This window comes from Sarcophilus harrisii, chromosome 1 (genome assembly GCF_902635505.1).
Source record: "Sarcophilus harrisii chromosome 1, mSarHar1.11, whole genome shotgun sequence".
Classification (NCBI taxonomy): domain Eukaryota; kingdom Metazoa; phylum Chordata; class Mammalia; order Dasyuromorphia; family Dasyuridae; genus Sarcophilus; species Sarcophilus harrisii.
In genome coordinates, this window is record NC_045426.1 from 418,184,643 (window position 1) to 418,256,731 (window position 72,089).

A 72,089-nucleotide genomic window follows, 5' to 3' on the forward strand; every position below is an offset into this window, starting at 1 on the left:
GCTAATAAATAAGTTATCAAAATTTGATATTTTTGAAGCGCCAACTTTATTCAGAGAATTGAGCTGAGAAAAGGAGATATGTGGAGTATTTATGAAGAGCAGTAACTAATTGTGTTAGATAGTAGAAAATTAGGTGTGGAATATATAAACCTTGTGGTAGAGATTGAATGTATCAATCATACTGGAATAATATCACTTAGATTTTGACTTTATGCTCCCTGTTTATAGAAGTTTTGCTTTTCAGGCAGAAATACCAACCTGAATCCACACTACTACATAAAACTTTATAAATAATTTCTAACTGTTTATTATGTGCAAGACACTGTGATTGGTACAGGGGACATAATAAAATATGTACTTTACACTGGGGGGGGGTGGAAAATTATTCAAGTAAATATAAAATATATGAAAATGATCATTGAGAGGGTGAATAAGAAATAGCTTACTGAGGCTTGCATGACAACCTCAAAGTCTCATGTAGGATGTACAACCTAAAATGACCAGTTAACTCACTTAAGGATTTCAGGAGTAAAGAAAATTAAGACAAACGGCATTCCAGTAATAGCAACAAACTACAAAAGTGAGGAGATGGGAAATAGAATGTCACATATATGAGAAAGAGTAGATTGGCAATGTGAAAAGCATGGGAAGTAAGAGTGGTTGCTGATGAACTGATTGAAGATTGCAAAAAAAAACCATGATCCAGATTGTGGAGGGTTAGGGACAATTAACTAATAGATCCCCTTACACTTTACCTTAAAAACAAGAGGAATCTAGTGAACACTCTTGGTCAGAGTCTGAGGAATGGCTTCTTCAAAACTTAGCCTTTAGGGTTATAAGTAGGGCAGCTATTTAAAAGATTGCAAACTCAAAGATCCTACATTCAAAGCCTTCAAGAAAAATATGAATTAGTCTCAGTGGAAGGACAGACTGAAAAAGGATTTTAAAAATTAAGTAAGAGAGATAAAGGAAAAATTAGGAAGAGAAATAAGAGTGGCATGATAAAATCATGAAAAAGACATCAACAACTTGGTAAAGAAGACACACACACACACACACACAAACACATACACACATACACACAAAATGCTAAAGAAAATTACACCTTAAAAGACAGACTAGGCTGTAATGGGCTGAGGTTTGAGCTGATGCACTGAGGTCCCAAGTATGTGAGGCTAGATAGTAATTGGGCTATACTCTATTAATATACATGATTGGATAAAGAATGATCCCTGCCCACTCTCCATGCAAGTCCTGATGTGTTGTAGAGGAAATGACGATTTTGGTGGGTGGAGGCAGAGAGAGACAGGAAGAGAAGCTGGGGGAGATTGGGCCTGGGTTCGATACTCCTAGCTGCTGGTCGTGTGGCTGCTGGTCTAGCTAGCTTCTTGACCCAGCTGCACACATTGCTATCGCCCATTCTCTTCCACCTCCGATCCTTCTTCACTAAGAATAAAGACTGATGGTTTTCCCCTAAACTGAATTCCTGTCTCCTGCTGATTTAAAAATACACGATCTTCACATTTGGCGCCCAACGGTGGGAACCAAGGACTGAAGAAGTCTCTGGTGACCAGGAACTTGGGTGAGTATTGTTAATAGAAAAATAAGGAACTTAAATTGTCACTCTTTGCCGATGACATGATGGTATACTTAGAGAATCCCAGAGATTCTGCTAAAAAGTTATTAGAAATAATCCACAACTTTAGCAAAGTTGCTGGTTATAAAATAAACCCACATAAGTCATCAGCATTCTTATATATCACTAACAAATCCAACAGTCAGAGTTACAAAGAGAAATTCCATTTAAAGTAACTACTGATAATATAAAATATTTAGGAATCTATCTGCCAAGGGAAAATCAGAAACTTTATGAGCAAAATTACAGACCACTTTTCACACAAATTAAGTCTGATCTAACCAATTGGAAAAATATTAAATGCTCTTGGATAGGGCGAGCAAATATAATAAAGATGACAATATTACTAAACTAATCTATTTATTTAGGCTATACCAATCAGACTCCAAAAAACTATTTTAATGACCTAGAAAAATAACAACAAAGTTCATATGGAAAAACAAAAGGTCAAGAATTTCAAGGAATTAATGAAAAAATCAAATGATGGTGGCTTAGCTGTACCAGATCTAAAATTATATTATAGAGCAGCAGTTACCAAAACTATTTGGTATTGGCTAAGGAATAGATTAGTTGATCAGTGGAATAGATTGGGTTCAAGGGATAAAACAGGCAACAAATATAGCAACCTAGTCTTTGACAAACCCAAAGATCCCAGCTTTTGGGATAAGAACTTACTGTTTGATAAAAATTGCTGGGAAAATTGGAAACTAATATGGCAGAAACTAGGCATTGATCCATACTTAACACCGTACAACAAGATAAGGTCAAAATGGGTTCATGACCTAGGCATAAAGAATGAAATTATTAATAAATTAGAGGAAACTATAGGATAGTTTACCTCTCAGACCTGTGGAAGGGAAGGTCTTTATGACCAAAGCAGAACTAGAGATCATTACTGATCACAAAATAGAAAATTTCGATTATACCAAACTGAAAAGTTTTTGTACAAACAAAACTAATGCAGACAAGATTAGAAGGGAAGCAATAAACTGGGAAAATATTTTTACAGTCAAAGGTTCTGATAAAGGCCTCATTTCCAAAATATATAGAGAATTAACTCTAATTTATAAAAAATCAAGCCATTCTCCAATTGAAAAATGGTCAAAGGATATGAACAGACAATTGTCAGATGAAGAAATTGAAACTATTTCTACTCATATGAAAAGATGCTCCAAGTCATTATTAATCAGAGAAATGCAAATTAAGACAACTCTAAGATACCACTATACACCTGTCAGATTGGCTAAGATGACAGGAAAAAATTATGATGATTGTTGGAGGGGGTGTGGGAAACCTGGGACATTGATTCATTGTTGGTGGAGTTGCGAACGAATCCAACCATTTTGGAGAGTAGTTTGGAACTATGCTCAAAAAGTTATCAAACTGTGCATACCCTTTGATCCACCTGTGTTACTACTGGGATTATATCCCAAAGAGATTATAAAGAAGGAAAGGGACCTGTATGTGCACGAATGTTTGTGGCAGCCCTTTTTGTAGTGTCTAGAAACTGGAAACTGAATGGATGTCCATCAGTTGAGAATGAGCTGAATAAATTGTGGTATATGAAAATTATGGAATATTAACTGTTCTGTAAGAAATGACCAACAGGATGATTTCAGAAAGGCCTGGAGAGACTTACACGAACTGATGCTGAGTGAAATGAGCAGGACCAGGAGATCATTATATACTTCAACAACAATACTAGATGATGACCAGTTCTGATGGATCAGGCCATCCTCAGCAACGAGATCAACCAAATCATTTCTAATGGAGCAGTAATGAACTGAACTAGCTATACCCAGAAAAAGAACTCTGGGAGATGACTAAAACCATTACATTGAATTCCCAATCCCTATATTTATGCACACCTGCATTTTTGATTTCCTTCACAAGCTTAAATGTACAATAATTCAGAGTCTGATTCTTTTTGTACAGCAAAATAATGTTTTATCATGTATACTTATTATGTATCTAAGTTATATTTTAATATATTTAACATCTACTGGTCATCCTGCCATTTAGGGAGGGTGGGGGGTAAGAGGTGAAAAATTGGAACAAGAGGTTTGGCAATTGTTAATGCTGTAAAGTTACCCATGTATATCCTGTAAATAAAAGGCTATTAAATAAAAAAATAAAAAAAATAAAAAAATAAGGAACTTGTTTTCTTAAAAACTAAACCAGTAATCTTTTTTTGGCTAAAATGGGACAAATGCTAGCTAAAGACTCTCCATCCCTGCCCCCAACCCCACCCGAGTGGTGCTATAGAAAGCATGCTTAAGCTGATAGAAAGACAAGGGCTACTTATAACTTGGGAACAGGTAAGCTAGACTTGTGGGTACATTAAACTGCATCTCCCCTTGGTTCGTAGAGGAGGAGCAGATCTCTCGAGATAACTGGTCCCTGGTTGGACAACAGATGTCCACGTATTTCAGAGAAAATGGTCCTCATTCAATTTCCATCGAGGCATTTTATTTATACAATATAATTCAGTTAGCACTAAGAAACCCTATCCCTAGAAGAAAGAAAAAACTTGTGGCTCCTTCTGCTTCTTCTCAAAGTAGCCATGATATTAAGGAGGAAGACAACGAAGAGAATAATGACCATATCCCCACAGGGCATGGAGACTTAAGTGAGCAAGGGTGTGGTGACTTTCCACCTCAGGAGGCAGCTTCATCCCCACCTCAGGAGCAAGTGATTGACTCTCCTCCACCAACTCCACCCTCTGGGATGGAGGGAGGAGGGGCAGTGGGGGCAGTCACAGCACCAGCACCAATTTTGAGCAGACTGCAAGAGGGCTTAATGAAGGTCAAAGAAAAGGGTGTGGACATCCGGGAGCTCCAGGCACTTATCTTTCCTGTAATTTCCCAGTTTAATGCCTTTGGTCAACAAAGTTGAAGATATGCCCCTTTTAACGTAGAAATCATTAAAGATCTGAAAAAGGCTTGCACTCTTTATGGGGCTACATCAGTTTATGTTAAGATGCTATTACAGAATTTGGCTTTTGAAATCTTGACTCCTGATGACTGGAAATCTATAGCAAGGGTATGCCTAGAACCTGGACAAAATTACATGTGGCTTTCTGAATATAGTGAGTTCTGTAGGATACAAGCCCAACAAAATAGTCAAAATGCTGTTCATGCTGCGATCACCTATGACCTACTACAAGGTATAGGTCCATACGCAGATGCCACAGCACAGATTAATTATTCAGTAGCAGCATATGAGCAAATTGCTGCTAATGCTATCAAAGTGTGGGCTTCGATTCACAATAAAAATGACAAAGATGAGGCCTTCACAAAAATAACACAAGGGTCAGATGAACCCTTTGCTGACTTTGTGGGACGTTCACAGACTGCTATCACAAGAACTAATGGGAAAATTCATCAACAGATGTTTTAATAAGGCAACTTGCTAAGGAAAATGCTAATGAGGTGTGCAGAAGGATTATACTAGGACTGCACAAGGATGCTCCCTTTAGAGGAGTTTATAAGACGCCTATAGCGACAGTAGGCACAAATTCCTTTTATAGCCAGACTATGATGCAGACTTCCCAAGATCCCAACATGGTAGACAGGGTCCCTTCCGGAAGGGACTTCTAGAGAGACATGTCAATGTTTTCAGTGTGGTAAAGTAGGGGCCCGAAAGCCAATGTTGGTATAGAGGCAGAGGAGAGGAAGGGGGGAGAACAAGACCCAGCACCCCATGTCCAAAATGCAACAGAAGCTTCCATTGGGCCTCAGTGTAGACAGGTTCAGGGAACGGATGAGGCCCCAAGGGCCCCAGGAAAAAACTCTTGGGGCATGATGGCGAATGGGCCAGAGTGCCTAGGGCCAAACCCCAAATTTCCAAAATCCAGGAAGCCATAGATGGGAAAAAGGGAACACAATCAATCACCAGGAAGCAACCTGATGGGAGAAAGGTTCAAGGGAGAAAAGTTGGCAGCTGAGACAACTGAGATACCCCTGGAGAAGTGAAATCTGTTCCTCTAGCCTATGGATCCCCTTGCTTCCAGGCCGTAGGTTGACCATTTTACCTCCGGGAAAGCAAAACAGTGTTCGTCCACACACGATGTGGGAAACTGGGGAATGTTAGATAATTCCCAGTCACCAATACAGGCAGCAATGTTGACTTATCACCCAGGAGAAATAGTAACATCAGGTTTACCCTACAGAATCCTAATGCAGCCTGGTGATAGTCACCCAGATTTGATTCCAGATCACAAAATCCAGCAATTTCTGGAAAGCTGTAATGAATGACCGACCTATGCTCACGATCTATTGAATGGCCTCCGTTGGAAGGATTGGGACCTGGTGCAGATGGACGGCCATTAGAGGTGCCAGCTCCCAGCACTGGCCAAAGATTGCAGACACCTACATGCGGTGTGGAGGATCAATAGCAGCTGAAGGGGCTGCCCCTATGAGATGGACTTTGAAGGCAAAACAGGAGTTTTTACCCTTTTAAGTTGAAAAAATCCCCATCAATCTGTGGGGAAGAGACGTTTTACAGAATTAGGGTTTGAGCTTGGTTTTTAAGCAGGGCTGTGTTGAAGGCCTCCCACTTTCACCTGTTCCTATCCAATGGAAAACTGATACCCAGTGTGGGTAGAACAGTGGCCCTTAACAACGATAAATTCAGGCCTTATTAGATATAGTACAGGGCAGCTTGACCAAGGACACTTAAAACCTTCTAAGTCCTTGGAATTCCCAGTGTTTTTGGAAAAGAAATCTGGAAAATGGAGGATGTTAACGGATTTAAGAAAAGGGAATGAACTGATGGAAACTGTGGGGACTCTTCAGCCTGGACTTCCATCCCCTACTCAGTTGCCTAGACAATGGTCTCTTTGAGTCATAGATATTAAGGATTTTTTATTCATCCTCTGGATGGGAGGATATGAAAAGATTTGTTTTCAGTGCCCAGGTTAACTTAATGGTTTTATAAAAAGATATGAATGGACAGTTTTCCACAGGGAATGAAAAAACACCCATTTATGTGTCAAATGTATGTTTTGCTTTTGTCCAGTAAGAAAAGCATTCCCAAAAGTTATGCTATTAATTCATGGATGATATCTTGGATGATGAGGAACAAATGTTAGAAGCAGTCACAAAAGACCATAGAAACACTAATTACAAATTATACATATCACAGAAAATTCAAAGAAGCTCCTTTTCAATATTTAGGATTGAAGTTCAAAAACTGTCCTTGAGAAAGAAAAGCTAACAATTGAATGATTTTCAGAAATTGATAGGAGATATCCAATGGATGCGACTATTTGGGTTTGACTACCTATCAGTTACAACCATTATATGATATTTTAAGGGGACATTTAAATTCACCACCAGCTTACAAAAAGAAGTCAAGAGGTTTGGGAGAAGTTGAATTGGCTTTATCCAATGTGGTTGAAAAGTCACCAAAACCTTGGAAATATTTTTTTCCAAAAAAAGGCACCCACAGTTCTTCATCAAAGGAACAGGTGATAGAGTGGGTGAACCTCTCCAACCCAGAACAAAGCCTTCACCCTACCCAGTGCTTGTGGCTAGAATTTTATTAAAGGCCACTAAGCAAGCGTACAATTATCTGGGACAAGACCTGAAAGATAACCTTTTATTAAATACCAAATTAATGTGTGTTGTGAGACCATCCCAGAGTGGCTTTTTATTAGCCAGGCCCAAATTTTTAATGGGGTTCCATTAAGATAACTAGACTATTACATAATTGGGTTTGGATTCTTGAAGAAAAGTTTCAACGTTCCTCTTAAAGGACCAACAATCTTCAGGATGATCCAAACAAATATTTGCATGTGTCTCTGATCTAACAGAAAGGAGCAGAACTCCTTTTCAGTCCCCAGCAGAATGAATTGGTACGGATATTCTAGCCTTACTTATTATCCAGGAGACATAAATATAATATCTGATTAGCCTATTCAGTGGTGTGGTACAAAAGAATTGCCCAGCCCAAATAAAATTTCAGCTTCTAATATATCAGCTCTTTTGAAACTTCAAGAGCAATGAAAACATCCAGGTAAGATCTATATATTTCATGTCCATTTCATAGTGACTTCCAGGTCCCATATTTGATAATTCAAAGGCAGATACCTTCTAACTATTTGGTCAATACCCCTTTATTCCAAAAGGATCTCTTCTAAATGTCACAGGCTGTTGAGCTTTACACAATTTGGAATAAGAAGAGAGGAAGCTAGGAGCATAGTAAAAACCTGTACGGCTTGTCTTCCTTTCCACGCTCCTACACTTCCTCCAGGGAAGAACCCTCATGGTTTGAGACCCAATGACATCTGGCAAATGGATGTGACCCATCATAAATCTTTTGGTCGTCTGTCTTTCATCCACATTATGGTAGACACCTTTTAGGGATTCACTTTTCCAATGCCAGCAGCAAAAGAGACAGCCCCAGTGGTCACTGAATTCCTCACACAAGCATTTGCCATTATGGGTGTGCCACAAGCAATAAAAACAGACAATGGTCCTGCTTATACTTCAAAACATTTTACACGCTTTTGTGCACAGTATAAGATTTTACATACCACGGGCATACCTTTCAATCCTCAAGGACAGGCAATAGTGGAGAGGAGAAACAGAGATATTAAGACGCTCCTCTAAAAACAAAAGAAAGGGGGAGCCACAAGTACCCCTAGAGAACTTCTAAATCTAGCCCTTTATACTATTAACTTCTTGATTTTTGACAAAGATGCACTGGCTCCGGCAGACAGGTTTTATAACCCACCGGAAGGTCAGTGTCCAGTGCGAGCAGCTCCACTATCTTTAGATAATCGCCAGGTGATGTGGAGAGACCCAGAAAGTGGTGAATGGAAAGGACCAGATAGGCTAACTGCTTTGGGGAGAGGGTTTGCTTGTATCTCTGCAGGTGGAGAAGGAATCAGATGGATGCCAACGAGCCATATTCACCTTGTCCATCACAGAGAGACAGAGCAGACCCTTGAAACAAAGGAGAAAACCCAAGAAACATCAGGTGGTTCTGTTGCTGACTGTGCTCAGCATTGAAAGAGTGTGGCAGTTATGGCGTTTGACTCATGGACATCAAAGATTGTTGGACTTCAAAACCCTCAGGAATCATTGGATTCTCTGAGACATAGGACTTGAAAACCCTCAGGAATCATTGGATTCTCTGAGAAATGATAAGACTGTTACAGGACTTCAAAATCTGCTGGAATCATTGGATTCCCTAACACATAAAAAGACTTTTGCAGGACTTCAAAAACTCAGGGGGATCATTGGATTCCCTGACATGTGAAGCAATGGACAATAGATTGGTTTTGAACTATCTCTTAGCTGCTGAAGAAGGTGTATGTGTGACTGTTGTTTACATACCCTCCTTCTAGGACTTCTGGTGATCTTTTCCAACACCATGTTGATTTATATTGTTTGCTATGCCGCTACTTGCGTGTACAATTCATGTTTGTTACACCACATGAAGCCTGCACTGACTGTGGGGAGAGTCATCTCTAATAGCCTCTGCGTTATTGCTATGTGCTTGTGTAATACCTCCCATGCTGATGGGTTTGTGCATAAGACCCTTCAGCCCAGAAACCCGCTAGCAACCCCCACTTCCCTTTGGTGCTTTTCATCTCCCTTCCTGACATGTCAGGGAGGGCATGATCATCTCCTTTTTAGTGCTTTCACCGCCTTTCCTGAGAAGTCATGGAGGCTGTGATCACCTCCTTTTTGGTGCTTTCACCTCCTTCCCTGAGAAGTTAGGGAGGCTTTGATCACTTCCCCTTGGGGGCTCTGACCTCCCTGTGGAATCTGGGATGGCATGACCACCTGTGTTCTAAAATAAAAGAAAACGGGAGATGTAATGGGCTGAGGTTTGAGTTGATGCACTCAGGTCCCAAGTAGTGAGGCTAAATAGTAATTGGGCTATACTCTATTAATATACATGATTGGATAAAGAATGGTCCCTGCCCACTCTCCGTGCAAGTCCAGATGTGTTGTAGAAGAAATGACGATTTTGGTGGGTAGAGGCAGAGAGAGACAGGAAGAGAAGCTGGGGGAGACTGGGCCTGGGTTCGATACTCCTAGCTGCTGGTCGTGTGGCTGCTGGTCTAGCCTAGCTTCTTGACTCAGCTGCACACACTGCTATCACCGATTCTCTTCCACCTCTGATCCTTCTTCACTGAGAATAAAGACTGACGATTTTCCCCTAACCTGAATTCCTGACTCCTGCTGATTTAAAAATACACGATCTTCACACTAGGCCAAACTGAAGGAACTATAAAAAGTCAATGAGCAGAGGACTTCCTTAAAAAGCTGAAATGGACAAATTGGGCAGAAAAAGAGGAAAAAAAAATCATTGAAGGGAAAAAAATAATTCTGTCAAAAGTTGAATTGGCCAAATGGAAAAAGAAATATTAAGGCTCATTGAAGAAAGTAATTCCTCACAAATTAGACTTGAAGAAGTAGAAGCTAATGCCTTCATAAGAAACCAAAAACAATTTAAAAAGCAAAAGAATGGGGGGAAATGTGAAATATCTCACTGGAAAAAAAAAGACATGGAAAATAAATCCTGGAGAGATCATTTAAAATTTGTGGGATTATGGGTATACTCTTTGATCCAGCAGTGTTTCTACTGGGCTTATACGCCAAAGAGATACTAAAGAAGGGAAAGGGACCTGTATGTGCCAAAATGTTTGTGGCAGCCCTTTATAGAGTGGCTAGAAGGTGGAAACTGAATGGATGCCCATCAACTGGAGAATGGTTGAGTAATTGTGGTAAATGAATGTTATGGAATATTATTGTTCTGTAAGAAATGAACAGCAAGATGAATGTAGAGAGGATTGGTGAGACTTACATGAACTGATACTGAGTGAAATGAGCAGAACCAGGAGATCATTATATACCTCAACAACGATACTGTATGAGGATGCATTCTGATGAAAGTAGATTTCTTCAACAAAGAGAAGATCTAACTCAGTTTCATTTGATCAAGGATGGACAGAAGCAGCTACACCCAAAGAAAGAACACTAGGAACTGAATGTAAACTGCTTGCATTTTTGTTCTTCTTCCCGGGTTATTTATACCTTCTAAATCCAATTCTCCCTGAGCAACAAGAGAACTGTTCAGTTCTGCACACATATATTGTATCCAAGATCTACTGTAACCTATTTAACATGTATAGGACTGCTTGCCATCTGGGGGAGAGGGTGAAGGGAGGGAGAGGAAAAATCGAAACAGAAGTGAGTGCAAGGGATAATGTTGTAAAAAATTACCCTGGCATGGGTTCTGGCAATAAAAAGTTATTTAAAAAATAAAAGTTGTGGGACTAGCTAAAAGACATAATAAAAAACAAAAAGTAGAGAAGTATTTCAAGAAATAATTAAGGAAACCTGTTCTGATATTCCAGAACCAGAGAATAAAATATAAATTGAAACAATCCACTGATCATCCCATGAAATGAAAACTCTTAAGAATATTATAGCCAAATTCCAGAGTTTCCAGGTCAAGGAGAAGCTACTGCCAGCTTCTGTGTTAAAGTATCGTATGGCTTGGGAAATGATAATCTGGAGGGTAAAGGGAATATAGATTTGCAACCAAGAGTCATCTACCAAGAAAAATCAAGGGAAAAAGCAGACATGAAATGAAATAAAGGACTTTCCAGGATTCCTGATGAAAAGACCAGAGCTGAATAGAAAATTTAACTTCCAAAGACAAGATTCAAATGAACCATAAGAAGGTAAACAGGAAAGAGAAATTATAAATTTAAACTATGTACATTCCTACATGAGAAAAGAATACTTACAAATTATAATAACTTTCTCATTATCAAGACAATTCAAAAGTCAATAAATATACTAATGCACAGGTATGAGGTGAATATGAAGGGATGATATATAAAAATATAAAATAAATCTTTGCTGAGAAAGAAATATATTGTGAGGAACTGAAAAGGAAATGTAGAATTGTGTAAATTATCTCATATAAACTAGGCAAGAAAAAGTTTTTATATTAGATAGAATGCTAAGAGGAGTGAAGTAAGCTGACTCTCATCAGAATTGGCTCAAAGAGGGAAAAAAAACCTCAAGTGGATATGAAAATCTATTTTACCTTATGTGAAAGTAGGAGGGGAAGGGGAACAGAGAAGAAGGCTGCTTATAATTGAAAGGGGGACAGATTGGGGGAGGGGAATAGTCTGAAACAAAATATTGCTGAGGAGGGACAGGGTGGAAGGAGAGAGAGAATAGAAGATACAGAGGTGGAGTCGGGGTGAGGGGGTGGAGATAGTCTGGTGGGAAATACACTTAGCAATCTTAACTGTGGGGAAAAAAATGAAGCAAGTTTCTCTGACAAAATTTCTCAAACAGTGAGTTAAATTTATAAAAATAATCCCAATTGATAAATTATCAAAAGATATGATCCATTTTCAGATGAAGTTATCAAAACAATCTATAACAAATTGGAAAAAATGCACTAACACACTATTGATTGGAGAAACGCAAATTAAAAGAATTCTGAGGCACTACCTCATGCCTATTAAGTTGCTTAGTAGGATTGAAAAGGAAAATGGCAAATGGGACAGGGGATTTTTTGAAGTAATGAGACATTAATGCACTTTGGTAAAGTTATGAACTCATTCAACTGTTTTGTAGACCAATTTGTAACTATGACCAAAGGGATAACTATGCATATCATCGACTTAACAATACCATGACCACATTTGTATTATAAAAGAGAAAAAAAACACAAAAAGGACCTGTATATACAAAAATATTTATAACTGCTCTTTTCTGATGGCAAAGAATTGGAAAATGAGGAGATGTCCATCACTGGGGGAATAGCTGAGCAAATTGTGGTATTGTATTATGATGTAATACTATTGTGTTATCATTATAAAAAAAGGAAGAGGATGCTCTCAGTAAAACTTGGAATGATTTGAGCTGATGTAAAGTGGAATGTACTGTGTACAAAATAACAACAAAAATATAAGACAATCAGCTGTTAATGAGTTAGTTATTCTCAGCAATTCAGTGATCCAAGACAATTCGGAAGGACTTATGATAAAAAATACTAACCTTACCAAAGAAAGAACTGACAATGTGTGACTATAGATTGAAATAGTTGGGATTAAGTGACTTGTTCATTGTCACACAGCTAGTAAGTATTGTCTGAGTTCAAGTTTCCACCCAGGTCCTCCTGATTCCAGGGTCAGTGCTCTATCCACTGCACCATCTAGATGCCCCTATAGTCTATGATTTTGGTCTATGTTTTCTTTCACAACATGAGTATTATGGAAATGTTTTCCATGACTACAAGTATATAACTATGGAGTACTGATTGATGAAATCTATACTACTGGGGTAAAAGTCATACTATCGGAGTGAAAGCCATTCCTCTGTAGGGGGAAAAGCTATTACAGGACAGTATGTATAGAAAACAAGTTTGTATATGACTGACCAGAAAATGGCTGAGTTGTGGGACACAGACACAAAATTAGTGTTTCTTATTAAATATAATAGATATCCCCATTGACATATGCAACAATGACTTATAGATCATCTTATTTGTGTTTGATTTCTATAATTACCACGGGGCTTTTTGTGGGGATATCTTCAGGGGGCTCCATTGAATATTGTCTGGCTTCTGCCCCAGATTGTGTGGAGGGGATCTGAGATGTAAGGACTTGTCTACTAGCTGCCCCTAGTAAGTATGTAAGTAACTCATTATGATTATTAAACCGCTCATACAATTATAATGGAGCTCCTTGCTTTTCACTTTTGGTACAATTAGTTTGTCCCTTAGTTGGGTGTAAGGGAAGGAGGGTAGGGGTTACCTTGGTTGGGGAATCTCAAAATCTACAATAATCTATATCAAATTGCTTGCATTCTCAATGAGGATAAGGGTGGGGAGAGAGAAGGGGAGACAATTTTGAACCTGATTTTTTTTTTAATGTTAACAATTATTCTTACATATAACTCGAGAAAATAAAATACTAAATAAAATAATTTTTTAAAAATAGAACTATGAAGGAAAAAAAAAGAGTGAAGAGGAGGGTGATTGGGAGGATTAATTCAAAAAATGCTGTCCAATTAGAATCAACAATATCTTGAAAATGGTTAGACATAGAGAATAAAGTGAAGAAAATGACACATCTGACTCTAAGATTATAAATCTAGCTAACTAAAAGGATGCCAGTACTCTCTAGAGAAATTAAATACACACACACACACACACACACACACACATATATATATATATATATATATATATATTAACAATAGTCATGAATTCAGAGTGAGAGTCTTACTTGGAGTCAGTTCATCATCTTCCCAGCAAATGTTGTGACCTTGGGCAAATTACTTAATCTTCCTGATCTGGGTATTCCATCATCAATAATCAAGTGAGAATGTTTTCTTGGATGATCTCTAAGTTTTTTTTTCCCTAGGTCTATGAGCTGGGTAATAGAAATTACTTTGTTTCCCTGTTAAATTATAACAGTTAATATAGACCACTGGACTTGGAATCAGGATAACATTTTCATGAGTTCAAAAATGGTTTTATACACCTCTTAAGTGTGTAACCGTGGGCTAGTCATTTAACCCTGTTTGCTTCAGTTTCTTCATCTGTAAAATGAACTGGAAAAGGAAATGGCTAACCATTCATATTTCTTTGCCAAGAAAAGCTCAAATGGGGTCTTAGAAAATTCCACACAACTGAATTTACTGAACAATGAATTAAATTAGACTATTTTACACTCAGAATTCAGAATGTTGATACAACCTATGGCCATAAGCTTCAAAATAATTAAAAGTTAAGTAAATTAAATATATGTAGTGATGCATATAGGAGACAATTGGGTGACTCAGTGGATATAAAATTTGATCAGAACAAAGAAAGACCTGAATTCAAATCTATCCTTAGACACACACTGTGTGTGCCTGGACAACTCACTTAAAAGTGAAGAAGGAAATGGCAAACCACCTTCAGTATCTTTACCAAAAAAACTTCATGGACCACATAGGATTATGGGTTATAAGGTTATAAATAGCTGTATACAAGTGATGGACTAAACAAAAACAATAAGACATAATGGTTGCTGTGTGCAAACAATAAATAACTTTAATTGAAAATGTATTTGCCCTGAAACAGAAGAAGAAAATCAAATAAGTTCTTTATATAAATTTGCACCTTAATTTCTTGTTGCTATACCAGTGAAGACTGTGATTGTCGAGTCTTAAACAGTAGTTAGTTGATGAAGGAAAGAGGAAATTAATTTCTAGAAATAGCATAGTTATTTGAAACTGTTATCCACTGTCTTGTTATAAAAAGCTATATTTTTCCCTTTTTTTGGCAATCTCCACTCCAATTATTTTTCCCTTTCTTATATCCTCATGATTCTTTACCATCCACAATTTCCTCTCTGATGCCATGGAACTCATGGCTCAGCTGTGTTGCTCTCACTGAATTATGCATGATTTGAAGTACAACATCATTTGAATTTTTCCAGTTCTCTAAATGTTCCAGATCAGAATTTGGAAAAGGCTCTTAATCCATTTTCCATCAAAGAATTCAATAAAGAAGGAAAATGTCCTAGCAATATTAGTATCAACTCAGATTTCCATTTCTTATAGTCAGTAGTACCTCAAAATCCTAGCAATTAATAAAAAATGAATATCAGAAGGATTAACATATGCACGCACACACATACATGGAGGCAGACAAGATCAATCCATAAACAAATATGAATTAATGTAAGAAGAAAAACTACACCTTAAATCCTTCCTTAATATCCTTTTCCACCAAGCAATATTTATAGAAATATGTAATGGAGGCAATATTGACTGGAGTATTTCAGATGACATACTGAGAGCTTTTTAATGATTTGGCATTTTTCCTCAAGATTGGTTCAAGCCTGAAATCTAACATGAAATTCAGATAAAAGCCAGTGGCCAATTATGGTATTCACTTAGGATTGTCACCACAATAATCCTTAGAATTCATCAAAGTAAAAGCCAATAATAACAAATAATGGTTTAAAAAAAAGATGGAAGCTAGTTGTCAAAATGAAATGAAACCTTTCATGAATTAATGTAGAAACTCACATGTGAAGACATACTCTTAAATATAATTGTATTCCATTTTAAATTTATTTTTCTAGTTCAGGTTTTTCCAATTAATTTATATTCCAGATAACTTTCTCTTCAGTTTTGTTTGTTTGTTTTCCCTCCAGCTACTTGGTTTTAGTAAAAATAGAATGGATGCAAGTCTTGCCTTACATTTATTTCCTTTGTTCCAAATATCCATATACTAGGCATCATGCTTACTATACAGATCTTATTACATTTGCAATATAAGGTTTTTCTTCTTAATGATTTCAGATACTAATTAATCTCTTTTAAAAAATTTTTTTGAAATCATTTCTCATTACACTTTCATTATCTTATTATGTATTGGCTCATTCTTTAATTACTTGATAGATCTGAAAGGGACATCAGAGGAGACAACCCCTTCAATTTATCAATTAAGAATCTGAGGCCCAGAGAGCTTAAATTACTTGTTTAAATCAGCTAGTAGACAATAGTAGAATTTTGAACCTAAGATTTTTTTTATTTTTCAATCCAGTTTTCTGAAGTCTGCACAAAATAGCCTTTAGATTTTCCACATAGCATGAAGCAATTTGCATCAAGTGATTCATTATTTGCTTTATGATCAAATATAAACTTTCTGTATTGATTTTAAGCTCTTTATAATTTGGTTCCAACCTATGTTTTCTACTTATACAGGTGGAAGAAGAGGAGTTTTTACTTAAGTCATCCATTGTCTCTGAGGCATAACTTTCAGCAGTTTACTAAGTTTACTCAGTTGATTTCATGAAGTTTAAAATGATTAGCCTAAATAAATCCTGTAAGTAGTAATATCAGACCTTCTGACATTCTGTACATGATTAATATTTTTTTTTTAAAAATTACCCATGTGACCCACACTTAACACCGTACACCAAAATAAGGTCAAAATGGGTTCATGATCTAGGCATAAAGAATGAGATTATAAATAAATTGGAAGAGCATAAGATAGTTTACCTCTCAGACCTGTGGAAGAGGAAGAGATTTATGACCAAAGAAGAACTAGAGATCACTATTGACTACAAAATAGAAAATTTTGATTATATCAAATTGAAAAGTTTTTGTACAAACAAAACTAATTGCAGGTAAGATTAGAAGGGAAACAATTAACTGGGAAAACATTTTTACAGTCAAAGGTTTTGATAAAGGCCTCATTTCCAAAATATATAGAGAATTGACTCTAATTTATAAGAAATCAAGCCATTCTCCAATTGATAAATAGTCAAAGGGTATGAACAGAAAATTTTCAGATGATGAAATTGAAACTATTACCACTCATATGAAAGAGTGTTCCAAATCACTATTGATCAGAGAAATGCAAATTAAGACAACTCTGAGATACCACTACACACCTGTCAGATTGGCTAGAATGACAGGGAAAGATAACTTGGAACGTTGGAGACAGGGACACTGATACATTGTTGGTGGAATTGTGAACACACCCAGCCATTCTGGAAAGCAATTTGGAAGTATGCTCAAAAAGTTATCAAACTGTGCATATCCTTTGACCCAGCAGTGTTTCTACTGGGCTTATACCCCAAAGAGATACTAAAGAAGGGAAAAGGACTTATATGTGCCAAAATGTTTGTGGCAGCCCGGTTTGTAGTGGCTAGAAGCTGGAAAATGAATGGATGCCCATCAATTGAAGAATGGTTGAGTAAATTGCGGTATATGAATGTTATGGAATATTATTGTTCTGTAAGAAACAACCAGCAGGATGAATACAGAGAGGCTTGGAAAGACTTACATGAACTGATGCTGAATGAAATGAGCAGAACCAGGAGATCATTATATACCTCAACAACGATACTGTATGAGGATGTATTCTGATGGAAGTGGATTTCTTTGACAAAGAAAAGATCTAACTTAGTTTCAGTTGATCAAGGATGGACAGAAGCAGCTACACCCAAAGAAAGAACACTAGGAAATGAATATAAACTGCTTGCATTTTTGTTCTTCTTCCCAGATTATTTATACCTTCTAAAGCCAATTCTCCCTGAGCAACAAGAGAACTGTTCGGTTCTGCACACATATATTGTATCCAAGATCTACTGTAACCTATTTAACATGTATAGGACTGCTTGACATCTGGGGGAGGGGGTGAAGGGAGGGAGAGGAAAAATCGGAACAGAAGTGAGTGCAAGGGATAATGTTGTAAAAAATTACCCTGGCATGGGTTTTGTCAATAAAAAGTTATTTTAAAAAAATTACCAATGTTTACAATTACCATTGTTTGGATAGAAAATGAAATAAATAAGAATGACATAATTTGAGTTCATACTATGTTGCTTTTAGCTGGTTCAAATATTATTTTTTTGGCTTAAATATACTTTAAGATGTTTTAATTTGAGCTAAAAAGGAATTAAGTAAGAAATAATTTAAAATATGGTCTCTTATCACTGAAATTGAAAAGCTGTGAGACTTTGTAAATTATTTTGATTGGTAATCACTGACATGAAGAGAGGTCTGCAAACTATTATCGGTAACATGGCCTTCATTATTGAGTTCTATCTCACTTTAATGAGAAATAAGAACTCATGATTGTAATTTAAAACTTGGTATAAATTTTCCTCAGAGTGTTAGATAAAAGCCAGATGGTGACATCTTTTAGAGTTGATACTGGGATTAGAGTACATGTGTAACTTGCATTATTTAAAGTTTTAATTTAGTTGACATCATAGCTAAGTAATCAAGATCTTTAGAACTACAAAGGGCCTCCAAAAATATCCAAAGTAATTCTTATGAAACTCTCTGTTGGTTATGGATAGAAGTATAATAAAGGATATTAAAATATAGAAATTTAAAATAGTTGCAAACATGACTTAGTATTGTTATCATTATCTGTATCTGACACACCACAACTATATAACATATACATTTTTTTAACTCACATCTCCTTTCTCTATAAATGACACAATCATCACTGAAGGATTTTACAATAATTATGCCACACTATACATAGGAAAGCTAGATAGCACAGTGGAGATACATTGCCAGGCCTAGAGTCAGGAACATCTGAATTTAAATTTGGTTTCAGTCAAATAGAAGCTGTGAAGTCACTTAACCAAGTTTGCCTTAGTTTCTTCCCCCATAAAATGAATATGAAAAAGAAATGGCGAACTATTCCAAGCCCACTATCTTTACTAAGAAAATATTAAATGGGGTCACAAAGAATTGGATATGACTGAAAATGATTAAAGAACAACAATAAATATATTAAAATGTTGTTGTTTATCAATCATCATAGGAGAATGGGCAAAGTTATTTTTTTTAACCTTAATTATTCTTCTAATGCCATCTTGGTCCACTGCCAAGGTATAGACATAAAAACTAGAGATGGTCCTGGATGCAGCGGGAGATTTTGACTTTTTTAAGATAAGGTCTTAAATATGTTTTAGTTTGACTGAGGCCAAGACAATTCAGTGGCAAATGCTAGGTAAGAACTGAGATAAAGAATGACTTCTTTTACCTAATCCAAAAAAATTCAGTCTAAGAGAGGAAGACCCTCAGGGTTTCTGAATAAAATAGAAATAATTGCTATTTACATTAATGCTAAATCAGTCAGGGCCCAAAGACAAGTTAAACTTTTTCTAGGATTTATTGTTGACTAACCAATGATAGAGTGATTTGAGTTTAAGGCATGGTTCTTATGAAAGATATATAGTCAGGATATCCAAAGATACCTTATACAGTTTCAGTAATCAAAAGAAAAAAAAAAATAATTCCTTTAGTATGAAAACCCACAGGTAAGATGATACTATGTGGGGACAGAGGGAAGGGAAGGGAAAAGAAGGAAGGAAGGAAGGAAGGAAGGAAGGAAGGAAGGAAGGAAGGAAGGAAGGAAAGAAGGAAGGAAGGAAGGAAAGAAGAGAGTGAAGGAAGAAAAGGAGAGAGTTAGGGAAGGAGGAAAGAAGAAGGAAAGAATAAAGGGAGGGAAGGAGGGAGAGATGGAGGGAAGGAAGGAGGGAGAAAGGAAGGAAGGAAGGAAGGAAGGAAGGAAGGAAGGAAGGAAGGAAGGAAGAAAGGAAGGAAGGGAGAGATAGAGAAAAGAACGAAGGAAAGAATGAGGGGAGCAAGGAAGGAAAGGAGAAAGGGGGAGAGAGAAAGGAAGGAAGGAAGGAAGGGAGGGAGGGAGGAAGGAAGAAACAAATCTGCTTTTAAGGAGCTTTCAGTCTAATGTGGGAAACAATATACATAATGAAGGTGGCAGTTGGAGGGGAGGGGTACCAGAAGGTACTTGCCAAAGGATATTTTATTAATCTTTTCATACTGATAAAATTTTAGGTAATGAGCTTTTGTTGTGGGAGGCATGATGTTTTTAGTCAAAATGAGGCACAACACCTGGAAAGCTTTTACAGACTGCTCTCTATGAATCTGTACACTAGGATTTATATATTTTTAATCATTTACTGGATTTGTTTCTATCACTATGAAATCAGTGCTTCACCAAACCATAAAACTAATTTGAATATATGAAAGAATTTTCATTTACAATTCATAGAGGTGTGTCACCAAGAATTTAATAGTAAATTTAAAAGGATGGCAGAAAAAGTCAATGGACAGTTGATATAGAAAAAGATGAGAATTTGGTGGATTTTAATATTTAACTGCTGATTAGTCTGAGCATCACAAAACTGCATTTTATGGAAATTTCCATTATATATATATATATATATATACACACACACATACACACACATATATATATATATTCATATGTATGTATATGTATATATATATATATATTTACTAATGGCATTGTAAAATGTTTTAAGTGATTTGTGTTTAGAAAGTCAGTTTGGATTAGGATATGTATGCATAATTGCATACTCTATGACAGATATTCAGGAAAACAAAACATGTCAAAATAACAGAAAATATATTTTGTTATCTAAGATTCCTAACACGGAACTTAATCTTGATTACATTCATGTAATTGATGATTTTGAAATAGAGTGAGTTTGAATTTCATCTCTTATAATATCTTTGTGCTTGCAGAGATATGCAAATAAATCCCCATGAATAGAAATGGGAATTTATCCACTGATGTTTCCTTTCCTACATGTCTCGAATTATACAGATAAGCATGCCCCTGTCATTATGGTAATCATTTCCAAATATGCATTTTAAGGAGGGAATGAAACTTTCAAGTCAAAGTGTTTCCTTTCTGACTTTATAGTAGCACAAATTATCATGTGATGTTCCCATTATGCATTCCTAATTTAATTTTTTACCAAGGAAAAGGAAATACTGTACTACTTTTCAGGGCTATTGAAAAGAGCAGCTTCATAATATTTAACTCACTGTATTGCTATGAATACACAGGATTAAAGGCAGTACTCATTTCATATTAAAAATTTATTTATGTTCTGTTTGAATGAGAAATTCAAAGCAAATACGCTTTACAATTTTCTCCTGTAACATTACTAATGAAAGCTGAAACTAAACAAATTTATCATGACCTTATTACCTTTTGATTCAGTTTGCTTGAGTTCATGTGCTGCTACAGAATAAATTAGTAAAAATATTATTGTTATCTTTCTTTGTCCTTCCAAATTCTGAGCATCAAAGTTTTTGCACATTTCTGCCTTCTTATGAGCACAGTATAATTTTTAGGCCAGAAATATGATAGTCCATAATAAAACAGGATTGTGACATTTCAAAATGCAATGGGAAAAATAATAAATTTAGTTTGACAAACACATAAAGAAAACAATATTCTTTACTACTTCAAATAAAAGTTACACAATTAAGCAAAATAGGATATTTTGAAGGTTCTTGGAAGAATCATTCCTTCTTTCATAATTAACATTCTTAGACAATGATTGTGCAGAAAAAAATTGGCATATAAAAACTACATTACTAGATTGATGTTTTACCTTTATTATTTCAGTGGGGAAATTAAAATAAAAAAATAGCTTTTTATAACATTTTTATGCAGTTAAAAATTAGATAGTTAATTTTTAAGTCAAGATTAGAATATTTTGTGATTGTGTTTTAAAATATATAGTTTAAGATTTGGAAACAATTAGAAAAAACATTTTAAAATGCAAGTTATGTAAATGAAATAGAACACCAAGTCTCAGAAAATCTAGTTCTCAAATTTAAGAGATTAAAGAACATGATAGTCATTCTGAATTGTCCTTTTGAGGTAAAAATCATAATTGACTGGCTTTAGTTTCTTCTAATGAAATCCACAGACATATGAGCCACCAAGTAACTGTTATCTTGTGACAAATATTTCTCCTAGTCACTTAAAATGAATTTAACCATCATTTTTTTTGTAGTATTTGCTGTATTTAAGGCATTCTATAGTGAAACATTTTTCCTTAAAATCAGCACACAGTGAGCTCAAACTTAAAAAAAAAACCATTAGGAAAAAAAAATCATAAAAATTATAAATTTACATATCTATCCAAATTAAATATTACCCAAATCAATAATTCTATTTGCTATAAGTGATTACTTAAAGATATTTGTGACAGTACTAGTCTATTTCTTTTAGAGGCAGCAATAGTCTTTAGAAATTATTTTATTTATATTGAGTCAAGAATTCCCATTCTAGAAACAGCTATTAGTTATAATTTTCCCTCTACCAATGTAGGTAAGCACTGTGTCATTGCCTTATGGATTAAGAAAGTTAATTGTGGCATTGAGATGTTTAGTGACTTGCCAAAGGTCATCTAAAACACATACCAGTATGGATCTAAAAAAGAGATAATTTTCCTTATTCTGAATTTTAATTTGTTCATATCACATTAGCATTGGGAGTTGTCACATAAAAATCACAGAATTGATGCTAAACAGGACTTCAGAAGTTATTTAGTTCACACATTTCCTGAGAAATTATTACCTCCATCTTCCCCAGGGAACTGTCTATCCCCAGCTAATATGGCTAGGTTTCAGTATATCAAGATCTTGAAACTTTTATTAGATACCCTCCACAAAGCTGTTGAAATCAGCCTCCTGTTTTAGAAAAAGAGAGATCTACACATGTGGATCCCCACCCTTTATTAAAAACAAAACAAAACAAAACAACAACAACAACAACAACAACAACAAAAACTCCAAGTAGGTTCATATAGATCATTAAATCATGTAAAAATCCATAAAAAATACACACACACACACACACACACACACACCTCAATCTATCATATATTGCCCTGTGCAATCTTGCTATCACTTAGGTTCTCAACCTTATTTCACTTGCATCTTTCATTATCTCTTTTCTTCCTTATTTCTGTATCTTCTTTTCTTCCTTCTTAGAAAGACTTATAACAATCAAATGAGAGAGATTGAGGAAAAAACTAATAAGAAAAAATAAGAACAATCTAAGGGGGAAAAAAGAAAATTATGAAAAGAAAGTCAGTCAACTAGAAAAGAAGATCCAGAATCTTAAGGAAGAAAATGGAAAAGTAGAAGTGGGCAAGGGAAATCCAGTAAAATTTTGAGAGTCGGCAACAAATAATAAAATATAAAGAATGAAAATATAGAAGAGAATGTGAGATATCTCATAAGAAAAACAAAAAAAAACAGATTAAGAAAAGAAAAAATAAAAATAACTAGATTACCTAATAGATATGATTTAAAAAGAATCATGCAATAAAATCATTCTGAAATATTAGAACAAGAGGAGAAAGTAGAAATAGAAAAAAATCTACTCATCCCCATTGGAAAGAGATCCTATGATGAACATCTACAAAATCAATAAAGCTAAATTCTGGAACCCTTAGCTCAAGGCAAAAAAAAATATGAACAAGAAGAAAAAGATAAATTTAAATATTACAGAGACACAATTAGAATCACACAAGATCTGGCAGTAACTACATTAAAAGTCCAGAGATCTTGGAACACTTTATATTGAAGAGCAAAACAATTGCATTGCAATTGTAACCAAAAATATCATATCCAGAAAATTTAAGCATAATCTTGAATGAGGAGGGAAATGGACATTCAATGAACTATCAGATTTTAAAGATTTAGTTGTAAAAAGACCTAAATCTAATAGAAATTTTGACTCATAATATTCAAGAGAAGTATTAGGTAAATACCAAAGATTAATGAAAGAGACTCAGTAAGGACAATCTGTTTAGGCGTTATATGTGGAAATGTAAGCAATATGTGTAACATTAGTAAGTGGAGAGTCCAAAAGAAAGACTGTGGTAGAGTTGAAGATGTTATAATTCTTAAAAGCATCAACATATAAGAAAAGCAAAAAGAGTAATTAGGTTATTAGGATGAGATGCCAGAGAAAGAACTGACAGAGGAATTAGACTGCTCTGATTGTTCTGGATTAAAGACAGAACAATACATATATATCTAGAAAGGTATAAGGTTAGGGGTTACAATAAGGAGGAGTATAAAATTAGGATAAAATATGTCAGTTGTTGGAAAAGGGATAAAGAGGGAAGGGAGGGTAGAGGAAGAGGATAGGAGCAGGATCCTTGGAGGTGGGATAAATACAGTAATGGCAATAAGAAAGCAGGTAGAAATAAAGCATAGAAGTCTTCAGGAACAGGAAACAAAAGATAGACAAAAAACCTCCCTCATTCAGAGCTATATTAATCTATCTACAAAATAAGAATGAAGGTAAGATGATAAATAGAATTTTAGAAATCTTAGATATTATAGACCTGTGGAGAAAACTAAATTATCCTAATAAGTATGCTTTTATTGCAGCAGTAACTTATACCTAAACAAAAATTGATTACATATTAGAGCATAAAAACCTCACAATCAAACACAGAAAGGCTGTAAATGCAACCTTGTGAAATCATTATGTAATGAAAATTACATGTAATAGAGTGACATAAGAAAATAGATAAAAAGTTAATTGGAAATTAAATAATTTATTCCTAAGAATGGGAAACAAATCATAAAAACAATCAATAATTTCAAGCGAGAAGATGAAAATAAGACAACCACCAATACTCATGGGATGTAGCCAAAGCAGTTCTTAGGAAAAATTTCTATTTTTTTTATTTTTTTTTTATTTTTTATTTAATAGCCTTTTATTTACAGGATATATACATGGTAACTTTACAGGATTAACAATTGCCAAACCTCTTGTTCCAATTTTTCACCTCTTACCCCCCACCCTCCCCTAGATGGCAGGATGACAGTAGATGTTAAATATATTAAAATATAACTTAGATACACAATAAGTATACATGACCAAAACATTATTTCTGTCAAAAGAATCAGACTCTGAATTATTGTACAATTAGCTTGTGAAGAAATCAAAATGCATGTGTTATAAAATAGGGATTGGGAATTCAATGTAATGGTTTTTAGTCATCTCCCAGAGTTCTTTTTCTGGGCATAGCTAGTTCAGTTCATTACTGCTCCATTAGAAATGATTTGGTTGATCTCGTTGCTGAGGATGGCCTGATCCATCACAACTGGTCATCATCTAGTATTGTTGTTGAAGTATATAATGATCTCCTGGTCCTGCTCATTTCACTCAGCATCAGTTCGTGTAAGTCTCTCCAGGCCTTTCTGAAATCATCCTGTTGGTCATTTCTTACAGAACAGTTAATTATTCCATAATTTTCATATACCACAATTTATTCAGCATTCTCCAACTGATGGACATCCATTCAGTTTCCAGTTTCTAGCCACTACAAAAGGGCTGCCACAAACATTCGTGCACATACAGGTCTCTTTTCCTTCTTTATAATCTCTTTGGGATATAATCCCAGTAGTAACACTGATGGATTAAAGGGTATGCACAGGTTGATAACTTTTTGAGCATAGTTCCAAACTACTTCTCCAAAATGGTTGGATTCGTTCACAACTCCACCAACAATGCATCAATGTCCCAGTTTTCCTGCATCCCCTCCAACAATCATCATTATTTTTCCTGTCATCTTAGCCAATCTGACAGGTGTGTAGGTGGTATCTTAGAGTTGTCTTAATTTGCATTTCTCGATTAATAATGACTTGGGCATCTTTTCATATGACTAGAAATAGTTTCAATTTCTTCATCTGAGAATTGTCTGTTCATATCCTTTGACCATTTTTCAATTGGAGAATGGCTTGATTTTTTATAAATTAGAGTTAATTCTCTATATATTTTGGAAATGAGGCCTTTATCAGAACCTTTGACTGTAAAATATTTTCCCAGTTTATTGCTTCCTTCTAATCTTGTCTGCATTAGTTTTGTTTGTGCAAAACTTTTCAGTTTGGTATAAATCGAAATTTTCTATTTTGTGATCGGTAATGATCTCTGTTCTGTTTGTCATAAAGACCTTCCCTTCCACAGGTCTGAGAGGTAACTATCCTATGTTCCTCTAATTTATTAATAATTTCATTTTTATGCTAGGTCATGAATCCATTTTGACCTTTATCTTGGTGTCGGGTTAAGTATGGATCAATGCTCAGTTTCTGCCATATTAGTTTCCAATTTTCCCAGCAATTTTTATCAAACAGTAAGTTCTTATCCCAAAAGCTGGGATCTTTGGGTTTGTCAAAGACTAGGTTGCTATATTTGTTGACTGTTTTATCCCTTGAACCTAATCTATTCCACTGATCAACTAATCTATTCCTTAGCCAATACCAAATAGTTTTGGTAACTGCTGCTCTATAATGTAATTTTAGATCTGGTACAGCTAAGCCACCATCATTTGATATTTTTTTTCATTAATTCCTTGAAATTTTGACCTTTTGTTTTTCCATATGAACTTTGTTGTTATTTTTTTCTAGGTCATTAAAATAGTTTTTTGGGAGTCTGATTGGTATAGCGCTAAATAAATAGATTAGTTTAGGTAATATTGTCATCTTTATTATATTTGCTCTCCCTGTCCAAGAGCATTTAATATTTTTCCAATTGGTTAGATCAGACTTAATTTGTGTGAAAAGTGGTCTGTAATTTTGCTCATAAAGTTTCTGATTTTCCCTTGGCAGATAGATTCCTAAATATTTTATATTATCAGTAGTTACTTTAAATGGAATTTCTCTTTGTAACTCAGACTGTTGGATTTTGTTAGTGATATATAGAATGCTTGATGACTTATGGGTTTATTTTATAACCAGCAACTTTGCTAAAGTTGTGGATTATTTCTAATAACTTTTTAGCAGAATCTCTGGGGTTCTCTAAGTATACCATCATGTCATCGGCAAAGAGTGATAATTTAGCTTCCTCATTGCCTATTCTTATTCCTTTAATCTCTTTCTCCAGCTCTTATTGCTATAGCTAGGTTTCTAATTACAATATTAAATAGTAACGTGATAGGGCAACCTTTGTTTCACTCAGATCTTAGTGGGAATGGTTTGCAGTTTGTCTCCATTACATATGATGCTTACTGATGGTTTTAAATAGATGCTGCTGATTATTTTAGAAAGTCCATTTATTCCTATACTCCTTAAGTGTTTTTAATAGGAATGGATGTTGGATTTTATCAAATGCTTTTTCTGCATCTATTGAGATGATCATATGGTTTTTGTTAATTTGGTTATTAACATGGCAATTATATTGATAGTTTTTCTAATATTGAACCAGCCTCTGCATTCCTGGTATAAATCCTACTTGATCATAGTGTAATTATCTTGGAGATGATTTTCTGTGTCTTTGGCTAATATCTTATTTAAGATTTTAGCATCAATTATTCATTAGGGAGATTGGTCTATAATTTTCTTTCTCTGTTTTCAGCCTACCTGGTTTAGGTATCAGTACCAAGTCTTGGTCATAGAAGGAATTTGGTAGGACTCCTTCATTCCCTATTTTATCAAATAATTTATGTAGCATTGGGGCCAATTGTTCTTTAAATGTTTGGTAAAATTACATGTAAATCCATCTGGTCCTGGGGATTTTTCTAGGGAGTTGTTTAATTGCCTGTTCTATTTCTTTTTCTGAAATGGGACTATTCAAACAATTTACTTCCTCTTGTTAGTCTGGGAAGTTTGTATTTTTGGAGGTAGTCATCCATTTCACTTAAGTTATCAAATTTATTGGCATAAAGTTGAGCAAAATAACTCCTTATTATTTCTCTAATTTCCTCTTCATTGGTGGAAAGTTCTCCCTTTTCATTTTAAGACTACTAATTTCATTTTCCTCCCTCCTTTTCTAATCAGATTTACCAAAGGCTTATCTATTTTATTGTTTCATAGAACCAACTCTTAGTTTTATTAATTAGTTCAATAGTTTTTTTACTTTTCAATATTTTTAATTTCTCCTTTTAATTTTAGAATTTCCAATTTAGTATTTGATTGGGGTTTTAATTTGGTCTTTTTTTTGTTTTTTAGTTGCAAGTCCAATTCATTAATCTTTTTTTTCTCTGTTTTATTCAAGTAAGCCTTCTAAGGATATAAAATTCCCTCTTATTACCTTTGGTATCCAACAAATTTTGGTATGATGTCTCATCATTTCATTATCTTGAGTGAAATTATTAATTGTATCTATAATTTGCTTTACCCAATCATTCTTAAGATGAGATTGTTTAGTTTCCACTTACTTTTTGGTCTATTTCCCTAACTTTTTGTTGAATGTAGTTTTTATTGCATCATGATCTGAAAAGAAAGATTTAATATTTTGCTTTCTTGCATTTAATTTTGAGGTCTTTATGTCTAATATATGGTCAATTTTTGAATAGGTTCCATGAACTGCTGAGAAGAAAGTATATTCCCTTCTTATCTCATTCAATTTTTCCAAAGATCCAACATACCTAATTTTTCTAATATTCTATTTACTTTTTAATTTCTTTCTTATTTGTTTTGTGGTTTGATTTGTCTAATTTCTGAGAGTGCAAGGTTGAGATTCCTACTATTACAGTTTTGTTGTTCTATTTCTTCTTGCAACTCTCTTAACTTCTCCTTTAGGAAGTTGAGTGCCATACCACTTGGTGCATATATGTTTAAAATTGATATTGCTCGTTGTTTATGTTACCCTTTAGCAGGATAAAGTTACCTTCCTTATCTCTTTTAATTAGATCAATTTTTACTTTTGCTTGATCTGAGATAAGGATGGCTACCCTGCTTTTTGACTTCACCTGAAGCATAATAGATTTTGCTCCAGCCTTTTACTTTTACTCTATATGTATCCCCTGCTTTAAATGTGTTTCTTGTAAACAACATATTGTAGGGTTCTGACTTTGATCCAGTCTGCTATCTGCCTCCTCTTTATGGGGAGTTCATCCATTCACATTTACGGTTAGAATTACTAAATCTGTATTTCCTGCCATCCTAATAACCCCAGATTGTGCTTTTACTTATTTTGCCTCCCCAACCCTCTTTCCCCTTTTAAACTTAGGTACCCTCTTGTATCATGATACTTATCCTCTTTATAATCCCTCCCTCCCCTTTGAGACTTTCCCCTTCCTTCCCTTATTACTCTTTTTCTTTTTCCTTTTCCTCTCCCCGTTTTAAATGAGGGTGAGAAAGAATTTTCTCTAAAACAAATGTCAATTATTTTTTCTTTTGAGCCAACTCTGATGAGTAAGATTCACACAATGTTCCTCCCCTCTAAATTCCCTCAGATATGATAAGTTTCCTAGCCTCTTTGTGGGATGTGGTTTCCCTCTTTTATCCCTCCTTCCCACCTTGTTCTTGGATCATCCCTTTTCCATATCTACTTCCCTTTTTTATGTTATATCAGTATAATCAAATTATACATGTATTCTTTTTTGTAATATCCACAAAGAAATACAATTTCAAGAGTTATTTTTACCTTTTCTGCATCTCTTGAGTTCTATTCTTGGAATCAAATTTTTGTTTGTTCTGGTTTTTCTTCAGAAACAAATGGAATTCATTTGTTTCATTAATGTCCATCTTTCTTCCTGGAAGAAAATGCTCAGCTGGGTAGTTTATTCTTGGCTGATCTCAAGTTCTTGTGCCTTTCGGAATATCATATTCCAGGCCCTTCTTTCCTTTAATTGAGGCAGCCAGATCTTGGGTGATCCTTATTGTGGCACCTTGGTATTTTAAATGGTTTTTTTTGGCTGCTTGTAAAATTTTTTCCTTAATCTGATAGTTCTGAAATTTTGCCACAATATTCCTTGGGGTTTTTATTTAAGGGTTTCTTTCAGAAGTTGTTCGATGAATTCTTTCAATGCCTATTTACCTTCTGATTCTATTACATCTGGGCAGTTCTCTTTGATGATTTCTTGCAAAATAGTATCAGGCTCTTTTTTCATCATAGTTTTCAGAAAGTCCAATAATCCTCAGATTATCTCTCCTAGATCTATTTTCCAAGTCTGTGGTTTTGCAAGTAGATAACGTGGTTTTCCAGTTTGTCATTTTTTGTTTTTTGCTGACTGATTCTTGCTGTCTCAATGAATCATTAGTTTCAATTTGTTCAGTTCTAATTTTAAAGAATTTTTTTCAATAGCTTTTTTACTTCTTTCTGTATATGTCCAATTGAGTTTTTGGATGTATTGTTTTGGTCTGTGGAATTTTTTTCCATTTCACTAATTTTTTTTTTTTTAGTGAAATTTTTTTTTCCAATTCAGATCCTACTTTTCTTGCGTGTTCTTTTTTTTTTCAATTCACGGATCCTACTTTCTTGCGAGTTCTTTGTCTTTTCCCATTCACAAACCTACTTTCTAGTGAATTCTTTATTTTTTCTATTCGTATTTCGGAAGTTGTTTCTTTGTAAGGCTTCTTTCCTTTCCCATTTATCTTCTAACTCTCTTTTGAGACTTTTAATGGTCTCTTCTATGAGAGCATTATGTAAAGGAGGACAGTCTGATGCATTTTTGCTGTTTGAGGTCTCTTCAGGTTTGCTGACCTGCTCTTTTTTCTGCATAGAAGCTGTCGATTGTTCTTTTCATCTTTTATTCATGTTTTAAAGCCTTTAGAGTAGGTCTCCTAGGCTAGGGGTTTACCAGCTTCCTTCTGCAGAGCAGGAAGATGTAAACCGATTTCTGGCCTGAGGTATGGGAGTGCTCTGGGTGAGAGTTTCTTCCCCAACAGGAAGTGGATTCAGCACTGGCCGCCAGCTATCAAACTGCTTAGTAGGGCTGGAGTGGATTATCGATTGCCCTAGGCTAGAGACAAAGTGAAATGTCACTGCCCCAGGCCGGAGCCTCTTGTGGGACTGTGAGTATTAGCAGCTGACAGCAGACCGCAGACTGCAGACCGCCACAAACTCTGCCCAGCGTCTCTACCTGATGCAAATCGGCCCTGGAAAAGCTCTATGGCCCCAAGCCGAGCTCCCCACTACGCAGATTGGAGGCTAACCCGGGCTGTGTCCTCCTGCTGTGCAGGATCACAACTGCCCCAAGGAAAAGCCCTGTACTGCGGGTTGGGGTTGCGGGCTTGTGCTGAGATCTATGCCTTCACCCTTGGTTTGAGACTCTCCTCGGAACCTAATTTCTCTCCCAGTCTGCGCCGATCTCCCCCCTGGCCCCGGCACCAACCTTTTTTGCCGAGACTGCAGATTTTCTTCGGCCAGTGAGTTGTTCTACTTCTTATCTTTACGAATTGTAGCAGTCAAGACTATTTTTGAGGCTCGATATAATATTGATAAAGAGGGTAAGAGAAGAGCTTAGAAAGATGCGTGTGTCTTCTCCGCCATCTTGGCTCCGCCCAGGAAAAATTTCTAATCTCTACATGCTTACATCAAGAAAAAAATAAAGAAAAAATCAATGAGTTGGACATGAAATTAAAAAAAAATGTAGCCAAAGAACAAATAAAAATCCCAATTAAAAACCATATTAAGAATTCTGAAAATCAAAGAAAGCATCAACAGAATTGACAGTATGAAAGATATTCAATTAACAAATTTATAAGTTAATATTACCAAACATTTGAAGAACAATTAATTTCAAAACTATATAAACTATTTGGAAAAATAGGAGAAGAAAGAGTCCTACCAAATTCTTTTATAACACAAATATGGTACTGATATTAAAACTATGAACAGCTAAAACAGAAAAAGAAAATTACAGCCCAATTTCCTAATGAATATTAATCTAAAAATCTTGAAAAAAAATCAGCAAATAGATTACATCAATTTATCTCCAGGATAATTCACTATGACCAAATGGGATTTATAAACAAAATACAGAGATGGTCCAATATCAGAAAAACTAGCAGGGTAATTATCACATCAACAATAAAACCTACAGGTATCATATGATTATCTCAATAGATACAGAAAAAATGTGTGATAAAATAGATTGACCCCCCGCCCCCATTCCTAACAGAAAGAATAGAGAGCAAAGGAATAAAGGGAGTTTTCATTAAAATGATAAACATTGTCTGTCTAAAACAATCAGCAAGCATTATATGTAGAAGAGAATCTAGAAATACTCCCAATAAAATCAGGAATGAAATAAGGATGCTCACTTTGACCACTATTATTCAATGTTGTCTAGAAATGTGGGCTTTAGTAATGAGAAGAAAAAAAAAATGAAGGAATTAGAGTGTGCCATGAGGAAACAAAACTCTTTGCAAATGATATGTTGGTATATTTAGAGAATTCTAGAGAATCAATAACAACAACAACAACAAAACTTCTTGAAACAATTAGCAACTTTAGGAAAATTGCAGAATATAAAATAAACTCACAAAATTATCAGAGTTTCTATATTTTCCAAGAAATCCCAGAAGCAAGATATAGAGTAATTCCATTTAAAATTAACTGTAGACAATATAAAATATTCAGGAGTCTACCTTCTAGAACAAACCCAGGGATTGTATGAACCCGATTACAAACCACTCTTCACCCAAAAAAGTCTTATCTAAATGAAAAAACATATTAACTGCTCATGTGTAGCAAGTTAGTGTGATAAAAATAACAATTCTACCTAAATAAATCTACTTATTTAGTGTTTTGCCAATTAAACTGCTAAAAATTATTTTTAGAGCTAGAAAAAATAATAAATTTTATCTGAAAGAGCAAAAGTTGCAGAATATGAGGGTAATTAATAAAAAAAATCTAAAGGAATGTGGATTAGCAGTAACAGATCTAGAATTATTTTCTAAAATGGCAATCATCAAAACCCATTTGTTACTGGCAAAGATAAAGAGTTGCAGAACAGTGAAATGGGCTGCATATACAAGTCAATAACTATAGTAATCTACTGTTTGATAAAGCCAAAGACTCAAACTTCTGGAATAAGAATGACTATTTATTTGAAATAATATGGCAGAAACTAGATGTAGGCTAATCTCACACTTATACCAAGATAAAGTAAAAATGAGTTCATGATTTAGAAAGAAAAGGCAATACTATAAGCAAATTAGGAAAGCAAAGAATAGCTTACCTGTCTGATCTTTGGAGAAGGGAGGAATTTAGGACAAAAAAACTAGAGAACATTTTGAAATATAAAAAGAATAATTTTGAATATATTAAATTAGAAAGATTTGGCACAAAGAAAAACAATGCAGCTATGATTAGAAAGGAAGCAGAAAACTGGCAGAGCATAATGTTAAACAGTGTTTCTCATAAAAGGCCTCATTTCTAAAATACCCACAGAATTGGATCAAATATATAAGAATATAAGATATTGCCCAATTGATAAATAGACATGGGTATGATCAGACAAATTTTAGATGAAGAAATTAAAGTCATCTATAGGAAAATGAAAAAATGCTCTAAATCACTATTGATTAGAAATATACAAATTAAAACAATCCAGAGTTCCCACCTCCCATCCATCAAATAACATAAAATGAAGGGAAAAGATAATGATAAATGCTAGAGGGAATGTGGGAAAATTGGGACATTGATGCATTGTTGGTGGAGTTGTAAACTTATCCAGCCATTCTGAAGAATGTTTGGAACTATGTCCAAAAGACTTGAAAATAAATAATGTAATTAAAAATAAATTCCAAAATAAATATTTACAGCAAAATTAAATGGTAGAAAAGATGGATTCAACCCTTATCACAAGATGAACTGAACTTTCATCTGTCATTTTTCCTAATCAGTCTTTTCGTTTACTCAGTACTAAATAATAAAGTAGCAATACATAAATGTACACATGGAAAACTTTTTTTTTTTAATTTCTCCAAAAAAACCACATGGAACACAAAGTATGCATCCTTTGAAGTATAATTAAAAAAAACAACATATGACAATTGTGAAAATATCAAAATTATGGTAATATAATAAGAGAAAGCATGGTGTAGTTGATAGCATTTTCTTTGACATCAAGATGATTTGGGTTTGAATCCTGACTGTAATATACACTATCTGTGTTACTATGTATGGAAATAATAATAGATAGCATTTATCTAGCACCTATTACCTACCAAACAATGCTAAGTATTTTAAAATATTATTACATTTGATCTTCAAAACAACTTTGGCATGTCAGTGCTACGATTGCCCATATTTTACAGATGTAGAAACTGAGGCAGGCAGATCACAGATAACTAGACTAAGCTCATAAACCAGTAGATTTCAACTCAAATCTTGTTGACTTTGTCTGTCCACTACACCACCTGGAGCCTTGTTGAAACTGTTTAATACTATATTAAAGATAAGCTTAAGAACTGTGCTAGTGAATATCATTCTTACCAGAAATTACTCAAATTTGCAAAAGCAAAAACCTGTACCACACTACCCCTTTTAACCTCTTAGCACATAAAGGCAAATAAAAAATTTACAGCAGCGTGTTAGAGTTAATATTAGATGTATTGAATTTGAGACAAGCTGTGAAATGACATATGGGGAAATTAGGTGGAACAGTAGATAGAAAGCTTTGCCTAGAATCAGGAAGACTTCTGTCTCAATAATTTACTTTTAATGTGCTTAGCACAGTGCCTGTCATATAGTAAAAACTAGATACATAATATTTGCCTATTATTAATATTACTATTATCATTCAGCTACCTCCTATATTTGATATAATTACTTACATAGCAGGTACCATATCATTGGTACTTATTATTATTATCATTATCACCATCATTATTCATAGCTTTCCCAAAATCTAATAGGACAATTATAATTTTCCTTTAACTCTTAATCTCACATAATTAAAACTTAGTATTAATGATGCAAAGGCAACAAGTTCATTCGTTATCTAGACCACTGAGCTTCATAATATCTGAATATAATGACTCACATTAACCCAATGCTTTGAAGATTACATAATATTCCTCTCACAAACATGTATTGGAATTTTGTAATATCAAAAAAGCAGAGATAATTATAGACATCTTTCAGGAAAAAAATATTATATTTGATTAAATGTGTAGTTTAGGGAAGCATGTCTGGAGCACTGAGGAAGGAAGGAGACATTTTCCTAACCAAATATTTCAGCCAAATCAACTGTAGTGATCAATGTATTACAGATGAATCATGTAACATGGTGGATAGGGAGCTGGCCTAGAAACCAGTAAGAAATTTAATGCTACTGCTTCATCTGATACATACTGAATGTCTGACTTTGAGGAAGTGACTTGACCCTTTACTGACAGAGAAAACTCTCTAAGTCTGTTAGTTGTGAAGATGCTGATTTTATTGAAAGAAGGATTTCTTTCAACTAGTATTTACCTATTATAAAGAAATGACTGATCTAATCCCCATCTTTTCCTCATAAAATCTTATAACTAGATAAAGCAAGGTTTAGAACAAATAAGGTATTTGTCTATGTTAATAATATGCTGAGCTAATATTCAAACCCAGATCTCTTAATAGAAAGATTGAAGTTGTCTTCCCCACATATTGCCTTGAATTGCTTTATAAATTTTAATGTCACAACTCACATTTGTAGCATTGCCTATTGAAGGCTGTGAGAGAGTAGAGGTAAATCATAATAATTTAATACTTTATAGTAATATTAGCATAAATTACATCCTATAATTTATATCCATCAGTTATTTGGTCAATAAATATTTAATAAACACCTACTATCTAGCACTGATTATGTTAAGCACTGATGATATACAAATGTATACAGAAAATAGTACTTGATCCCAAGGAGCTCATAATCTAGTGGAGGAAGAAAGCATAAATAATTACATGCAATCAAGATTAATAAAAGATAAATTTGGGAGAATCAATTATAGGACTGTCCATCTTTATTTCCAAGATTTAATTAGAACTTATTTTCTAGAATCTGATGGCATAGCAATTTGAAGTCAATGTGATCAAAGGATTACAGAAATAAAGGGTGTCTATCCCATCATTTTACACTTGAGAAATTTAAGATCCATGGATATAAAGTGACTTGCCTAGGTTTACAAATATAATAAATGCCAGAAGTGGGGTTTGCATCTAGATTCTTTTACACCATTTAGTATGCTTTCTTCTGTATCTATTGACAGATCAAGATGAAAAATTTAAAACACTATGTGTCTTAGCTATAAGGTTAACTATGGTGATAACAGTACAAATAATAATAATTCATAGTAGGACTCTAATTATTATTGTAAGGAGATCCTTGCCAATTGTGTGGTTCCTTCATGAAGACTATATAACATAATACAGGTATGAGTTGCAAATCCTGTGAAGACATAGAAGAAATCCCATCCCAAAATACTAAAGAAATTGTTTTCACTGATAATACAAATCCATCAAAGTACTGAAGTGTTGTGATTAAGGAATTATATATATATATATATTATCATGGCAGCATGAAAAGGGTAAAATCATTGTCAGTAGGAATTATTTAGTTCTTTGTATACTTATTCATGGTATTGTTCACAAATAAAAAAAATGTGATCATTAATTAATTGACATAATTGATATTTTGGTTTTATTTTTAGCTCTATCTCATTTGAAAGATAATAAATGCAAAGAACTTGAGGGAATAAATGCTTGATTATTGCTGATTATCATGGTATTATTAGTTGTGATGTATATGTTCCACATAAACAAGTTTCTAACTGAATATGGACAATTTATAAAAAGGTATACATTTTAAGCCCCCTGGCTTTCATTACATTTGTGTATTTTCTGAGTTTTATATTCCATTTTGAGGTGTTCTATGCATGGTCCTTTATTGAAAACTATGGAACTTTAATCTAATTGAAACAATTCTGTGTTTAAGAATTCTTTAAAATATTGACTCTGGGGTTCAATTTAAGCTTCCCATATCTATTTCTTGCTATTTCTCTCTTCTTGCCTAAATCCTTCTTTGAACATACTTTATTTTATTCCCTGTAAATGAACTGAAATTCAAAATATTTTGAAGCATCATCTCCTCACCTTCTATGAATACAGATGACTCTGAAGGTGGAAGAATTTGAAGAAGACTGAAAAATATTTATACAATTGCTGGATATTCAACAGCCTTTTTCACAAATAATTGGTGGAAGTAGATAAGAAGTTTTATAGAAAAAATCCCCAAAAAGAACCTTTACAATTTTTATATTTATTTTCATTGATTCTTGCAAAGAAATAGCTTTTAAACTATGGTGAAAAGAAAATGCAAGGATACATCATTGATTTCAATGTAATATGATTATGGAAAACATAATATGGTAAAAAAAAAATAAAGCAAACAAATACAAACTCCTCATTGGGAATTATGAGACAATATTCTAATCTTAGTTGGGTTTGTATTTTATTAATACAAGATAAATGTAACCTTCTTCTGCCAGTCTAATTTCCCAAATGAAATGTGGAGAAAATCCAGTGAAAAGAACAACTGGCACTTTGACTTTCAGACTCATCTCCTTTTCTTTGAGGATAAGAGAATTTTTTTTCCCACTTAGTGATGAACATTCTCACATCTGGCCATGCCCTTCACATCTCAGTGACTCTGAAAATCTATAAATCATTATGCAAATTCCCTTCCACAATCCTTACCACCTGATTCTTCATTTCCATCCCCCTAAATCTTCTCACCCTTAAGTGTCATTCTAACTATATCTAGTCCTTTCATTTTACCCTCTGGAGTATTTGATTCATAGTAAACAAACTTCCCCTTATTTTATACCTATTCCTCTCTCACTCCTTTCTCATATTAGCTTTTATTGAAATCTAACTTTCCTGTAATGACACAACCAACTGGCCACTCTTTCCAGTACTGGCTACAACTTCATTCATCTTTCTTGGATCACTATTTTAGTTAGAGAAGTTGAAATATTATTTAATACCCATTACTAATACTGGGTTCTCCCTCTCCTACATCATTTACTAGTCTCTTTTCACTCAAAGTTCATACTAGTCACACTTACTACCCAATCAAAATTCTGCTAGCCCTTTTTATTTTTTTAAATAAATTCTTAGGTCATTATTTTTCCTTCAATTAATTTGATACCTTGCTGATATAACAATTTTTCTTTCTTCCCCAAATGCTGTCCTCATTCTAGGGAAATTCAAAACATACATTGATTCTTCTGAAAAATACCCTAACCACAAAGTTTCTCCACTTACCTCTCATAAGCTTACACCTCCACCCTTCTTCAGTCATACACAAATGGTTTCTCTTAAACTTGTCATCATCCACAAAGGTATCACCTCCATGTTCAAGAATCCTGAGCTTCCCTTATCTGACTATAACCTATTGGTCTCTTACTTTCCTTATATAACTGTATTTTCATGATGTGGTGGGCTCCAAACTTTTGACCCTTTGATTCTCTCCTAGGTTATCTTCCCTGGACGAGTAACTCTCTTCTTCTCATATTTATCTCTTGATGAACCAATCCAATTGTACATTTTCCTCTTCTCTTGAATACCAAGTACCATACTGACCAACTAGGCCAAACCTCAGTCTTGGATCACTCCCATCATTTATCACCTTCACTGGTTATATATGCGCTACTGAATGAAGGTGATGAAAAGTATCTAATTGTAATGTGGGTCCACTACAACTTTAGGTTAACCTTAAGTAGGTCCTCACTGTTGCTACACAATCCAACTATCACTCCCTTTTCAATTCATTATTCCCCTCACCACTGAGCGTCTTCCAAACTTTTTCATCATTCCTCAAATCTCTCACGGTTCTCCCTCACACTACTCTCTCTGATGAAATGAGAAGAGAACTTTGCCTCCCATTTCACAGAAAAACTGAACTGAAACTGAGAAAATAGGAAAGACAATGTTGTCTTTCCTATTTTCTCAGTTTCAGTTCAGTTTTCATGATTCCGTTCAGTTATAATACTTTCTCTTACTATAGTAGGCTAACTTCTTACCTGAAATGAAGTGACTTTCCTCATTAACAAGGACCATCTTTTCACTTGTTAAAATGATCCTATTCTCCTCCTACAGATTGTCTCCTCAATAATCACTACTCTTTCAATCTCTCCCAGTCTATTAACTCATTCTCTATCGCTTATAAAGAGGTTTATGTCTCCTCTATCCTAAAAAACACAAATTCAGTTGATTCTTAAATACTAATTATTATTTTATAACTCTTCTGGCTTTGTGGTTATATTCATTGAAAAGCTGTCTACTATATGTGTCTACGGTTTCTTTCCTCTTCTTAATCCTTTACAAATCTGTATACCAAAATTATGATAATAAACTTCTGTCTCAAAATTATTAATGGTATTAATAAATAAACAAAATAACCTTTTACTCTATTCTTGTTTTCCTTGTATTTTTTGCAGCCTTTGACACTGTGGATCATTTTCACCTCTTTGATACTCTCTTCAATGTGGATTTGAAGGATCCTATTCTCTCTTGGTTCTCTTAGTACTTGTCTAAAGACTACTTCTTAGTCTCCTTTTTATGATCCTCTCTCAGAATATTCTAACTCTATGTATCCCTGATTCTGACCTGGGCCCTCTTCTCCATTTATATTCCTTAACTTTGTGATCTCAACCTCTCTCATGGATTTAATTATCATCTCTATGCTAATAATTCTGAAATCAACCTTTTTTTTAACTTCAATCCTTCTCTTGTTTTCCAATCTCATTTCTTCACCTGCATTTCAGTAAATTTGAACTGGCTGTCCAGTAGACATCTTAAACTTAATATATCTGAAAAAGAATTCATTCTCTTTCTGTCAACTCCTTCATTTCTCTTTTTACTTTAGAGGAAAATTCAAGCATACTAGTCTCTTGCACTCTAAACCTAATGGTTGTCTTGGATTACTTACTCACAAAACCAAGCTACTGCCAAGTTTTATTGATTTACCTTTTAAAAACATTTCTATAATATGCTCTTTTCTCTTTTCTGACAATGCTATCTCTACAATGCAGGCTCCCACCACCTCACAACTTGATTAGTACAATGATGCTGTTGTTCAGCTCTGTTCATTCTTTGTGATCCTATTTGAGGTTTCCTTTGCAGATAATAAAGTGTTTTGCCATTTCCCTCTGCAACTCATTTTGCAAATGGGGAAACTGAGGCAAATAGAATTAAGTGAATTACCAAAGGTCACACAGAAGGTAGTAAGTGTCTGAGATAAGTTTTGAAGTAATACTCCTCTAGGAAGATGAACATTCCTGACTCTGGGATGGCAATTTATTTTTGACAAGGGATAATTAAAAATAATATAATAATTAAGTCAATGTTATATTACTGCCACTGTTATTAAAAGAAATAGTCTATATAGTTATAGAAATCTGGTCCAGATAACAAAATAATTAGATGAGTTTGGAAATGATACTACAGATCATTAGATTGCAGAATTGGAGAAGTTAATTATGGCTAAATGATTTAGAGAAGTCACAATAATTCTCTTAAACTATTTGATGTACTGCAAAATGAAAAAAAAAAAGATATTTAACTTGTTTTGCTTGACTCCACAAAGTAAGATAGAAACAACAGTTACAACAACTAATGCTAATTGATAACAACTACAGAGATGGAAATTTTGATTTGATATGAAAATGAACTTTCTTTGTATTTGTAAATGGAAAATCTTTTTTGGAATGAGATAACTGATATTAGGATTTTTTGTTTCCTTTTTTGTTTTTAATTTTAAAATGTAATTTATTCATTTAATGTTTTTCTCAGTTATATTTAAAATAATATTTTACATTGTTTTTTTAAACTTTTTAGTTCTTGATTCCCTCTCATATCCCCAACCTCAGCCCCCCATTAAGAAGCTACATGTAAAGTTATATAAACCATTGTGAATGAAAACATAGATCTACCTAAAAAACCCTCAAGAAAAATAAAAGTAAAAAATATAATAAAATTTGAAGAGAGACAGAGGATTGAGGAAGGAGATAATGCTTCAGTCTGTATTCAGACATAAAGTTCTTTCTTTGACTATGGATAGTATTTTCTATCATACGACTTTCAGAATAGTTGCAAAGTCAGTTTTACCTTACCATCCCAGAACATTGCTATTACTTTGTAAACATTAGATTTCACTTTGCTTCAGTTCATTGATTTTCCATGTATTTTTGAGAGCATGTTATTCATCATTCCTCATAAAACAATAATATTCCATCATAATCATACATGACAACTTATTCAGCCCTTCCCCAATTTATGGGCATTGCCTCAATTTCCAATATTTTGCCTTGAGAAGAGAGTTGCTATAAATATTTTTTTCTACTTATAGGTCCTTTTCTTTTTTTAAATGTCTTTTTGGATTCATGGTTAGTGGTGATATTATTAGCTCAAAGAATATGTGTAAATTTATAACCCTTTAAGTATAGATCATATTTCTGATCATTTATCAATAGTGCCATGGTTCATATTTTCTTTTTTAAATTTGACTCAATTCCCTCTATGTTTGAAAAATGAGGCCTTATCAGAGAAACTTGTCTCAAAATTATTTTTTCCAATTACTATTGCTAATTGTATTCCCTGCTCCCATTTATTCTATTTTCTCTCTCCTTTCACTTGTCCCTCCTCAAAAGTATTTTGCTATTGATCACTTCCTTTTCGAATAAGCCCTCTCTTTTATCATCCTCCACTTTCCCATTTCCTATTCCTCTCTTACTTTTCTGAAGGATAAAATGGATTTATATTCCCATATTGAGTGTGTATTTTATTTTCTCTTTGAGCCAATTCTGATGAGAGTAAGGTTCACTCACCTCTCTTTCCCCTCTTCCCCTCCACTGTAAAAGCTTTTTTGTTCTTTCTTTTTATGGCAAATAATTTGCACCATTCCAATTCTCCTTTCCCTTTCTCCAAGTACATTCTTCTCTCACCCCTTAATTTTATTTTTAGATATTAACCCTTCATATTCAACTCACATCTGTGCCCTCTATCTATATATACACCTAACTGCCATCATAAAGGAAAATTTTAATGAGTTAAAAACATCATCCTATCATGTAGGAATGTAAAACAGATAAGCCTTACTAAATCCCTTATGATACCACTTTCCTTTTTATCTCCTTATGCTTTTCCTTCATCTCTCATCTTTTCATCTTGAATGCTTGAAAATCCTCCATTTCATGGAATATATCCACCTTTTCCCCTGAAGGATTATACTCAGTTTTGCTGGATAGGTGATTTTTGCTTGTAATCCTAACTCCATTCTTCTCCAGAATATAATATTCCAAGCCTTTTGGTACTTTAATTCAAAAGATGCTAAATCATGTATTATCCTGATCATGCTTCCACTGTACTTGAATTGTTTCCTTCTGGATGCTTACAATATTATCTCCTTGATTTGGGAGTTCTGGAATTTGGCTATAATATTCCTGGGAGTTTTCATTTTGGGATCTCTTTCAAAAGGTGATTATTGGATTATTTAAATTTCTATTTTATCCTCTGCTTCTAGAATATCAGGACACTTTTCCATAATGATTTTTTGAAAGATGATGTCCATACTCTTTTTTGAGCATGACTTTCAGGTAGACCAATACTTTTAAAATTATCTCGATACCCTGGATCTATTTTTCAAGCAGTTGTTTTTGCAATGTTTCACCTTTTTTTCTATTTTATTTTTATTTTTGGTCTTGATTTATTGTATCTTGATTTCTCATAAAGACATTAATTTCCATTTGCTGGATTCTAATTTTAAAGGAATTATCTTCCTTAATGAGCTTTTTTTGCCTTCTCTCCCATTTGACCACTTATGCTCTTAATACCTTAGTATTCTTCTCCTGATGCACTTTGCACTAATCTCAATTCTTTTCCTAATTTTCCTTTATCTCTTTTACTTTATTTTAAAAATCCCTTTTGAGTTCTGCCCTAGCCTGAGACTGTTTCTTATTTTGGGGGGACGCTTTGGATGTAGAAGCTTTTATTTTGTTATATGTTTCTAAGTTTGTGTTTTGATTTTCCTTAATATCATAGTAACTCTTTATGCTCAGAATTCTTTTTCCATTGAATGCTGATTTTACTAGTTATTACTTAGCTTTTAACTCATTGTTAAAGTAGGACTCTGTTTTCAGGATGGAGACTGTAAAGTCCAAGCTTTAATTATGTAGCTGTTTACAGAGATCCTTCCAAGGAGAATAAGCACTCTTTTTTTGCCCTGGAATTATTAGGAGAGTCTCTGACCCATTGTTGCTGTAAGAGAGAGTATGCTAAAGCAATAGAGTCCTTCCTCAATACTAATAAAGAGACTTCTTGTGATCTGAGGCCTCAGGAAGCTGCCATCACTATCACTGTCCATTCCTGGTTTCCCATGGCCCTCCCATCCTATTGACAAATCTTTTCTGTTGATCTTACAATTTCTCTTTGGTGTCTCTGGGCTGAGAGGTCTGGAAGTCACCAATACTGCTGCTGATTTAGAAGTGCCTAGACAGTTCCTGCCTTACTATCATGGGGCCAAAGCTGAGGCTGGGCCCAGGTTTGGGAGTGAAGCCTGCACTTAGATTGCATGATGGGTTCTTATCCTGGTTCCATAGATATTTACTGCTGACTTTCCAAGTCACTTTTGGTGTCCCTAGGCTGAGAAGTCTAGAAAACACCAGGAGTGATGGTTTTCTAGTATTTAATTAGTACTAAGGCAGATTTTTTTTTTAAGGGAACTAGGAAAGTACCTTTGCTAAATAGCATTTGAAAGTATACCTGTATCTCCAATTTAATTGGTCCAAAATTGATTTAGGCTCCTACATACTCAAGAGAGCTAGAAAGTACAGGTGAAGTCATCCTTGAGTCTAATCCTCTTATCTTGATAATGAGATATTTGGGGTTTTAGTGACTTCATCATATAGATAGAAAATATCTCAGATGAGATTTGAAGCTAGGTTTTCCTGACTCCAAAACATTATAAAATTTTCCTTACATAATTAATAGATTATTTGGGCATTTTTACTATATGGTTGTGATTTAGAAAGAACAAAACTACTGACATATGAAATTAATGTGTAATAATATACTCAACTATTTACAGCAGAATGCTATATTTAATGTCACTGAATATCATCTAAGAAATTATAAAATAAAATAACCCTTTACAATGTTTTTTGAACATCTCCAGGGAACATATATTATGGGGTGAGATTTACTGCAATCTCATCTACTACACTGATTTTTATTCACCATTTACCTTTGTTACCCCTGAGAATATTAGACTTTCCTCTCTATATGTTACCACAATACTTTAATAATAGCTTAATTTTTCTACTTTCTTTGTTCTGGTAATAAGGTTTCACTAAGGGGCAATCGAAGTGCTTATTTCCCTTTGGCCTAAGCCCAAAGGTTGTTGTAGAATTACAGAACTGTAGACTTAAAGACAGAACGAAGATTATCCTTTAGAAAAGATTTTCTAATCCAACTACTGACGTACACAAAATCTTGCAGGATTAAGAGTTCTTCTAAGTATACAATCTCTTCAAATTCTTCACATTCCAAGATCCCCAAATCTCTTTATAAAATACTGTCTCTGTTTGTCACTGCAACTAGATTTCTCTATTTCTTTCCCTCTTTATTTCAATCGTTCCTTTTGTTTCCACATCCATTCTCTGATGGGATTCTAAAAGTTTCCCCTTCATAATTTCATACAACACAGCAATAGCTCATCAAATGTATATGCCATAACCTTTTCAACCATTCTCTACTTGTGATCAGCCCCTGGAAAAGAGCTATAAATATTTTTTACATAATTTGTAGCAATTTATTTTGATTAGGATGAATTCCATAAACTTTCCATCTTCTTTCTTGAACTCAGCTCTTCCTTACATCAGGTCCAGTGTTTTATTTACATATTCATGAACATACAGATGTCATATTTACTATGACATCTAGCTGTGGCAAAATGTTTTTGGAGACGTTATTGGGGTTAAGTGACTTGCCAGGGTCACATAGCTAGTAAGTGTTAAATATTTGAGTTCTTATTTGAACTCAGGTTCTCCAATAGCAAAGCTGATGCTCATTCTACTGTGTAGAGGGCTGAAATTATTGAATTCAATGCACTGAGGTCAGGACCGCTGAGCTCTTGAAGCTAACTACTGATTGGACGAAACTCTATGGGTATATGCTTGGAAAATGGTCCTTTCCACTATCCATACTGGCTCAATGATTGGTGTATAGAGGATTGTAGGAGGGACTAAGGGGTGGAGTAAAACTAGCCAGGGACACACTCTCATTGGTAAACAAGGGAGAAAGTGGTCTCAGAGATTCTGCTTCCATCCTGTTCAATCCTGTGTCTGGGGACCTAAAATAAAGATTGAGGACTTTTGCTTATCCTGACTCCAGCTGATTCTGGGGTATCCTGGGTGCTAGCACAGTCATTACATTTGATGCCCAAGTGTGGGAACCGAGGACCGGAACTTTACTGAAGAAGTTTCCCATGACCAGGAAATAGGGTGAGTATTTATATAGACAAACAGGAAACTTAACTTTGTCAAGAGCTAAACTAGTAACCTTTTCTAATTGCAATGAGGCAGATATTGGAAAAGATCCAGTCCCACCCTCACCCCCAACCCCAACTCCACCCCAAAGGAGATCTGCAGGAAGCATACTCAGACTGATAAAGAGACAGGACTTATTTATGACTTGGGAGTAGATCAATGGATTCCTGGATACATTAGAACTTACATCCCCTTGGTTCATTCAGGAAGAAGAGATACGCCTAGATAAATGACTTATTTACTTGTAGGAGATCAACTCTGCTAATATAATGACAATGGTTCCAAGTCACTTACCAAAGAAAACTATATATATACAACATAATACAATTGACCTTAAAAATTCCTGCTAGTTATAGAAAAAAGGAAAATTCTAAAAATGGCCAGATGAGGAAGTGTGAGGAAAAAGAGGAGGACAAAGGAGGGATTAACAGCAATATCACCAGAAGGTATGAGGAGTTAAGTGAGGATGAAGGATGTGGTGAAAGGTGAGGTGAAGGGTGTGGTGATTCTCACTCCCACAGGTGAGCTTCAAACTGGTACTATTTTTTTTTTTATATAATAACTTTTTATTGACAGAATCCATGCAAGGGTAATTTTTTTTACATTATCCCTTGCACTCACTTCTGTTCTGATTTTTTCCCCTCCCTCCCTCCATCCCCTCCCCTAGATGGCAAGCAGTCCTATATATGTTGAATATGTCGTACCCTAGATTACCCTAGATATAATATATGTGTGCAGAACCAAACAGTTCTCTTGTTGCACAGGGAGAATTGGATTGGAAGGTAAAAATAACCCAGGAAGAAAAACAAAAATGCAAACAGTTTACATTCATTTCCCAGTGTTTTTTCTTTGGGTGTAGCTGCTTCTGTCCATCATTGATCAATTGAAACTGAATTAGGTCTCTTTGTCAAAGAAATCTATTTCCATCAGAGAACATCTTCATACAGTATCATTGCTGACGTATATAATGATCTCTTGGTTCTGCTCATTTCACTTAGCATCAGTTCATGTAAGTCTCTCCAAGCCTTTCTGTATTCATCCTGCTGGTCATTTCTTACTGAACAATAATATTCCATAACATTCATGTACCACAATTTACCCAACCATTCTCCAATTGATGGGCAACCATTCATTAAAGTTTCTAGCCACTACAAACAGGGCTGCAACAAACATTTTGGTACATACAGGTCCCTTTCCCTTCTTTAGTATCTCCTGGGGGTATAAGCCCAGTAGTAGCACTGCTGGATCAAAGGGTATGCACAGTTTGATAACTTTTGGGGCATAATTCCAGATTGCTCTCCAGAATGGTTGGATTTGTTCACAACTCCACCAACAATGTATCAGTGTCGCAGTTTTCCCATATCCCCTCCAACAATCATCATTATTTTTTCCTGTTATCTTAGCCAATCTGACAGGTGTGTAGTGGTATCTCAGAGTTGTCTTAATTTGCATTTCTCTGATTAATAATGATTTGGAACACTCTTTCATATGAGTGGTAATAGTTTCAATTTCATCATCGGAAAATTGTCTGTTCATATCCTTTGACCATTTGACAATTGGAGAATGGCTTAGTTTCTTATAAATTAGAGTCAGTTCTCTATATATTTTGGAAATGAGGACTCTATCAGAACCTTTAACTGTGAATATGTTTTCCCAGTTTGTTGCTTCCCTTCTAATCTTGTCTGCATTAGTTTTGTTTGTACAAAAGCTTTTTAATTTGATGTAATCAACATTTTCTATTTTTGATCAATAATGATCTCTAGTTCGTCTTTGGTCACAAATATCTTCCTCCTCCACAAGTCTGAGAGATAAAATATCCTATGTTCCTCCAATTTATTTATAATTTAGTTCTTTATGTCTAAATCATGGACCCATTTTGATCTTATTGTGGTATATAGTGTTAAGTGTGGATCCATGCCTAATTTCTGTCATACTAATTTCTAGTTATCCCAGCAGTTTTTGTCAAATAATGAATTCTTATCCCAAAAGTTAGGATCTTTGGGTTTGTCAAACACTAGATTGCTATAGTTGACTATGCTGTCTTGTGAACCTAACCTATTCCACTGATCAACTAATCTAATTCTTAGCCAATACCAAATCGTTTTGGTAACTGCTACTTTATAATATAGTTTTAGATCAGGTACAGTTAGGTCATTTTATTTGATTTCTTTTTCTTTAATTTCCTTGAAATTCTAGACCTTTTATTATTACATATGAATTTTGTTGTTATTTTTTCTAGATCATTAAAATATTTTCTTGGAAGTCTGATTGGTATAGCTCTAAATAAATAGATTAGTTTAGGGAGTATTTTCATCATTATTATATTTGCTCAACCTATCAAGGAGCACTTAATATTTTTCCAATTGTTTAAGTCTGAATTTATTTGTGTGAAAAGTTTTTTTAATTTTGCTCATAAAATTCCTGACTTTCCTTTGGTAGATAGATTCCCAAATATTTTATGCTGTCGACAGTTATTCTGAATGGAATTTCTCTTTGTATCTTTTGCTGTTGGATTTTGTTGGTGATGAATAAAAAAGCTGAGCATTTATGGGGATTTATTTTATAACCTGCAACTTTGCTAAAGTTATGGATTATTACTAATAGCTTTTTCATAGAATCTCTGGGGTTCTACATCATATCATCTGCAAAGATTGATAGTTTGGTTTCCTCCCTGCCTATTCTGATTCCTTTAATCTCTTTCTCGACTCTTATTGCCAAGGCTAGTGTTTCTAATACAATATTGAATAATAATGGTGACAGTGGGCAACCTCGCTTCACTCCAGATCTTACTAGGAAAGATTCCAGTTTTTCCCCATTGCATATGATGCTTACTAATGCTTTTAAATATATGCTCCTGACTATTTTAAGAAAAAGTCCATTTATTCCTATACTCTCAAGTGTTTTTATTAGGAATGGATGTTGCATATTATCACATGCTTTTTCTGCATCTATTGAGATGATCATATGGTTTTTGTTAGTTTGCTTATTGATATACTCAATTATGCTAATAGTTTTCCTAATATTGAACCAGCCCTGCATTCCTGGTATAAATCCTACTTGGTCATAGTATATTATCCTGGGGATGATTTTCTGTAATCTTTTTGCTAGTATTTTATTTTAAATTTTAGCATCAATATTCATTAGGGAGATAGGTCTATAATTTTCTTTTCTATGTTTTCAGCCTACCTGGTTTAGGTATCAGTACCATGTCTATGTTGTAAAAGGAGTTTGGTAGGAATCCTTCAATCCCTATTTTTTCAAATAGTTTATATAGCATTGGAGTTAATTGTTCTTTAAATATTTGGTAGAATTCACATGTAAATCCATGTGGTCCTGGGAATTTTTTCTTAGGGAGTTGCTTAATAGCTTGTTCTATTTCTTTCTAAGATGGAACTGTTTAGGATATTTACTTCTTCCTCTGTTAATCTGGACAAGCTATATTTTTAAGGTATTCTTCCATTTCATTTAAGTTGTCAAATTTATTGCCATAAAGTTGGGCAAAGTAATTCCTAATTATTGCTCTAATTTCCTCTTTGTTAGTGACGAGTTCTCCCTTTTCATTTTTAAGACTAACAATTTGACTTTCCTCTTTCCTTTTTTTAATCAGATTTACTAAGGATTTGTCTATTTTGTTGCTTTTTCAATGAATCAAGTCTTAGTTTTATTAATTAATTCAATACTTTTTTTACTTTCAATTTTATTAGTCTCTCTTTTTATTTTTAGAATTTCAAGTTTATTGTTTGACTGGGGGTTTTTAATTTGTTCCTTTTCTAGCATTTTTAGTTGCAAGCCCAATTCATTGGTCTTCTCTTTCTCTATATATTCAAGTAGTCCTCTAGAGATATGAAATTTCCCCTTATTACTACTTTGGCTGCATCCCACACATTTTGGTATGTCTCATTATTGTCGTTTTCTTGGGTGAAGTTATTAATTATGTATATGATTTGCTGTTTCACCCATAGTATCAAATTATTTTTTGGTCTACTTTCCCCTGGCTTTTTGTTGAATGTAATTTTTATTGCATCATGGTCTGAAAGGTATGCATTTACTATTTCTGCCTTACTGCATTTGAGTTTGAGGTTTTTATGTCCTAATATATGGTCTATTTTTGTATAGGTTCCATGAATTGCTGAAAAGAAAGTGTACTCCTTTCTGTCTCCATTTCATTTTCTCCAGAGATCTATCATATCTAACTTTTCTATTATTGTATTTACCTCTTTGGTTCTTTCTTATTTATTTTGTGGTTTGATTTATCTAATTCTGTGAGTGCAAGGTTGAGATCTCCCACTATTATAGTTTTGCTGTCTATTTCTTCTTGTGGCTCTCTTCATTTCTCTTTTAAGAATTTAGATGCTACACCACTTGGTGCATATATATTTAATAATGATATTGCTTCATTATTTATTGTATCTTTTAGCAAGATATAGTGCCCTTCCTTATCTCTTTTAATTAGATCAATTTTTGTTTTTGCTTGATCTGAGATCAGGATGGCTACCCCTGCTTTTTTGACTTCACCTGAAGCATAGTAGATTTTGCTCCAACCTTTTACCTTTACTCTGCCTGTATCTCCCTTTATTGTGTTTTTTAAACAACTATTGTGGATTCGGCTTTTTAATCCATTCTGTCTCTTCCCTCTTTTGGGGGGTTTCCATTCATTTATGGTTAAAATTACCAATTCTGTATTACTTACCATCTTATTAACCCGTCTATGCTTTTCTCTCTTCTTTCCCCCTTACCTCCCTTCCCAGTATTAAACTAGTGAGCACCACTTGCTTCTCACAGCCCTCCCTTTTTAGTATCCCTCCCCTCCACCTTAGAGTTCCTTCCCCTATCTTACTCCTTTCCCTCACAGTTTCTGTATTCCCTTCTGCTTAGCTTATTCCTTTCCTTTTCATTTTTCCCTTCTCACTTTTCAATGAGATGGGAGAAGTTTCACCATAAATTGAATATGTCTAATTTTTTTTCTATTAAAGCCAAGTCTGATGGCAGTAAAATATCCATTATATTCATCCCCCTCCATTCTTTCTCTCAGATATAATAGGTTTCCTTTGCCTCTTTGTGAGATGTAGTACCCCTACTTTACCTTTTTCTGGTACAATGTCCTTTGTTCCTCTAATTTTTAGAACAAGGTATACATGTATTCTTTATACATCTTTACAGCAGAAATATAGTTCCCAAGATTTCTTTTTACCTTTTTAGGTTTCTCTTGAGTTCTATATTTGTAGATCAAACTTCTTGTTAAGTTCTGTTTTTTTCATCAAAAATAGGTGAAATTCACTTATTTCGTTGAATGACCATCTTCTTCCCTGGACAAAGATGCTCATTCTGGCTGGGTAAGTTATTTTTGGTTGAATACCAAGTTCCTTAGCCTTTCGGAATATCATATTAGAGAATCTTTGATCTTTTAATGTGGATGCTGCTAGATCCTGGGTGACCCTTATTTTGGCTCCTCTATATTTGAATTGGGTTTTTCTAACAGCTTGGAGTATTTTTTCCTTTGTTTGAGGGTTCTGGCATTTGGCCACAATATATCTTGGTGTTTTGATTTTAGGACCCCTTTCAGTAAGTGATCGATGAGTTCTTTTAATGTCTATTTTACCCTCTGTTTCTATGACTTCTGGGCAGTTCTCTTTGATAATTTCTGGGAAAATAGTGTCCAGGCTCTTTTTTTCATCATATTTTTCTGGGAGTCCAATAATTTTCAGATTGTCTCTTCTAGACCTATTTTCCAGGTCTGTTGTTTTCCCAAGAAGGTATTTCACATTTTTCTCCATTTTTTGATTTTTTTGGTTTTGCTTGACTGATTCTTCTTGTCTCCTCAAGCCATTCAATTCCATTTGTTCTATTCTGATTTTCAATGAAGTATATTCTTCATTCACTTTTTTAATATCTTTTTCTAATTGTCCAATTGTGTTGTTTTGTTCTGTGGATTTTTTTTCCCATTTCACCAATTTTGTTATTTAGAGAGCCACTTTCTGTTTCCAGTTCACTAATCCTATTTTTCAAGGATTTGATTTCTTTATCCACTCTTTCTTTAAATGAGTGGGATGACTTCTCCAGACTCTCTTGCTGAGCCTCCCTCTCCTTTTCCCATTTTTCTTCTAGCTCTCTTGTGAGAGCCTTTTTAATTTCTTCTGTAAGATTCATCTGTGCTAAGTGACAGATGATCTCCTCCTGTGGGGATTCACCTGGAGACAGTCTGCTTTTAGTCTCCTCAGGGTTTAGAGTCTGCTCTCTGTCCATATAAAAGCTGTCAATTGTTAAGGTCCTTTTCAATTTTTTGCTCATTTTGTCAGAGAAGAATCAGAGACAAATTGTTTTTTTTTTTTTTTTGGGGGGGGGGGTGTTACCAAGCTTCCTCTACAGACTGCGGGGGCAGCAGCAAGGCACTAGCAGGACTGTGCTGAGCCTGTGCTCTGAGACTCTCAGAATGTGCTGAGATGCTGTGGGGGAGGGTGGCCAGGTCCAGAGAAACTCCAGCTGTTTGGGGTTGTATTCTTCATGCCTGGTGTTTTTAGCTTCTCTGCTGGACTACTGACTTACTGTCAGGGCAAAGTATCCAATCTTGTAGCAAAGCCTCCCCAAAGAGACGGCTGAGATCACATCCCACTCCCCTCCGTTCTGCTCTGCTGTGAGCTGCCTGCTGAGCTCCCGCTGCCACTTCCCTCAGCCTATGCCTGATCTAAAACCGTCCTGCCCTCGAGCAAAAACAGACCTTTCCTGACGAATCTCAAGGTTGTCTTCTCTTGGTAACTATTTGTGTTTTTTGTTTTTTCAGTCAAGCATTAATTCACAGACTTGTAATGAGATGGATTCTGAGAGAAAATGCGGATCTTACACAGCTGTGTGCCTCCTTGCCACCATCTTGGCCAGAAATCCCCCAGAACTCATTCTTGACACCCCCCTATCAACTTCACTTTCTATCAGGGAGGGGGGAGGAATAGTGAGAAAGGCAGTGAAACCACCAGCATCTTCCCCCCAGCAATTACCACCTCCTCTGACTAGATAGCAAAAGGCAGTAGCTAAAGCCAGGGAAGAAGGCCAGAATTTAAGTGATTTGCAAATGGAAATGTATCCAGTGATTCAAGAGTTTGAATCTTCAGGTCAAGAAAGTAGGAGATACTCTCCTTTTTATATAGATATCCACAAAGACCTGAAAAAGGCTGACACTCTTTATGGAGCTATATCAGCTTATGTTAAAATGGTACTACAGGATTTGGCTTATGAAGTCTTAGCCCCTAGTGGCTGGAAATCTATAGCAAGAACATGCTTAGAACCTGAACAAAACTTGTTGTGGCTTTCTGAATACAGTAAGCTCTGTAGGATACAAGCCCAAGGAAATAGAGATAGTGGAATTAATCCTCCAATCACCTGTGACCAACTAACAGGTGTAGGTTCTTATGCAGAAATTTCAGTTCAGGTTAATTACCCCTTAGCAGCATATGGGCAAATTGCTACTGCTGCTATTAAAGCATGGACTTCACTTCCCAATAAGAACAACAAAAATAACACAAGGGCTAAATGAACCCTTTGCTGATTTTGTGGGATGTTTGCAGACAGCTGTTGTACGAACTAATTGTGAAAATGCAGTAACAGACATTATTATAAGGCAACTTGCTAAAGAAAATGCTAATGAGGTTTGTAAAAGAATTATGCTACAACTGTGCAAGGATGCTCCTTTAGAGGAGCTCACAGTGGGCACAAATGCCTTTTACAGCCAGGCTATGATGTAGACTTCCCAAAATTCAAACATGGGAAGAAAGGTTCCCTTCTGGCAAGGGACTTCTAGAGAGAGTGGTCAATGTTTTCAATGTGGTAAAGTAGGGCATCTGAAAGCTCAATGTTGGCATAGAGACAGAGTGAGAAAACAGGATGGGAGAACAAGATCCAAAGCCCCATGTCCAAAATGTAAAAAGGCTTCCATTGTGCAATTTGCAATTGGGAATAACAAGAGAGGAAGCAAGGAGCATAGTAAAAGCTTGTACAGCTTGCCTTCCTTTCCATGCTCCTACAATGCCTTCAGGGAAAAACCCTCGTGGTTTGAGACCCAGTGAAATTTGGCAAATGGATGTGACCCATTATAAATCTTTTTGTTGTCTGTCTTTTATCCATGTTGTGGTAGACACTTTTTCAGGATTCACTTTTGCAATATCAGCAGCAAAACAGATAGCCCGAGTGGTCATTGAATTCCTTATATAAGCATTTGCAATTATGGTTGTGTCACAAGCCATAAAAATTGACAATGGACCTGCATATACTTCTAAACATTTTGCACACTTTTGTGCACAGTATAAGATTTTACACACCACTGGCATACCCTTTAATCTTCAAGGACAGGCAATAGTAGAGAGGAGAAACAGAGATATTAAAATGCTCCTCCAAAAACAAAAAAACAAACAAACAAAAAAAAACAAAAAAAAGGGGGGGGGAAGCCACAGGTAACCCTAGCAAACTTCTACATCTAGCTCTTTATACTATTAAGTTCTTGATTTTTGACAAAGATGCACTGGCTCCAGCAGACAGGTTTTATAACCCATCAAAAGGGTTGTCCAGTGTGAGCAACTCCACTATCTTTTGATAATCACCAGATGATGTGGAGAGACCCAGAAAGTGGTGAATGGAAGGAACCAGATAGGTTAACTGCTTGGGGTAGAGGGTTTGCTTGTATCTCCACAGGTGGAGAAGGAATCAGATGGGTGGCAACAAGCCATATTCACCTTGCCCATTGGAGAAAGACGGAGCAGACACTTGAAACAAAGGAGAAGACCCAAGAACCATCAGATGTTCTGTTGCTGACTGTGCCCATCACTGAAAGAGCATGGCAGTTATGGTGTTTGACTCATGGACATCAAACATTGTTAGACTTCAAAACCTTAGGAATCACTGAATTCTCTGAGACATGATAAGATTGTTGTAGGACCTCAAAATCATTAGGAATCATTGGATTCTCTGAGATATGATAAGACTGTTGTAGGACTTCAAAACTCTCAGGAATCATTGGATTCGCTGAGACATGATAAGTCTGTCGAAGTACTTGAAAACCCTCAGGAATCATTGGATTTTCTATGAAATGATAAGACTGTTACAGGACTTCAAAATCTGCTGGGATCATTGGATTCCCTAACACATGAAAAGACTGTTGCAGGACTTCACAAACTTGGGGGGATCATTGGATTCCCTGACATATGAAGCAATGGACAATAGATTGGTTTTGGACTATTTCTTGGCTGCTAAAGAAGGTATATGTGTGACTGCTGTTTATATACCTTCCTTCTAGGACTTCTGGAAATCTCTTATAATACTATATTGATTTGTATTGCTTGTTATATCACTAATTGCATATACATTTCATATCTGTTGCACCACATTGACCCTGTACTGACTGTGGAGAGAGTCATCACTAATAGCCTCTGTGTTATTGCTATGTGCTTGTGTAATATCTCCTATGCTGATGGGTTTGTACATACCCATTTCTAATAAGAGTCTTCAGCCCAGAAACATGCTAGCAATGGCCACTTCCCTTTGGTGCTTTTTATCTCCCTTCCTGAGATGTCAGGGAGGGTGTGATCATTTCCTTTTTAGTGCTTTCACCTCCCTTCCTGAAGAGTCGGGGGGGGGGGGAGCATGATCACCTCCTTTTTGGTGTTTTCACCTCTTTTCCTGAAAAGTCATGGAGGGTGTGATCACCTATGTTCTAAAACAAAAGAAAGCAAGAGATATAGAGGCCTGAAACTATTGAATCAATGCACTGAGGTCAGGACTGCTGAGAACTTGAGGCTAAGTACTGATTGGACAATACTCTATGGGCATATGCTTGGAAAATGGTCCTTTCCACTATCTGTACCGGGTCAATGATTGGTGTATAGAGGATTATAGGAGGGACTAGGGGATGGAGATAGCTAGGCAGGGTCACACACTCTCAGTGGTAGACGAGGGAGAAAGTGGTCTAGGAGATTCTGCTTCTATCCTGTTCAATCCTGCGTCTAAGACCAAGAATAAAGATTGAAGACTTTTGCTTATCCTGACTCTGGCTGATTCTGCAGTGTCCTGGGTGCTAGCATGGTCGTTACACTACTCAGCACCCAGCCACCTAGCCAACCTCTCCTTTAAATATATATATATATATATATATATATATATATATATATATATATATCTTATCTCATGTCTAAAAAATACAAAATTCCGACATAGTAAATCATCAGAAATGCAGAGGGTTTTTTTTTGTTGTTGTTGTTGTTTTGTTTTTTAATTTCACTGATGATAATATATATTTAATTTTACTACATTGTGATCCTAAATGTGTGTGACTCCTTACTTCTTAAATACTTCCTTTCTGGCTCCATGCAGTATTTTTCTTTTCCTGAATAGTCCACATTTTGATTCTTTTGTTTCTGAAAGTTATTATCTTTTTTTGTTTCTTTGTTAGTTTTCAGTTATTTTTGTCAGGAGGTGATATAAATATTTCTATTTCAAGTTTGTCCTCTAATTTTAAGAAACCCCAACATTTTTAAAATTAAAAAAAATTATATACAGGTAGTTTTGTTTTTGAAGAGTGAGGTAGGCTACTGGTGATCCAACAATTCTTTTTTTTTTTTTTCCCTTTTCAATCAGATTCCATATGATTTGTTTTTGCTATTACATATCTTACATTTTTTTAATTTCTTTTTATCATTCTTTTTATTTGTTTTTCTAATTTTTTTTGTTGTGGCATGGACTCATTGTGTTTTATTTAGTCAATTCTAATTTTCTTGGGCCAATCTTTGTATTCTTCTCACAACTGGTTAATTCCCTTTCCTATTCTTTCTTCCATACTTCTAATTTCTTTTCTATTTTTTTTTTCTCTCTAGCTTTCTCATTTCATTGATTTTTTTTTCAGTTTTTAAACTCTTGCTTTCTCTAACAGGAATTCTATCTGAATTTGTGTCTGTTTTCTGCTTGTGTATTTTTTTTTCTTTTTAAAACTTTTCTTATAAAAATTTTGGAGTCTTTTTACTATTTGCTTTTACATTTAGCTTCCCTGATTCCATAATATATGGGTTTGGGTTTTTTTTTTTTTTTTTTTGGAAGGAAGATTTTTTTCTTTAATTGTTATGATTATTCAAGCCTACTTCATGACATAATGTTGTTATCAGTCTCTTTGCATTTCTAAACCTTAGAGTTTAGTGATAAACTTTTTTTTCTCCCTGAGGCCATTAAGTATTAAGTGTCTGAGGTCAAATTTGAACTTAGGTCCTCCTGATTTCGGGTCTGGTGCTCTATCTACTGCACTAGCTAGTTGCCCCTTTTTATGTTTGTTCATCAAACTCTTCCATAGTTGAAGTTCCTGATATTACAACAGGAAAGACAGCACAAAACATTAAAGGAAAGAAGGGCCTGGAATATGATATTCCGAAAGGCACAAGAACTTGAGATGCAGCCAAGAATAAACTACCCAGCTAAGCTGAGCATTTTCTTCCAGGGAAGAAGATGGACATTTAATGAAACAAATGAATTCCATTTGTTTCTGAAGAAAAAACCAGAACTAAACAAAAAATTTGATCTCCAAGCATAGAACTCAAGAGATGAAGAAAAGGTAAAATAACTCTTGAGAATTGTATTTCTGTTGTGGATATACAAAAAGAATACATGTATAATTTGATTGTACTGATATAACATAAAAAAGGGAAGTAGATTTGGAAAAGGGATAATGGAAGAATAAGGTGGGAAGGAGGGATAAAAAGAGGGAAACCACATTCCACACAGAGGCTAAGGAAACTTATCATATCTGAGGGAATTTAGAGAGGGGGAGGAACATTGTGTGAATCTTACTCTCATCAGAGTTGGCTCAAAGAAAAATAATTGACATTTGTTTTAGAGAAAATTCTCTCTCGCCTCATTAAAAATGGGGGAGAGGAAAAGGAAAAGAGAAAAGAGTAATAAGGGAAGGAAGGGGAAAGACTCAAAGGGGGAGGGAGGATAAGTATTGTGATACAAGAGGGGTACATAAGTTTAAAAGGGGAAAGAGGGTTGGGGAGGCAAGAATAAGTAAAGCACAATCTGGGGGTTATTAGGATGGCAGGAAATACAGATTTAGTAATTCTAACGTAAATGTGAATGGGATGAACTCCCCATAAAGAGGAGGCAGATAGCAGACTGGATCAAAGTCAGAACTCTACAATATGTTGTTTACAAGAAACACATTTAAAGCAGGGGATACATATAGAGTAAAAGTAAAAGGCTGGAGCAAAATCTATTATGCTTCAGGTGAAGTCAAAAAAGCAGGGGTAGCCATCCTTATCTCAGATCAAGCAAAAGTAAAACTTGATCTAATTAAAAGAGATAAGGAAGGAAACTACATCCTGCTAAAGGGTAGCATAAACAACGAAGCAATATCAATATTAAACATATATGCACCAAGAGGTATGGCACTCAACTTCCTAAAGGAGAAGTTAAGAGAGTTGCAAGAAGAAATAGACAACAAAACTGTAATAGTAGGAGATCTCAACCTTGCATTCTCAGAATTAGACAAATCAAACCACAAAACAAATAAGAAAGAAATTAAAGAAGTAAATAGAATATTAGAAAAATTAGGTATGTTGGATCTTTGATAAAAATTGAATGGAGATAGAAAGGAATATACTTTCTTCTCAGCAGTTCATGGAACCTATTCAAAAATTGACCATATATTAGGACATAAAGACCTTAAAATTAAATGCAAGAAAGCAGAAATAGTAAATGCTTTCTTTTCAGATCATGATGCAATTAAAACTACATTCAACAAAAAGTTAGGGGAAATAGACCAAAAAGTAATTGGAAACTAAACAATCTCATCTTAAAGAATGATTGGGTGAATCAGCAAATTATAGATACAATTAATAATTTCACTCAAGATAATGACAATGATGAGACATCATACCAAAATTTGTGGGATGCAGCAAAGCAGTAATAAGAGGGAATTTTATATCCTTAGAGGCTTACTTGAATAAAACAGAGAAAGAAAAGATTAATGAATTGGGCTTGCAACTAAAAAACTAAAAAGGCCAAATTAAAACCCAAATCAAATACTAAATTGGAAATCTAAAATTAAAAGGAGAAATTAAAAATATTGAAAGTAAAAAAACTATTGAACTAATTAATAAAACTAAGAGTTGGTTCTATGAAAAAGCCAATAAAATAGATAAGCCTTTGGTAAATCTGATTAGAAAAAGGAAGGAGGAAAATGAAATTAGTAGTCTTAAAAATGAAAAGGGAGAACTTTCCACCAATGAAGAGGAAATTAGAGAAATAATAAGGAGTTATTTTGCTCAACTTTATGCCAATAAATTTGATAACCTAAGTGAAATGGATGACTACCTCCAAAAATACAGACTTCCCAGACTAACAGAGGAGGAAGTAAATTGCTTGAATAGTCCCATTTCAGAAAAGAAATAGAACAGGCAATTAAACAACTCCCTAAGAAAAAATCCCCAGGACCAGATGGATTTACATGTGAATTTTACCAAACATTTAAAGAACAATTGGCCCCAATGCTATATAAATTATTTGATAAAATAGGGAATGAAGGAGTCCTACCAAATTCCTTCTATGACACAGACATGGTACTGATACCTAAACCAGGTAGGCTGAAAACAGAGAAAGAAAATTATAGACCAATCTCCCTAATGAATATTGATGCTAAAATCTTAAATAAGATATTAGCAAAAAGACTACAGAAAATCATCTCCAAGATAATACACTATGATCAAGTAGGATTTCTACCAGGAATGCAGGGCTGGTTCAATATTAGGAAAACTATCAATATAATTGGCCATGTTAATAACCAAATTAACAAAAACCATATGATCATCTCAATAGATGCAGAAAAAGCATTTGATAAAATCCAACATCCATTCCTATTAAAAACACTTGAGAGTATAAGAATAAATGGACTTTTCCTTAAAATAATCAGCAGCATCTATTTAAAACCATCAGTAAGCATTATATATAATGGAGACAAACTGCAACCATTCCCAATAAGATCTGGAGTGAAACAAGGTTGCCCACTATCACCGTTACTATTTAATATTGTATTAGAAACGCTAGCTATAGCAATAAGAGCTGAGAAAGAGATTAAAGGAATAAGAATAGGCAATGAGGAAGCCAAATTATCACTCTTTGCCGATGACATGATGGTATACTTAGAGAACCCCAGAGATTCTGCTAAAAGTTATTAGAAATAATCCACAACTTTAGCAAAGTTGCTGGTTATAAAATAAACCCACATAAGTCATCAGCATTCTTATATATCACTAACAAAATCCAACAGTCAGAGTTACAAAGAGAAATTCCATTTAAAGTAACTACTGATAATATAAAATATTTAGGAATCTCATCTGCCAAGGGAAAATCAGAAACTTTATGAGCAAAATTACAGACCACTTTTCACACAAATTAAGTCTGATCTAACCAATTGGAAAAATATTAAATGCTCTTGGATAGGGCGAGCAAATATAATAAAGATGACAATAGTACCTAAACTAATCTATTTATTTAGCGCTATACCAATCAGACTCCCAAAAAACTATTTTAATGACCTAGAAAAATAACAACAAAGTTCATATGGAAAACAAAAGGTCAAGAATTTCAAGGGAATTAATGAAAAAAAATCAAATGATGGTGGCTTAGCTGTACCAGATCTAAAATTATATTATAGAGCAGCAGTTACCAAAACTATTTGGTATTGGCTAAGGAATAGATTAGTTGATCAGTGGAATAGATTGGGTTCAAGGGATAAAACAGGCAACAAATATAGCAACCTAGTCTTTGACAAACCCAAAGATCCCAGCTTTTGGGATAAGAACTTACTGTTTGATAAAAATTGCTGGAAAATTGGAAACTAATATGGCAGAAACTAGGCATTGATCCATACTTAACGCCGTACACCAAGATAAGGTCAAAATGGGTTCATGACCTAGGCATAAAGAATGAAATTATTAATAAATTAGAGGAACATAGGATAGATTACCTCTCAGACCTGTGGAAGGGGAAGGTCTTTATGACCAAAGCAGAACTAGAGATCATTACTGATCACAAAATAGAAAATTTCGATTATACCAAACTGAAAAGTTTTGTACAAACAAAACTAATGCAGACAAGATTAGAAGGGAAGCAATAAGCTGGAAAAATATTTTTACAGTCAAAGGTTCTGATAAAGGCCTCATTTCCAAAATATATAGAGAATTAACTCTAATTTATAAAAATCAAGCCATTCTCCCATTGAAAAATGGTCAAAGGATATGAACAGACAATTCTCAGATGAAGAAATTGAAACTATTTCTAGTCATATGAAAAGATGCTCCAAGTCATTATTAATCAGAGAAATGCAAATTAAGACAACTCTAAGATACCACTACACACCTGTCAGATTGGCTAAGATGACAGGAAAAATAATGATGATTGTTGGAGGGGATGCGGGAAAACTGGGACATTGATGCATTGTTGGTGGAGTTGTGAACGAATCCAACCATTTTGAGAGTAGTTTGGAACCATGCTCAAAAAGTTATCAAACTGTGCATACCCTTTGATCCAGCAGTGTTACTACTGGGATTATATCCCAAAGAGATTATAAAGAAGGAAAGGACCTGTATGTGCATGAATGTTTGTGGCAGCCCTTTTTGTAGTGGCTAAAAACTGGAAACTGAATGGATGTCCATCAGTTGGAGAATGGTTGAATAAATTGTGGTACATGAAAATTATGGAATATTAGTGTTCTGTAAGAAATGACCAACAGGATAATTTCAGAAAGGCCTGGAGAGACTTACATGAACTGATGCTGAGTGAAATGAGCAGGACCAGGAGATCATTATATACTTCAACAACAATACTAGATGATGACCAGTTCTGATGGATCAGGCCATCCTCAGCAACGAGATCAACCAAATCATTTCTAATGGAGCAGTAATGAACTGAACTAGCTATGCCCAGAAAAAGGACTCTGGGAGATGACTAAAAACCATTACATTGAATTCCCAATCCCTATATTTATGCACACCTGCATTTTTGATTTCCTTCACAAGCTAATTGTACAATATTTCAGAGTCTGATTCTTTTTGTACAGCAAAATAACGTTTTGGTCACGTATACTTATTGTGTATCTAAGTTATATTTTAATATATTTAACATCTACTGGTCATCCTGCCATCTAGGGAGGGGTGGGGGTAAGAGGTGAAAAATTGGAACAAGAGGTTTGGCAATTGTTAATGTTGTAAAGTTACCCATGTTTATATCCTGTAAATAAAAGGCTATTAAATAAAAAAAAAAATAAAATAAACACTATTACTTATATATAAAAGAATAACAAAGTAAAAAGCATTAAGATAAGAACAATTAATCATCTAACAAAACAAAGAAACTACATAATATTTTCAATATACCTACAATTCCACATATTTTTAGAGGAAAAATCAATTTTAAGATTTGTCCTAAGATGAAAAAAAAGATAACTAAAAAATTTATATATATATATATATATATATATATATATATATAATCTACATACTTCTATATGTGTTCATATGTACATAATTCTTTAAGAAAGAATGTTCCCCTTTTTAATTTTTTTACATTTTTCAGCCAAAGAAATGGAATTATTAAATTATATGGTAAGGGGGAAACAACAACAACAACTACAAAACTATTGATCCCATAGAGATAACTTGCCAAAGGAGGATTTCATTAAAGCAAGTTTTCCCCAAAATGAAGAATATGTTAAGGAAGCCATTTCTTAACCTTCAAAAAAGAAATCCTGTGCCTAGTACAATCCAGAGAGTAAGGGGATAAAAAGCTTTTGACTTTTAATATTCTCAGTTTTTCTATTTATTGAGGAAGAAATAATATTTTCCACTGATCTGACACATAGTAAAAAACATGACTAGAAATTTGCAAGTATCTAATTTACTATAAGAGCCCTAAAGGCAATTAGCTAGAAATGTATTCAGTGGAAGAAGAATATATGTAATCTTTAAGATGTGCCATTTCTAAAAAGTCTGAGATTATCCTATCTCAAAGGCTGATTTTTTAGCATGTTAAAAGAGTCTTTTGTTCCTTAATCTCTGCTACAAGACCTGTAATGATTTGAAGCAGCAGAAAAAAAGTAATCCAGGGTTTTATCTAGATTAATCACTGTGGATAAACTACTTCATACCAGCATTTTCTTATACTCTTACTTAAATGTTTTTATCTAATGTAAAATACTTAAAATGTTTTGTTCTGATTTTTCAGTTTGTACAGGACACCTGCCTAGAGTATTCAAGGAGAAATCACAGTCCAAAATATAAAAAATGTCATATATTCTATAAGTATTTTCTTCTATAAATATACTATAAAATCATCTTTCTTTCTCTTTTGATTTATGCCTGTGTCTTTAAGACCGAAGGAACTAAGATCTTCCCCATTTCTCTCTTTACTTAATTTCAACATTCTCAGAATTAGGTATCTGACAATGTGGTTGTCGTAGTGAATATATGAGGATGAGGGGAATCTGCAGCAGGAAGAGAGTGCTACTAGGTTTCTTGGCCTTTGGAAAGTTTGTAAATTTCACAAGAATTGAATGTTACCATATGATTTAAGACAGATTTTTTGCTCAGAATATCATCTTCAATTATAAAGTTAATCCTTACCAGTCACTGCTCATATAATATTCATAAGGATGATACAGTTTGACTTTTTGAGAAATAATAACTAATCTTTTTTTTATTATAACTTTTTATTGACAGAACATATGCCTGGGTAATTTTTTACAACATTATCCCTTGCACTCACTTCTGTTCCGACTTTTCCTTTCCCTCCTTCCATCCCCTCCTATAGATCACAAGCAGTCTTACACATGTCAAATATGTTACAGTATATCCTAGATACAATATATGTGTGCAGAACCGAACAGTTCTCTTGTTGCACAGGAAGAATTGGATTCAGAAGGTGAAAATAACCTGGGAAGAAAAACAAAAATGCAAACAGTTTACACTCATTTCCCAATGTTCTTTCTCTGGGTATGGCTGCTTCTGTCCATCATTGATCAATTGGAACTGAGTTAGATCTTCTCTTAGAACAACTAATCTTTGAGCTTAAAAATCAAGACTGCAAAACAGAAAATTGTGCATATCTTGTGGGTTGCTGTGATAGCAATGGGGGAAGTTTTTCTTAAGTTGACCATAGTAAAATCCTTCAATGACCACATTTCACCTTTATTATGTATGGCATAATAATGAGCTTTCTAGAAAATTATACCTCCTGATAAACTGACCTAACAATTATTTAATAGAGGATTATCATCCAAGAAAAAAAGTGAGGTACTTGGAAGCAAAGACAAAGACAACTAATAACCAGTAGACAAAGATAAGTAAAAGTTCTATAGACAATTTATAAGGTTGCATAGATGGATTTCAAATCCAAGTTAAATTGAGAATGCCTTGAGGCTTTGGAGGGGGTTTAGTAAATTTAATGAATTCTCAGTAAATGAACGGTAAGAAAAGAATATATCTATGCATGTTAGTAAACCATCTGCTCAGTGAATGAAGAGATGAAAATAGAATTTCTTTGTGTGTGTTTACTGACAAAGTAGCTAGTATCTGCAGAAATTTAGCATAAACATACATGCTACTAATGTCTCTCATAGAAATTAGTAAACATTGTGATGATTCTATATTAATTGCTTCTTGCATTATGGAAGTAACTGTAGGTTCTGGAGGGTTATTTTATTACACTATAAGCTCTGGAGGATCTTATTAAGCAAGAAAGACTTCTAGTAGGATCTTGTAAATAAAACCAAAGAGTAGACATGAATTGCAAGATGGCAGATTAGTCACTTCTTATAAATCATAGTAAATATCCCAATAAATACATTTCTGTTATTTCACATAGGTCTACAAATAAAATATCTTGCACTGTATTAAGGATTACCTTCAGTTCTCCTGATTTGTATGTTGCCACTGGACCCAGATGACTCTGTAGGAAAAAAATGAGACTGGTGACTCTTTCACTTAAATCCAATTTACTTACATATCATGGCATAATCTCTCCCTGATGTCATGGCCCTTTTCAAGAACAAAAAACAAACAACAACAGCAACAGAAATAATCCCAATAATAATAAAGAGAGAAAAATTCAAGGGATAATGAAATTTTAAAAGGTGATAGATAAATCATTCCCTCTTTCATATGATATGATTTTCTTAGGAAATTCTATAAAATCAAAGGTATAAAAATCTTTTAAATGCCATATCATATTTTATGTGGGCCTTTGACATTATTTTTTCACTTACTTTTCCTTTATATTCTCTCCTCCTGGTATTCAGAACATTATATTCTCCTTATTCTTCTATTAATCTGATCTCTCTTCATTCCATGGCTAGAAATTTAATTAAATTATGCTTACTAACTTTGGATATATCTTTAGGAACTAACCATCCTCCTGGGGGTAGCATCTCCATGGTCATGATTTCCAAATCTCCGTATCCAATCCTAACCTCTTTGCTAGCTTCTTGTCTCAAATCCTAAACTGTCTATTAGTCACCTCAAACTGGATGTGCTCTAGATTTTTAAACTCAGTATATTGGAAAATTATATTCACTATGTTTGCCTCAAAATTTTCCCTTTCCAAACTTTCCTATTACTTTTGAGGGCTCCACTATTCTCCCAGTTACCAGGTTAGTAATCCAGATGTCATCCTTGAGTCTTCACTCTCACTTACTCCACAACACCCATATCCAATGTGTTGCCAAGTCCCACTAACTTTGTTTTTGCAACATTTCTTGAATATAATCTCTTCTCTCCTCTAATATCGCTACCACCCTGGTACAGGTCTTTACTACCCACACTCCTGGATTATTGCAGTAAATGAGTTGCTTTCTCTTCTACCTCACCCTCTGTTAAGCTGATAAAGTGATTTTCTTAAAGCACAGATCTAATAATGTTACTCCTTACTCAATATATAATGTCCTCTGGATCAAATATAAAATTCTCTGTTGTTCAAAGGTGTATATATATATATATACCACTCCTATTTATATAGGTTCTTATACCATCCCCTCACCTCTAGACCCTCAGGTAAATTTTCATTTAAAGAGTCAATATCCTTGAAGTTCCTGAAACAAGATATTTCTTTATTATCTAGGCGTTTTCATTAGAAAGCCTAGACTATAAGCCTTACTCAATCCTCTTCCTTGAATTTTTGTTTCCAAGTTGTAGCTAAAATTCCATCTACTAAAGGAAAGCTTTTCCACTGCTCTTAAATCTAGTTCCTTAACTCTGTTATTTGTAATTTTTCATTTATGTTGATTGCACTTATTTGTTGCAATTTGTTTTTTCCTGAATTGTGAAAAAATGAAGGGAAGGGATTGGCATCTCCATAATATATACCACAGGCACTCAGCACCATGGTTGACATCCAATATGTACTAAACAAATATTTATTTTTTATGATTTTTTTATTGACAGAACAAATGCATGTACAATTTTTCAACATTGTCCCTTGTACTTACTTCTGTTCCAACTTTTCCCTTCCCTCCTTCCACTCCCTTTTTTAGATGGCAGGCAGTTTCATACATGTTAAACATGTTACAGTGTATCTTAAATACAATATATGTATACAGATCTGTACAATTCTCTCATTGCACAAGAAAAATCATATTCAGAAAGTAAAAATAACCTGGGAGGAAAAACAAAAATGCAAGTAGTCCACATTCATTTCTCAGTGTTCTTTCTCTGGGTGTAGCTGACTCTGTCCATCATTAATCAATTGGAACTGAATTGGATCTTCTCTACTTCTTCTTTGGTCACAAATTCCTTTCTCCTTCACAAGTCTGACAGGTAAACTATCCTATGTTCCTCTAATTTATTTATATTCTCATTCTTCATGCCTAAATCATGAATCCATTTTGATCTTATCTTGGTGTATGGTGGTAAGTGTGGGTCCACATATAGTTTTTGCCATACTAATTTCCAGTTTTCCCAGCAGTTTTTGTCAAATAGTGAAGTCTTATCCCAAAAGTTGGGATCTTTGGGTTTGTCAAACACTAGATTGCTGTAGTTATTGACTATTTTTCCTGTGAACCTAACCTATTCCACTGATCAACTACTTTATTTTTTAGCCAATACCAAACTGTTTTGGTGACCGCTGCTTTATAATACAGTTTTAGATCAGGTACAGCTAGGCTGCCTTCAATTGATTTTTTGTTTTTTATTAGTTGACTTGGAATTCTTAACCTTTTGTTCTTCTATATGAATTTGGTTGTTATTTTTTCTAGGTTATTAAAATATTTTCTTGAGAGTCTGATTGGTATAGCACTAAATAAAAAGAGTAGTTTAGGTAGTATTGTCATCTTTATTATATTTGATTATTATAAATAAATATATTTATTATATTATATATTATATAAATAAATCGCCCTATCCAAGAGCACTTGATATTTTTTAATAGTTTAAATCTGACTGTATTTGTGTGGAAAGTATTTTGTAATTTTGCTCATATAGTTCCTGACTTTCCTTTGACAGATAGATCCCCAAATATTTTATGCTATTGACAGTTATTTTAAATGGAATTTTTCTTTATATCTCTTGCTATTGGATTTTGTTGGTGATGTGTAAAAATGCTGAGGATTTATGTGGATTTATTTTGTATCCTGCAACTTTGCTAAAGTTGTGAATTCTTTCTATTAGCTTTTTAGTAGAATCTCTGGGCTTCTCTATGTATACTAACATATCATCTGCAAAGAGTGATAATTTGGTTTCCTCATTATTACTCTAATTCCTTTAAACTCTTTCTCAACTCTTATTGCTGAAGTTAGCATTTCTAATAAAATATTGAATAGTAATGGTGATAGTGGACAACCTTGTTTCTCTCCTGATCTTATTGGGAATGGTTCCAGTTTATGCCCATTACATATGACTCTTACTGATGGTTTCAAATAGATTCTCCTGACTATTTTAAGGAAAATTATATTTATTCTTATAGTCTCAAGAGTTTTTAATAGGAATGGATATTGAATTTTATCAAATGCTTTCTCTGCATCTATTGAGATGATCATATGGTTTTTGTTAATTTGGTTATTGTCAATGATATTAATAGTTTTCCTAATATTGAACCAGCCCTTCATTCCTGGTATAAATCCTACTTGGTCATGATGTATTATCCTGGGGATGATTTTCTGTAATCTATTTACTAATATTTTATTTAAAAATGTTGCATCAATATTCATTAGGGAGATTAGGCTATAATTTTCTTTCTCTGTTTTCAATCTACTTGGTTTAGGTATCAATACCATGTCTGTGTCACAAAAGAAATTTGGTTGGACTCCTTCCATCCCTATTTTTTGAAATAGTTTATATAATATTGGAGTTAATTGCTCTTTAAATGTTTGGTACAATTCATGTGTAAATCCAACTGGTCCTGGGGATTTTTCCTTTGGGAGTTGATTAATAGCTTGTTCTATTTCTTCTTCTAAAATGGAAGCTTAACCAATTTATTTCTTCCTCTGTTAATCTGGGTAAACTCTATTTTTGAACATATTCTTCCATTTCACTTATGTTATCATATTTATTGGCATAAGGTTTGGCAAAGTAACTCCTAATTATTGCTCTAATTTCCTCTTAATTAGTAGCAAGTTCTCGCTTTTCATTTTTTAGACTAACAATTTGATTTTCCTCTTTCCTTTTTCTAATCAAATTTACTAAAGGTTTACTAACAACTATTTTGTTGGGTTTTTTACATAGAGCCAACTCTTAGTTTTATTTATTAATGTAATAGTTTTTTTAATTTTCAATTTTATTAATCTTTCCTTTTATTCAAGTTTAGTGTTTGACTGGGTTTTTTAATTTGTTCTTTTTCTAGCTTTTTTAGTTGCAAGGCAAATTCATTGACCTTCTATTTCTCTTTTTTATGCAAGTAGGCCTCTAGAGACATAAAATTTTCCCTTATTACCGCTTTGGCCACATCCCATTCATTTTGGTATAATGTCTCATTACTGTCATTTTCTGGGTGAAATCATTAATTGTGTCTATGATTTCTGTTTCACCCAATCATTCTTTAGGATGAGATTATTTAGTTTCCAATTATTTGGGGGTCCATTTTCCCCTGGCTTTTTATTGAATGTAATTTTCATTATTTCATGATCTGAAAAGAATGCATTTACTTTCTGTGCCTTTCTGCATTTGAATTTGAGGGTTTTTTATGTCCTAATATATGGTCAATTTTTGTATAGATTCCATGACCTGCTGAGAAGAAAGTGTATTCCTTTCTGTCTCCATTTAGTTTTCTCCAAAGAGCTATCATAACTAACTCTCTAGTATTCTATTTACCTCTTTGACTTCTTTCTTATTTATTTTTGGTTTGATTTACCTAATTCTGAGAGTTCAGGGTTGAGATCTCCCACTGTTATAGTTTTGCTGTCTATTTCTTCTTGCAGCTCTTTTAATTTCTCCTTTAAGAATTTAGATGTTACACCACTTGGTGCATATATGTTTAATATTGACATTGCTTCATTTTCTATACTGCTCTTTAGAAAGACATAGTGTCCTTCTTTCTCTCTTTTAATTAAATTGATTTTTGCTTTTGCTTGATCTGAGATCAGGATGGCTACCTCTGCTTTTTTGACTTCACCTGAAGCTTAATAGATTCTGCTCCAGCCTTTTACCTTTACTCTTATGTATCACCCTGCTTTAAGTATGTTTCCTTTAAACAACAAATTGTAGGATTCTGGCTTTTGATCCAGTCTGCTATCTGTGTCTGCTTTATGGGGGAGCTTACTCCATTCACATTTATGGCTGAAATTACTAATTCTATATTTCCTACCATCTTGTTAACCCAAGTTTTATGCCTTTCTTTTTCCTTTTCCCCTTATCCCCCTCTCAAGTATTAAACTTGTGAGCACCACTTGATTCACACAACCCTCCCTTTTTAGGATCCCTTCCCCCACCTTAGAATTCCTCCTCTTTTCTTACCCCTTTTCCTCACAATTTCTGTATTCCCTTCCACTTAGCTTACTCCTTCCCTTTTCACTTTTCCCCTTCCACTTTTAAATGAAGTGGGAGAAGTTTCTCCGTAAATTGAATGTCTAATATTTTTTCTCTTTAAGCAAATTCTGATGAGAGTATGATATACACTATGCTCAACCGCTTCCCTTCTTTCCCTCATATATAATAGGTTTCCTATGCCCCTTCTTGAGATGTAGTACCTCCATTTTACCCTTTTTCTGGTACAATTTCCTTTCTACCTCTAGCTTCTTTTTTATATTATAACAGTAAAACCAAATTATACATGTATTCTTTAAGTATACTCACAACAGAAATATAGTTCCCAAGACTTCCTTTTTACTTTTTTATGTTTCTCTTGAGTTCTGCATTTGGAGATCAAATGTTTTGTTTAGTTCTGGTTTTTTCATCAGAAATAGATAAAATTCACCTATTTCATTGAATATCCATCTTCTTCCCTGGGAAAAAATGCTCATTTTGTCTGAGTATGTTATGTTTGACTGCATACCAAGTTTCTTAGTCTTTTGGAATATCAGATTCCAGCCCCTTTGATCTTTAATGTGGACACTGCTAGATCCTGAGTAATCCTTATTGTGGCTCCTCTGTATTTGAATTGTTTTTTTCTAACTGCTTGTAGTATTTTTTTTCCTTGGTCTGATAGTTCTAGAATAATATTTTTTTGGAGTTTTGATTTGGGGATCTCTTTCATTAGGTGATTGATAAATTATTCCAATGTCTATTTTACCCTCTGTTTCTATAACATCTTGACAGTTCTCTTTGATCATTTCCTGAAAAAAAAATATTGTCTAGACTCTTTTTTTCATCATAATTATCAGGAAGTTTAATAATTCTCAGATTATGTCTCCTAGATCTATTTTCCAAGTCTGTTGTTTTCCCAAGTCGCTATTTAACATTTTTTCTATTTTTTTCTTTTTCTTCTTTTTTTTTTTTTTTTTTTTTGTTTTTGCTTCACTGATACTTTGTGTCTTCTTGAGTCATTCATTTATATTTGCTCAATTCTTATTTTTAATGCATTATTTTCTTCATTTACTTTTTAAATTACTGTTTGTAATTGTCCAATTGCTTTTTAAATGAGTTGTTTTGTTCTTTGGAATTTTGTTCCATTTTGCCAATTTTGTTTTTTATGGAGCTATTTTTTTTCCCAATTCCCTAATTCTGTTTTCCTTGGAATTGTTTACTTTTTCCATTTCACTAATTCTGTTTTTCAGGGATTTGATTTCTTTATCCACTTTGTGTTTTCTTTTCCCTATTTTTCTTCCAACTCTCTTGTAAGAGTTTTTTTTTTTTTTTTTTTTTAATTTCTTCTATGAGAGTCTTGTGTGCTGCGGAGCTATCTATAGTTAGAGCTTGCTTTAAATTTTTACTCATTTTGACAAAAAAAGAAAAAAGAAAACAAACAAACAAACAAAAACAGCAAATGCTGTCCGCTTTTTGGGCAATATGTTATTACCAAGCTTCCTCTACAGACTACAGGAAATAGCAGTGAAGCAGCAGTGGAACAGAAATGGTAGACAGCACTACCTGCACAGCAGCCACTCTCTGAGACACTGAGAGAATGCTGAGTCACTTGGGGTGTTGAGTGGGTGTGGCCAAGGCCCTTGAGACCCTAGCATTTCAGGATTGAAGTCTTTACCCCCTGTGTTTGTAGCTTTTCTGCTGATCTACTTTCTTGATGCCAGGGCGGAGTAGCTCACATTGTGGTAAAGTTTTCCCTGCAAATTTCCTGCCAACTGAGACCACACACCACTCACCTCAGGTCTGCTCAGGGTGAGCTATTTTCTGTGCCTTCATTGCCTGGCTGAGATCTGTGTCTGGTCTAATTGTCCCCTCCCACAAACAAAAACAGACCTTTTCTATTGAATTTTGAGAATCTCTTGTGTTGGTAATATGTTTTCTTCCCTATATTTGTGGTTTTTTCCAATCAAGAACTTATTCTGGGACTGTATCATGAAAAAAAGTAGTCTAAGTGCAAGGAAGAGCTTAGACAGATGTATGTGTCCTCTCTGCCATCTTGGCCCCACCCCCTAAACAAATATTCATTTAGTGATTGTGTATATATCTTACTAATCATTTTTATAACCTTATTAATCAGCCAAGGAAGATGAAAATTCATTGCAACTTGTCTCGCACAAGATGATTTAATGGTCATATCTAAGTTGCCTGATATCTGTTAAAAAATAATAATAAAAAAGAAGCCTGAAGCCATCAAATGAATTATGATAATTATAAATAGGAAATCATTCACCACAAGAAAAAAAATCACAGAAAAAAAACAGGACAAATTCAAGTATTAAGGGGGGGTCAGGAAAATAATTAATAGGTGTTGCAAAAACTGAAGGGAATCAGGATAAGCTTCTGGAGAAAAGAATAATGGTGCAATGATTAATCTCCCAGACATGGTGATAGAAAAAACACAAGAACTAAAGTGTTTTGGAAGCTCAATAAAATAACTAAAGGAAGAAGGGTGGAAATTATGATTTAATGAAATAAGACTAATAAGAGAATTTTTTTTTTATTTTCTTAGGATAAATATCAAGAAACTTCTTAAGGTATGTAGACTGAACAACAAATTTGAAGATTTGGAACTCAAAATTAAACACTGGAATGAAAAAAGAAAAATCAGAATTGAAATAAAAGATGATAGAGTCAAAAAGAACTTTGAAGTTTCTATCAAAAGATCTGAATTTGGTATTTACCAAAAAATCTTTTTTCAGCAATATGGAGGAGATTAGGATGTTATCAGTGAAGTAAGGAAGTCTATTGTAGGCTAAATTTCAGCAGAATGAAGCAAGATGTTTTAGA